This window comes from Beta vulgaris, chromosome 7 (genome assembly GCF_026745355.1).
Source record: "Beta vulgaris subsp. vulgaris cultivar EL10 chromosome 7, EL10.2, whole genome shotgun sequence".
In the NCBI taxonomy this organism is placed as follows: Eukaryota; Viridiplantae; Streptophyta; class Magnoliopsida; order Caryophyllales; family Amaranthaceae; genus Beta; species Beta vulgaris.
In genome coordinates, this window is record NC_079208.1 from 17,406,958 (window position 1) to 17,479,046 (window position 72,089).

The 72,089-nt window shown below is 33.3% G+C and overlaps 3 protein-coding genes across 5 annotated transcripts in view; 2 read left to right on the forward strand and 1 right to left on the reverse strand.

The window, feature by feature from the left end:
- Positions 1 to 9,395: 9,395 nt before the first annotated feature.
- On the forward strand, positions 9,396 to 17,045 carry LOC104898842 (small nuclear ribonucleoprotein SmD1a). The gene is made up of 4 exons (XM_010685952.4): positions 9,396 to 9,555; positions 9,664 to 9,740; positions 16,380 to 16,571; positions 16,695 to 17,045. Exons 1-4 carry the CDS (start codon positions 9,542 to 9,544, stop codon positions 16,757 to 16,759), a joined length of 348 nt encoding a protein of 115 aa, XP_010684254.1. The 5' UTR covers positions 9,396 to 9,541; the 3' UTR covers positions 16,760 to 17,045.
- A 7,198-nt stretch (positions 17,046 to 24,243) lies between these two features.
- On the reverse strand, positions 24,244 to 36,226 carry LOC104898840 (uncharacterized). 3 transcript variants are annotated; one of them, XM_057396287.1, is made up of 7 exons: positions 36,027 to 36,226; positions 35,738 to 35,935; positions 26,594 to 26,902; positions 25,987 to 26,148; positions 25,087 to 25,120; positions 24,926 to 25,009; positions 24,244 to 24,815 (listed from the first exon to the last, which is right to left on the reverse strand). In XM_057396287.1, the coding sequence occupies exons 1-6, from the start codon at positions 36,060 to 36,062 to the stop codon at positions 24,942 to 24,944; spliced, it is 807 nt and encodes a 268-aa protein (XP_057252270.1). In that variant the 5' UTR covers positions 36,063 to 36,226; the 3' UTR covers positions 24,244 to 24,815; positions 24,926 to 24,941. The 3 variants fall into 3 exon arrangements, 2 of the variants coding, with proteins under 2 accessions (XP_057252270.1, XP_010684252.1); XR_007276319.2 differs by lacking the exon at positions 25,087 to 25,120 and adding an exon at positions 25,765 to 25,848 and having other exon boundaries at positions 24,756 to 24,815; positions 36,027 to 36,225; XM_010685950.4 differs by lacking the exon at positions 25,087 to 25,120 and having other exon boundaries at positions 36,027 to 36,223.
- Positions 36,227 to 71,292: 35,066 nt separating this feature from the next.
- Positions 71,293 to 72,089, forward strand: part of LOC130589481 (uncharacterized) — a 1,654-nt gene continuing 857 nt past the window's right edge. Inside the window, exon 1 of the mRNA XM_057390750.1 lies at positions 71,293 to 72,089. This exon is cut by the window's right edge and continues 745 nt beyond it. Coding sequence (XP_057246733.1) covers positions 71,293 to 72,089 — 797 coding nt within the window.

Consider the following 72,089-nt stretch of genomic DNA (forward strand, 5'->3'; position numbering starts at 1 on the left):
AATTGTGTATCGCCCACATGTCGCCCTTCATATGATCCTTTTTTTTTGCTCTGACAAACAAATGGTGGCTTCTTTGCAAAATCCTCCGTCCTTCTTGTCCTTATCGTCTATCGCATTCTTAAAAAGAGCTCTCTACATCTTATAATAGTATCCATATTTAGTTGTTTAAGTGTTTTTTTAAGCAAATTATGATCAATCTCTATATTATTCGCCGATGTTGAAGATAGCCAAAATAGTCCTAGCAAGTAACTTGACATAGTGTTTCCAGCTCTTCTGGCATCGAGCAAACTACCAACTCCAGTGTTGTAGTTATTATGGGTAAAAATTTGGACCTGCATAAAAACATGTAAGAAAGCTTTTAGATTAACATTATTTAAAAAATATAATAAACCTTTAAGTTTAACAATATTAGAAAAATTGTCTTCAAATCATACGAATTACCTTTAACTTATGCATCAATTTTTATTGAGTTTTTAAATTTTTATTTGATTTTGTTGTAATTCGAAACTTTTTAAAAAAAGCTTTAATTAACAATTTGTCTACTAATATTATAAACGATAAATAATCATATAAAATTACTACGAAAATAAATAAATAGAGATATAAAATAGAGTGACTTACTAATCCGTAACGAAGCAGTGCATAAGGATTTTTGCATTCAAGACATTTCTCGAAAAAAATCTTTGCATTAATATTCCCCAACGAATCACGATTAATTAAACCTTCAATGTAAATTTTCTTCATCACATGTTCATCGTGTGATAGTGTATTCATAATCTTACAACTAAGAAACAATAAATAGCCATTAAGTAAGATTTTATCATTAACTACCTCTTTAAAAAAGATGTTATTATTTAAAAATACCTTAATTTGCAACAAAACAGACTGAATGGTACTTGATTTGCAACGCGTCCAAGAATGTTAATTGTTATCTCAATAGGCATGCTTTCAAAAATATTGAGCCTATTTGTTGACCTTTTTTTCATGGCATAACTCTTTTTCTTTCTCTCGGATTTTCTCTCCATTGCTAAAAAATTTAAGAGATTTCTCAAAGTATTTTTTCCGAAATTTTCCAGCTACATATATATATAAATCCCAATGAAACTTCCCTTTTTTAAATTTATCAATTAATAGGAAAACATTCCTTATTATAAAAACCGAAATATATGTTTTATTGTAGGACACAAATAACATGGTAACTTTGTAAAGAATATTGATGATTCATTAAATAAAAGCATTATGATGAAACTTTACTAAAAGACATATTTATTGAAGAATCAATGTTTTACAGGTTTAAATGGAAACATAATTCGGCTACCTATAATACATTTCCATTAAGATTTTCTTAATTAATTGGCACGTATATTTAATAGTAGGTCCTATATGGGGGTCCTTATCAAAACACAAATGATATATCTGTTTGATATTTCATTTAGAAACATTAAAGATTTATATGAAAATGAAATTGAAAAATAATAATAATAATGAAAGACTATTATTAATATTAACTTTAAACAATAAAAAGATAATCAAATGAAATAACGGTATGTGGACATCCAATAGAAATATTACGTAAACAAATAGGCACATTCCTCCGACCACGGAACATAGGTTATCTCTTCCACACAGTGCACTTTTGAACCAATCTAAGTGTGAGTAATATTCTTTCCAAGAATAAAGATGTATTTTATTGTTGTACGGGATAATAGATAAGAACGAACTAATCCCATCTCTTTAACCTGTAAAAATCATAATAATATCACATTATAAACAGCTTGAAATATTTTTTAAATATTTCTTAACCATCAATATCAACAAATATACACATACCTGCTCATAATGATTCATTATTTTAGACAGAGTTGTCCGAAACAAAAACTCGATTTGTTTATCACGTACCAAAATGCTTATAGTACTAGTTGTATCCTCAACCGTAACAACGACTAATAAGCTGAATGAATTAACCAACTTGAAACTTCCTAGATCAATATCCACTACCTTCCCAATAAGCCTAATAAGTTGATTCTACATGAATTACATTAATAATATAAATATATAAGATAATGTCATCCATTGTAATGATTTATAATTTAATGAAATATTGATATGTAACAATACAAAAGATAATATAAACAAAATTAATAAACTCACATGTTAATTTTCATAAAATTAACTATAGTCGAACGTTTCGCATTAGCTATCCTTAGAGTGCGTGTAATTGGTAGTTGGCAATGGGTTATGAACTTAGCTTTCTCTCGAACATAACGGACCTTCTTAAACTTGACAACATAATTATTAAAGTTAACACATATTAAAGCAAAATAAGCACAATTTTAATAATGATGAATTATTAACTTCAAATTAATTAGGTTTGACATTACCAGTTTATCAAAATAGACGATTTTTTAGTCCGAGGTCGAATATAAATATTGGATTTCTTTGTACTTTGCAAGTAAGCATCTAAAATAACATAGGGGAAATTAAATAAAATTTCGAGTAACAATCGTTATTGTTAAATTAACAATGAATAAAATAACAATATCAAAATACAATACCTCCATCAATTCGTACACATAATCCACATGCTAGAATACAAATTGGTTCACTCATAGATTCCTTTAATGCAATTAACTGGCTAATGAGCTTGATCTTCATAGCTATATAACTTTTTTTGTAAAAATAACACGACATACAATTAATACAAAAAATATATCCGTAATGTCTAAAATTGATTATTTCAATATGTATTATGTAGATAATACCTTTCATCTATAATTATTAACTCTTTACTCCAAATTGAAACAATTATTTCAAATACATCTGAATAATATAGAAAAATGATTAAATTACATTTATTTAAACAATAATTGAGAATATTGATTACTCTTATGAATTGAACCAACACAAATGCATATACGTTACCTACTATTGTATTGTTCTCGTGTTGTGAACTATCATATATCGAGCCTAACTGCGATATATTGGTCTTCGATGAAGAACCATTTTTACTTGTAATGAAAAGCCTTATAAATAAGTATACAAAATACGAAAAAATAAAAATTATTCCAAATTGAATGACTTGTGTTTTACTCGATTTTTTTTTGCATTGATAACAATTAAGTAGTATGTGAATTTAAATCCCTTTTCAAAGATATTACTTGATAGCTTTAGCATGATCCAAGGAATAAAATAATAAATCACATTATTAAACAATTGGATCTCAAAATATTTTTTACAACTTTTCCTTTTTAGCATATAATGAATACATTATAAATCACCTATCGTTTTTAGAAGATAAGTAATATGAAACATGATTATATTCTTGAAGATTTTGTTACTATCCTTTTCAAACGAAAGTATGAATAAATGTAAACAATGGTAAAATAATAATTATTTATTCATAAAAACGTGAAATACATATTAAAAAAATAAATCAGTTTATAGTTTAAATTTTCATATCATAAATGACTTAAATTATCATTCAATAAATAACAATATTTGTTAATAAATAGTAAACCATATATTGTAGTAAATCGTAATTGTAAAGTAGTATAAGAACAATAAATTAAAACTTGGAAACATATTTTACATTGATGTTAAGAAAGATACAATAAGGTAGTCTAAGAACAAATCTAGTACAACTCATAACAAAATACATAATCAAATAAAACATAAGACACAACTAAAATAAAGACCAACTACAAATGATTAAAATTACTACATTAGAGATTTCAAACTCTTAATTAATCATAGATTGTAAAACACCATCTTCAATCATCACCTCTCTCCAATTCATCACGATAATATTCAACAATATTCCTTGCTTCTTGAGAAGCAAGTTCAATTTGGTTGCGAAAATAGATAATTTGACTCATATAACCCATTGTTACCATTCCTTCATACTCTTCTAATTTACGTAATTTCTAACATGCATTAGAAAGTTTATGATCAATTGTCGACCAAAACTCTAAGAATTCGAAAGTAGCCTCCATAACTTCTACTATATGCTTAGCTATTTTAGGATCCATTAAGATGATGTGCTTAAAGTAGAAAAGTTTGAGAATAATAGGTGAAATGGTAATTTGTAGGAGATATTTAGGTAACAAAAATAGCAAACTTACCTTATTTATAGTAGAGATGGCCGAATTTCATGGCTTAAGGGACTTTAATACATGTTGGTGGAAGTAGATATGAATTGATAAGGATTGACCAAGTGTGGTCAAAATTGAAAATGACATTGTTGCATGAAGTACACATTAGGTAGATTTTTCTAAAACCTTTTTTTTTTTTTGCATTGAATAAGTTGGAAGGAACATTAATTATTAAGGAAATATTAATTGAAAATAAGAAACTAACATTGTAAACAACTACGAATAATACAGACAAAGGTTAATATTTTTTTTGTTAGATAATTTAGTATTACCTATCAAATCGTTCTTCATACTTCACTTCTTAATAAGAGAATCCAAATACTCAACAGTACACTTTGCTTCTTTGGTAGCAAGTTGAATAGCATTACAAAATGAGATTATCATACCAATGTACTTCATAGCTTCCTCAGATTCTTCTTCTTCTTCTTCTTCTATTGTAATTAAATTTCGAAGACATGTAGTTAGCTTATCATCAACCATGTACCACTGGTCCAAGAATTCTTCCATTACATTGTTAACGTCTTTCACATCATTGATACATCTCGGGGATCCATTAGAAGATGATACTTTGTATATCTTAAACTTCTAAAAATTGAAATGTTAAATGAAATAAGGAGTTTTTTTAAGAATGAAGAAAATCGTTTTTTGGGAATTGATGGAATGAACATACAAAGACCAAATAGATCTTTATATAGACCAAATATAACCGGTTTTACTAGGTTACATTTATTGCAATTAGTTAAGCAATGCAATTAAGTATGGTATGTACATTGTTAAGTATTGAATTTGAACGAAGCAATAATATAGTCAAAGGTGGAAAAAGTATCAATACATGGACCTATAATTACTTTGAAAGTGATGAATACAATTATTGGTGGACATGTTATTTCTCATAATAAAATGGTAAATGGTAGAGATATTTACTTCACTATCATTCCATAATTGGACATTATTGGGAGCTTGAATAGAATAAAAAGGAAAACAATAACAAAGTACACTAAAAATTAGTATTGTTCAACTCTACATGATTCGTTTCATTACAAATATAATCGAGCAAAACTTTATTACTAATACGACTACAATCCATATTGTTTAAATCAATGTCTTCAAAATAGTCATCATCAACTTTATAAGCCCTAGGAGGATGGCATTGTAGATCATATATCATCATATTCCAAAAATCAAAATATGGACGATAACAATCTATTGTTGTATTGACATCTTCAACATAAGCCCAAACTTCATTGCTCTATTGATATGAAACATGAACATACTCGACACATCGTGGAAATATAGATGCCCTCCACGAAATAGTGTTAAAACCATAGATTCCACATCAAGAAAATTCGAATAGTCAATTTTAGTGGGCCATTTTTTCTTTCGAATATGGGATTGTATAATATTTTGTGGAGGACATGGTATTGGTTTTGAGGCGGAGGAGGAAGTTGGCATGACAATGCAAATTGAAAGCACGGAAATGAGTAGTGTTGATGAATGAAAATTCAGTACTATTTATACTTAAAGGGAGCTCTCTAAAATGTAACTAATTTCAGCATTTTTTAAAAATTTCAATAGTTGATTGGCCGAAATTAATGTTGATTGACAATTAACATAAATCATCCTTGATTGATATTTTGATTTCATTACCATATATGAAGTATATAGGCAAAATCGGATGTACATAACATTGGAAAGAAAAAATTTCGGACAATTAGTAACATAATTGGAGATTTTAGAATCAGAACTTGCCTTTTTTATTCCACAATTTAAGCCAATCATCAATAATTACCTCAAATCACCCCTAATTAAGATTTTAAAATTACCGAAAACTTTAAAAATTTCGGATGCCACATAGGCAATCCTACATGGATAGCCTAGATAAGCGTTTTACTCCCCAAATGCTATAGAATTGCTCGGTGATTGTGAGCTTGACACGTAGGATTTAGGATTTTGCTTTAGATAATGATATTGATAGGAATCAACTATCATTACCTCATTAAACACCTTTATATAATTAATTAACTAGTAAAACCAACTAATATATTTAGATACTAGCTTTTTATGCACGTGCGATGATATTTTTAGGCCTAATTATTACTAAGTAGTAAACAAAAAGAAAATGCAAGTTAGTATTTTACGGTCACCTCCATTTTGTGAATAAGATTCTTTGAAATACAATCAAATAGTACTCCTTCTACATTTTGTTCTATCTTTTGCAGTCATTAACTCTTTGCATTTAAGTAGCATTACAGTATTACCCCCTTAGTTAAACTTATCTCTATTGAACAAAAAAAAAAATTTGAGTCCATATTATCTGTTACGTTGAATTTCCAATGCAACAATATTATAATTTGGCTAATTTATACTTTGATCTACACTTGTATTTGAAACCCATATTATAATTTGGCTAATTTATACTTTGATCCACACTTGCATTTGAAACCCAAAATTTTGAGTGACGTGTTGTAGCCTGTAGGCACATCCTTCTAGAATTTTAACAAAAAAATTTCACTATTTTCCACTACTTGGCAACATCAGTATAATTCCACTCTTTGCTATTCATTTTCTCTCTCCTCTCACTACAAATCTACGAACCATATTTTAAGGAACCTAGTTCATCAGACTATACACTATACAATAAGAAAATCAGGCTTTTCAAGTATTAAACAAAGCAGTAGATCTAATTCATCAAAAATCCATCAGCCGAATCAACCACTTTTGAAGGAAGTAAACCAACTTCAGTTTTTTCTTAGGTCGATTTTCTAACAAAGGAAGGTAATTTCTTAAATCAACTTCAGTTTTTTCTTGGGTTGATTTTCTATCATCCCAAAATTTAATCCGAAAAGTATGAATCAATTTTAGTTTTTTTCCCCCTTGCCTAACATCTAAATTATGATTTCACAAACTTATATTTAAATTTTCATCAGTCTCATATTTAAAATTATATTTGAGATAAAATTGTAAATTTTCATACACAATTTGATATTGGAATTTTTTTTTTTAAAAAACAAAAATCGTTTCTTTTATCTTGTTTTCTGATTTAACATGAAAATGAATTAAATTAAAATTGTATAAAAGCCCTTTTTTTCCATTTCAAAATTTTACAGCTGTTTTGGTGTTAATTTCACTATTTGTTTTCGCAAAATAATGTAATTTTTTTTTTCTGAAAATGGTTTTAGCAAATTAATTTAATTTTTTTTTTTGAAAATTGATTTTTGCAAAAATCGTTCGCGAAAACTTTGATTTTGTTTTTTTTTTCAAAATTTATTTGTGAAAATGGTTTTTTTTGCAAAAGTTATGAGCAGAATTTTTAATATTGGAATTTAAAAAGAAAAAAACTAAATTTGTTATTTTTATCTTGTTCTCTCATTTCATGTGAAAATAAAGGGTTAAATTTAAGTCCTTTTTAACTAATTGCTATCATCTCCCTTTTTCTGTTAGTCGCTACATAACAATTGCTATTGTTTTTTCAACTAATTTGAAATAACTTGAAAGATTAAAAGAATTATGTACCTTTTTGGAAGTTTGCAAATCGCCGATGGACAAATGTGTGATATCCCTGTTGAAATTTTATGTTTTTTTACAGATTTTTATGCATAGCGTGTATAGGTAAAGAATAATTTGTAAGTGAAATTTGTGAGTTCTTGAGAACAATGATTTGTAAGTGAATTTTGTGAATGTTTTTTTTTAATGTATTTATGCCCTACTATGTTAGTTTTGGTTTGTAAGTTAATTTTTAGTTTTTTGTAAAGTTTAGTGATTTGCGGGATTTCTTGAACGTGATTTAGAAATGGATTTGTAAAGTTTCCTAACATAAGTGATTTGGGAGTGCTGTTGAAATTTAATTTCCGGTAGCTTTGTTTGAATCCCCATTTTGGTATTGATATTATTTTTGTAATTTAGTAAGGGAAAGGGGGGCAAAAAAATCAGTTCAAAAGAGGACACCATAGGTCCTCCCTTCCCTTATATCATAAAGATAACAATCAAGTAATACAATCAACTAACAATCTATACTAATATATTGGCGTTCCTAAGAACGAATATGTGCCACGTGTCACCATCCCTCATTCAATAACACTAGAATTTTTTACACGCGATGCGTGCTTGAATTTTTTTCGAACAAAAACTCAATTTTCTTGGGCATAAGATTCAAAATTTGAACATTAGACATACGAAGTATAATTGGTTTTAGTTGCAAAATTTGATTGGTTTAGTTTTTGTCACTTAAGTCTCTCACCATTCTTTTTGCTTTTTTTTTTTTAATTTTCAAAGTTAAATTCTATGAATAAATAGAATTTTTTTTGAATTTATTTATGATTTCTAATATTATAATTTTTTAGTTGATTTTTGAATTAAATACAGTACTTCATAAATTGTAAAGAAAGTAGACACTTTGATTTCAAGTCAATTTTTTCATAGGTTGTAGTTTGTAGGTGAATTTTTAAGTCTTTGTAAAGTTTCCTCATTTTAGCAATTTGCATAACGTAAATTATGCAATTTTATGATTTTAGTTGACTTGTAAGTGATTATTATAATTATATTTTTGATATTTTTGTTTGAACCCCCTTTGATTTGTAAGTGAATTTGTAATTTAGAATGAGAAGGGGTAAGATAGTCTCTTCATTCGGGGACCATAGCTCCCCCTTCCCTTATATAATAGAGATATGTTGTACTTTATTCTTGAATGATATTTTAATAAACCTTTTTACCTTGATAATTTATCGCTATTATTAATAAAAAAAATACGTCCAAATATATTAAAAGTTTCATTATATATAGGAAAACACTATAAAAAGTAAATAATTTTTTTCCTTGTCTAATTTCTAAATTCTTATTTCACTACAAATACACCTCTATTTTTTATCATGACCCACCATTAATTGTGAATGGTTCTTGAGAATAGTGATTTTTAAGTAAATTTTTGTAAATGTTTTTGTATGTATTGACGTTCTAGGTTATTAGTTTTAGTTTGTATATTAATTTTAGGGTAAGATCCAACCATTACTCCACCATATCATTATTGTTTTTTCAATCAAAATTAATAATGATATATGAATGGAAAACTTTAAAAATCTATATAATGAATGAGATAACTTTTTCAAATGAAAATGAGATGACTTATTTAACTACTACTAAATTGTAGCATAGAGAAAACCCGAAGCATCGCCCGGGCCCATATACGAGTTATCAATTTTGCGCTGATTCAAAAAAAAAAAAGCCATTAAGGAACTCCAAAAATAAAATAAAACGCGTCTCGCCAGTCCACTGACAAGTCTTAGGATAGCTAAACTCAAAAACTCACATTTCCTCTCCCGCTCTTAGACTGCACTTTCACTCTCATTCTTACCCAAAGGCCAAAACCCTAGCCCCTTTCTCTCTCTCTCAAAAAGATGAAGCTCGTAAGGTAAAATTTCTTTTTTCTTTTTTTGAATTATGTTTTTCCATCTTCGAACAATGTTTCAGTTCTTAATCAATGGTATTTCCGATTGTAAAAAAAATTCAAATGAAACAGATTTTTGATGAAATTGAACAACGAAACTGTCTCCATTGAGCTCAAGAATGGCACTGTTGTTCATGGAACTATCACAGGTTTTCTTGTTCTCTCTCTCCTGTTTCCATGTCTTCTGTTCACTTACATTTTAGTTTCCGTTTTTCGTGCTGTAAAGCGCCGTTTTAGGGTTTTGTTAAACCTCTCGACTCTCGAGTGATTTCTTGCTTATATTGCTTATAATGTGCTCTTCACGATTAATGTTCACTATGTAAAACACAATTAATGGTATTATTCGAGGTGATTTCTGTTAAACTTCTCCAATGATTTACATTTCGTGCATTCTTGTTTTATGTTGACGGGCTTGTTAAACTTCTCCAATGATTCGAGGTGGTTGATGGATGATTATTGTTTTTTTTTATATAATGGAGTTATATTTAGGTAAAGTATCATCATTCGACTCCACTAGTGGTTTATAGTTTTGATGATTTTAAGTGAGAGTGATTTGCAATAGAATGTACTTGAGTTGGTTGGCATTAGAATACTATGTCTAGCCAGAGAAATTCTAATGGAAGGGATTGTAAAATTTGGTCTTTTGTTTATATCAACATACATAGGTTGTTTGTATTAGTATATTTGGTGAATTAATTTGATATCAAAAGTACAATATGTGTGTATAAAGAACAGTTTTTATTATATAATGTGATTTTCTGTCATTTTACACGTCGGAGCTCAATAATTTTCCATCTAAGGTAAACAATCTCAATGTTACATGATTGCGAGGGTGTTTTTTCCATGAGAAAAGAATGGTGGAATTGGAGCTCATATTTGTTTTATAAGGTTAATATAGGGGCTTGTGAGTGGGAGTCCGATGCGGAGGGTTAAATTCATTATTGATGGCCTTTTCTCTAAGATGGTTCGGATCACATGGGAAGAAATGTTTTTAATGAAATTCTCGTTAATTAAGAGGGAGGAAACTAGGGAAGAAAGGTACTCTGGACAATGTGATCTATATTAATGGAAAATTTAGTAATTAGTTAAGTTATTCCTAACCGATTCTCATGACACTGAAATGAAGAAAACGAGGGTGAGTTTCAATCACCAATTTCCTTTCCCATTTTCACTACTCCCAAAGCTTTCAAGTAGTGTTAGCCATACTAAGTAAATCATCAAATCACAGTCCAGGTATTAATATCGGTAGTTCATCAGGTTTGATGTTGTTGAAGGTTTAAGGGTTGTCATCTAATAAAGAGGAGAAAAATACTAAGCTTGAGCATGATTTGCTTTACGTCTCTTACATGTTCAATGAAAAATATATCACTATAGCCAACTTGAACGCTATAGTAATTATTTTAAAGAGGCCACAAATTGCCATTTTAGAGTGTCTGGGTAGTGTTGATTCATGCATTGAAGTCTTCGTTTATGTACCTTTTTGATAAGTAAAAAGAAAATAATATGTATACATTTTTGTGGCATGTTCGACAAACTTTATGTGTGTGTATTTTCAATTCAAGGTTATGAGCCCGATACAAAATCCCAGATCACTTTTCTTTAATTCCAATGAAGGTGGGTGATTTTCTTCGGGAGCTCCAGGAGGGCCATATATTTCCTCCCCCGCCCCCCTTTTCCATGAAGGTCCACCTCTTATATAATCATCACAACATCTCTATGGCCTCAAAACCATGTGTTGCCTTGTGTATGTTAGAGCTCCTTGTTATGCTATAATCTACCTGTGATGCCTTCTTTCCTAGTTAGGTTGCATATCCCTGAAGCACCCTTATCTCCTGAAACTTGCTGCAAAGTTTACTCGATAGTGCTCTGCAGTTTCAGACTTTCAGATAAATGATTTACCATTATCTATATGTTAAAATATTCTTCATTGATCTTGATCTCAAAATCAAGGTATCCCAATCTTCAATAGAGTTGAGGTCCATCATTTGTCTTAGGCTCTTTGTTGTACCAAACTTGAATTTTTTTTGATGCTAAGGAACCCTACAAAGCTATTTGTGTTTGGCATCTTATTATATAAGTTAAATCTTGCAGAAGTGCAGCTAGCATATTTGTACTAAAGAGTAGGTACCAATGGATTCTGTGCTCAATGCCTTGTTCACCAAACTCAACTTCATACCCCATGAATTGTGTTCTAGGTTGCTCTTGCTCGTTCTGGTTCATCATCATTAGTGAAATAAGTTACAAACATACATGAATTCTTAAAGTGGACTGATCTAAGAGAGACGTACAATGAGAGATTGAAGAGAGGGAAGATAACTTATCTAACACTTGACAGTGCATCTAAAATTCTGAATGTCTCTTTGATTAATAACATCAACTTCCTGATGTATCATGATTGTGTCTTTGAGAAGCACAACAACATTTCCCAATCTTTTTTATTGAGAAACTATGGTGGAAGTAAGCATGATGGCTGCAACAAAAGCCAAAAATCTATCTACTTAGTTCCCTTCCCATGTCTTGCCTTTTATCTTGACTTTTAGAGAGATGGAATACCATTAGAGGGTGTGTTTTCCCTTCTTTCCTTTCTTCTTTGACGCCCCCCCCCCCTTTTTTTTTATACTTATAGTTGACTAATTAGGACTGATTGTCAAAACAGTTTATATGTTTAGGGATTGGGCTTTATGTGGAGGCCAAAAGAATTATTCTTGTGTGTTCAATGCTTTGATGTGGATGTGTATAGTGAGCATTCAACAAATAGGCTTTGTTTCTACGTAAAGTACTTTGTGATGGATATGTAAGATGGGCCATGTTTATAAAGACTTTCACCTTATTATAAAAAACAAATTTGAAAATATGAATAGTAGAATGAGCTTCTTGTTTTAGTTGAATAAAGTAGAAAACTAGCATATTATACTACATTTGCAAACTGGAAGTTACAAAGTTACACATGAGTCACCAATATGAGTGTACCTTGCAATTAGATTGTAACATCCACCATGCTTTGCAGCTCATGCCCTCTCCTTAGTTTTAAAAAGCGCGCTCACGACGCGCCTAGGCACAATGCGAGAGGAGGCGCAAGTCAAAACACATTTGGCAAGTGAGGCGAAGCGCAGTACGAGAGGTGGCTAGGCCAGGCTAGGTAGCACAGATACATGGACGGAAAACGGCAAAATCATAATTTAAAAAAATGGGTAGGGCGAGGTTTCGTTAAGTTAAAAAAAACAGATTTTAAAGAAATTTTAAATTTATGTTACAAGTAAATGAAGGACACTTTTTCCCCTAAAAAAAAAATTGAACACCCTTAATATTTACGTTAGACAATAACAAAAGAGTAAGAAAAGTGAAGAAAGAGGAAATCTAATCTCACAATAAAAAGGAGAAGGAAAAAAAGAGAAAATGCATAGAGAGGACGAGACAAAAACTGAAAAGCCAAAAAAATAGGATACTTTTTGTTCTTTATATACAATAACTCCACATACTTAAGAAATTAAGGATGACCCATTCAACCACACATTAATTTTCTATTCTACCCATTTAGTTATTTATAGCCCACTAAAAAAAGACATTTAGTGTGATTTGACCAAAACCCCAATAGAAAAGAAGATGAATGTTGAACCCTAAAATAAATGGAAGATGTCTAGCCATCGCGCATCCACCACACAATAACCACGCAGCCACCGCACAACAACCACACAACCACTGCACAACTATCAGATTCTTCTCGCGACTCTATATAATAGTTTGCGACTCTATAGAATAGTTCGTGACTTCAATCCCTAACCATTCATCCTCCTTCATCTATTTTTAGTGTAATTTACCCAAAACCCCGGTAGAAATGTAGATGAATGTTGAACCCCAAAATAAACGAAAGCTGTCTAGCCATTGTGCAGCCACCACGCGGCCACCGCACAACAACCATACAACCATCACACATCAATTTGAAACTTCTCGCTACTCTATGGAATAGGTCACGACTTTAATCCCTAACTATTCATCCTCCATTATCAATGTTTAGTGCTTGAATTTTTTTAGATTTAGGGTTACAACTTCTAGATTTGAGAAAAAGAGAGGAAGAAGCAGAGGGAAGGATACGTCTAAAAGCTTTAGGATCCGTCCCTTAAACATCCCATCAACCTCCCTAGTCGTCCTCTACTAAACCCGGCGTCCCTACCTTTCAAGAGTCATCAAGGGGGTATTTTTTCTGACGTATCCATCTCGTACTTTTATAGGGAACAACACTAGTCGCGTGCTTTTTGCCGCCTATGGAGAGGTGCATGCGTACCAAGGCAGACTCTTTTGGGGAAAAAGCTCAAAAATGTCTATTTCGCTCGTATTCAAGGAATAAGACGTAGAAAATCTTAAATTAAATGTTACCTTAGCCTTCATAAACATATTTCGAGCAAACACCCTCATTTAATTACATTAAATATCTCGAACTTCAATTGAATATCGGAATCTCTAATTTGGGGATAGAACCCTAATTTGCGAGAGATTTGTGTCTGAGTTAAGTGGTCGAATATTTCCCAACTATGAGAAGGCTCGCAGGCATCCTCAGTTATGTTGATCGCGCCAGTGAAGAGATATGAGGTAAGTTCTTGTATCTTGATCTACTCTCCCCTTTCTCTTTGATCACCTTTTCTCCTTCTACATTCCCCTCTGTCATCTTCTCTTCTCTCTTCCTCTTCGATGTGGATTGATGTCTCATTTTCTTTGTTACTGACATGTTTCCATTAAGTTTTTTTAGACCTCTTTCTTCTTTTCTTTGATGCTCTTCTTTACCCTTTATCTTTTTTCTCCTTTCTATGCCCCCACTATTATTATATCTCACTATTGTTATATCATATATGAAGAAAAAGTAGGGATATTTCTTCTAAAAAGACTGTCAGGATTTTATATTAATTACTTTTTTGAGGATCTTAATTACTTTAATATGTTCTTATCGACTAAAAGTCTAACACCATGAAAAGTTGAAAAAATAAAGGTGCGCCTCATATACGAGATGCCGCCTTCACCTTGCTCCTTGCCCGCCTCTCTTCTCCTTGCGCTTTGTTCCTTAATGCATTTTGCACCTTTTAAAACTATGGCCCTCTCGCACACTTGCTTTGTGTGGATCTATCTAGACGCACAATAGATGTAGAGGTTTGCCGGTGATGATATTGATCAATCAGAACTCCTAGATTCAACTTCCCAAGCAATTCAATTGGCTAGGCACTTTGAAGAGGTGAACGAAATTATGATGTTCAGGACAATTACCTCCCCAATTTCCCTTTTATTCATTGTACTTTAGTTTTAGGAACTGCATATTGTGGAGATAGACGTATAGGAACACCTTAAGAGATTAAATTTGTGATGAGGATATGCGAAGGAAGGCTGATCGCAGATCTTGAAGATAATACAAGAAATGCGACTATGTTGGCTTGGGCATGTGCAATTTAGATCAGAAAATGCACTGATAAGCAAAGTAGAGAGTTGGTGTCAAGGAGGTGTAGAAAAAAGTAGAGGGAGGCTATGACTTGGATGGAAGGAGTTAAGAAAGATATGAACAAAATGGGAGTGCAGGATATTCTATCACTAGAAATAAGCGGGAGAATAAATATAGTTGTGGTTGATTACCGGGCAAGTACTCCTAGTTCCTTAACCGGTTCTATCCTTTGGGATAAAGGCTTTGTTGTTGCTGTTATTATTTTATTTTTGTTATCCTTTTCTCGATCTTTAACCAACTTTTTAAAAGCAAAGTTCTTTTTTCCTTCTGCCTTTCCTTTGAAGGAATCATCCAACTGATTGAAGTCACAGTCCCATTCATGTCCATCCGTTCGTACCTGACATAAGTAGAATGGAAATTGGGCTTTGGCTAGCACATAACATCTGCTCAAATTACGGGAACACCAAACATCTAGTTACTAATAGCAGATCGTATAACAACATTGGATAGTCTATATTGGATCGACAGCTGCATACATCAGGTTGTGTACCGAGATCTACAGCAATAAACTTTCTGTAAACCCTGTAAATTGGTACTTTCTCTATTTTTAGCTGCAGTAAGCATGCTCTTTAATGTGCTAAACAATTTTTTTACCAACAATGTACTTTTGATTAATTACAAATCTAATACATTTTCCTCGAGTCTTGAGAATTCCCTCAAGACCAGTATACTATGAGAGGCCTTGACCTTCCGATCTTGGCTCCCAACATTGAACTTTTCACCTTTTTTATTAAATTGGGGTGAGCTAGCAATAGAGTACTTATTCCTTAACAGCACTGGAATATTCAATGATTTTAAGGCCAGCAGTTGAAAAATCTGTTTTTTTTTTATAACTGTGCTCAATAATAGCTAGTCATGAAAGTGTATGGTTATTGTTGGGAAAGTTCTATTATCAGTGTCTTGATCAATATCGTTGTATATTCGTGGTGTCCTCTTGCTCAGTGCACCATCTGAACCTCCAAGTCTTGTACCTTGAATCAGTGAGGCTGCTATTTTATATACACCTCTTTTTCAATGTGTTTTACAAGGTTTCGACATTATAATTGAGAATTCTGGGTAATGAGCTTATTTTCATTTCGTATACTCACTTGAGCCCTGGAGAGAATCTAGGGTAGCCAGATTTCTATTGTCTGTTGAAATTGTAGATAAATTTCAAAATTGTGCAACCTTGCCTTGCAGAATCGAGTTTTTGCTCGTGATATACCCCACTTTGCTGTGTGGTTTAGCAATCCATTTTAATTTGAGTGTCTTCTCATCTTTTTCCTTACACTAAGTGCTGACTTTTGCTCTCACTGCTGGCTTGTAGGTGTTGATATAAGCATGAACACACATTTGAAGACTGTTAAACTCACACCAAAAGGGAAAAATCCACTTACTATGGACCACTTGAGTGTTCGTGGGAATAACATCCGATATTACATTCTTCCTGACAGCTTGAATCTTGAAACTTTACTTGTGGAGGAGGCGCCAAGAGTTAAGCCTAAAAAGGCGGCTGCTGGTATGGCCTTCTACTTTTTTCCTGTGCAAAGTGTTCTACATATTATTGTCATAAATTTGCACTTTTGGCAAATCAAATCATAGTTTGCTGTTTTAATCTTCCTTCCCTTTTGCCAAATTTCAGGGAGACCTGTGGGGCGTGGAAGGGGCCGTGGTCGTGGACGTGGCCGTGGCCGTGGTGGTCGATAAGTGTTTTAGCAGTTTGGTCCTTGTAAACAGATCTTATGTGGGCAGAAAAGTTCAATCAGTGATGAGGTGTGAATGCAGATTATGTTTTGACTTTATCTTATTGGCTGATCTATAAATGTACCTTTTCTTAGAACCTTGATATTGGTAGATGTTGCAAAAAGTGTACTTGTTAAGAAGTAAGCAGTCGCTAATTGTTTGTAGAAATTAGTCAATTACTAGACCAATTATTTTGTTTTTCACGTGTTTCTTTGACAAATAGAACTACGATAAATCCCGCGATTTGCTACTTGATTAGCACACAATATGAAATCTCCAGCACTTGATTAGCACACAATATGAAATCTCCAGGTGCCATCGGAACTCAAGTCTCCAAAGGACACTTCGTTGCCAAAAAGACCCCAGTAATTAGATCTCTATATAAATTGGACACCCAGATTCCAAGTCTGTAATTTTGTTGGTGAATTACTGGTAATGCAGCCGTTAGCTATGTTTTTGAGAACAATGAAGCTCTCTCTATGTGACAACCAGGTCTCTATAACCAGGTCGCTCCTGCATCATATGAAGCATGGCTCATATAATCCAGCTAGTAGCTCTTTTGCAAACTCAGCTCCAGTTCTGGGATCTCAATCATTTAAGAGCTCCAGTTGCTACCATAATACATAAAATCTTCCACTTCACACATTTCAGAAAAAGAAACGGAGAAACTTGTGCTAGATCTTGAGTCTCCATTCTCATGGCACTGTTGTCCAAAAGCATTTATCTGTGTTTTATGCCACGCAGAGCAATGCACTGCTGCACGGCGAACAAGATAAATTTGCAACTTGCTCCTTCAAACTTTTCAATTTTACCTCACCTTCAAACTTGCTCCTGTTGAGCAATTTGGGGTTGACAAGGGTTGCATAATTTGCATTGCCTATCCCGCATATCAATTTGCAACTAATCACAGGAGGTGTGTGAGTTCCCATTGATTTCGATGGTGCTAATGACCAATAGTGTGCATCACATAGCATTTGTTTATGGTAGGAAAAAGGACACATGTGATTGTATCATGCAACATAATATCTTAGTTCCCTGTTTCCGTTTATTCAGGGGTTTAGTTCTTTATTTATTTTCATTCAAAGTAAATGTATTGGAGTTTAGCATCTCAGAAAAGATTGCTATCCAAAACTCGTCCTTACGATATAAATCTTTAGTGTTACTCCAAGTTCAAGCATGAATGACCACAATACCTTGTGATAAACCTCTTGTCCAACCACCAAGTTCACAACGGATACCTCGATCAAGTACGAAACCTTAATTTCTTATAAAAGACAATAATGTTATGGAAACATAAACTGCCATACATATTCTTACACTATTGGTACACAATCTAAGGAGATGCATATAATGGCGTATGTTTGTATTATTTATTGTAAAAGCTAAATTTAATTAAAAAAAGTAGAGTACTCAGTTTTATGCCTAATTTTAAATTATTTCTTTATTTATTAGTTGGAAACTTGCAATATATGCTTGCTATTTGGTAATCAAACTGTAAAATTAGAAGACACCAAAAAGAACGACTTGTGTTAACAATTATTCCATCGCCTCTAACTTTAACTTATGCTGCAACAATCCATACACCAATTATGTTTATCAAGAGAGAAAGTGTAGACACATAATAATTTATCCCAATTTTAGTATCCAATGATGAAACATACCGTCCTAATTGGTGTGATACAAAGGAAGTGCAATATGAAGTGCTAAGGCCAAAATTAATTTAAGATTGACAAGTTTATTTATTCATTCCAATCTCAATTTTAAAAACTCAATTAATTACTCACGATAAGTAATTGTATTTTCAAACCCATTTTTGAAAAGTCAAATTAATTATTCTTGATAATTAATTGTACTCTAAATATTTATTTTCTAAATTAAAAAATATTATGAAAAATCAGATTTTATCCTTTAGATAATCAATTTTCGAATTCAAATGATATTATATGATGCAAGATAGAAATAAACTTTTAATTTTGGATAACAAATAAAACCAAGGTCAGATAAGCGGTTGCACTACGAGAATCCTGATGCGTCCGCCGCACTAGGATGCACTTGCACAACATCGAGACAGTCGGCAAAACACAGAAACGTAAAGGCCGGTGCATTACGCGCAACGCTGATTGTTCCATCTGGTTTCAAGATATATCTACATACACTTTCACATTACAAAAATCACTTAAATCTCTCTCAAATACTAAACATTTATTCAAAAACCTTCCATTTTCATCCAAGCTTTAAGATTGTTCCTCCTGCAGATCGTTGTACAAGACCTAGGCGACAAAGTTATAATTCCCAAGGGTCCATAATATTTCAATTCTTAATTAATTTCTTGAAGTTATTAACAAGCTTTTCATGATGTAGATACTCAAACAATTATGTTTTTTTTTTTTTTTTTGTATATTCTAGTTCCTCATCTATATTTTTTTGTGTTACATTCATGCATGCCTATGTGTTTAATGCTTTCATCACCTTATATTTATTTTTGCTAATCAATACCTAAACAAATGTTCCAATATTAAAGTTAGATAAATTGGACAATTAGATTAGGTTCCTAGTAATTTGATTGCATAAATTACATATCAAAAAAATTAGTCTTTTGCATGTTCAATACACAGATATTGATTAATTTTTAGAATGCTTAAACATATTGTTTGGTTGTTTGTTTGCATAAAACTAGACATAATCGTATTAAGTAGAGGCTAGCAATGGGAGAACTTAATTCATGATTATATTCATACTATCACAACCGTACTCAATCTTTGGTTCATTGGACAACTATGAAGTCATGACGGAAAAGTCTGCATTCGATAAGTCTCTAAGTTGTCCTTATGGTTTCCCAAAGATCCAATTAGGTTTACGAGTCTTTCTTTAAATACTGGTTGACAACCTTTTTTCAAAACGTATTTCAAAACTAAAAGACCTTTACAATGAGGTAGTCTAATCCGCGCTCATCTCGAATAAGCCATAAAAGTATGCCTACAGAAGGAAATCAACGAATATTTGTGATGGGTCTTATCCTTGAACAATTCACAACTGATCGGGGGGGGGGGATATGATGAAACTAAACCAGATTCTTGTCGTGTTATGATTTTTGTATTTGGGCCTAAGGTTAACTGGGCTCCTAAACTAAGGTGACTTATGCAAATTGGCTTTCATTTAGGCATGCCTCTCATAAACCATCCTAGGGTCGAAAATCCTAACCTGAATGAAGTTACTCATCAAGATCTTATGGCAGGATATTCAATGATATTTTGGAACGCAACATCCGAGCTCTTATGCTCAACCTTCCGAATGGAGGAAAAGGTACTTCTAACCACCCTAATATACACATCGTCGTAATGCTACAAATTAGAATACCCTAGTCATGCAGGATAAATGCAAGCTCCCAAAATCAGTAACAACAAGCCCATACACAACCTAGACCAAAAGATGCTCGAAACATAATTAGCAAGTGAGCCAGGAGTCAAATGACAAGAGACACTTGAGACATCCTGAAGGAAAGGAGAGCCTTTTGAGACAAAGAGATAAGCAATGGCCGCCCAACCTTAATTGGGAAAGGGTAAACCTACCTTGAGATCACCCATATAGGAAACACGCACGATTTCATAAAGAAACCTCTCATCAAGGGGAGGAAGCTTATGAATCATACACCTCTCGAAGAAGTGAAAGCGCGAATGGGAATTTTTGGGGCCTAGGCTTCCTTACCTGATCCAGTGAAGAGATGATGTTGACTCTACACCAGGAAAGATCAAAGTTCCCCCAATAGAGAACTACGACAGGATGACCGACCTCATAGATCATTTGGCCACATAAAATTGACATGGGTTCGACTTCGGCTTGAGCGTCAATATAAGAGAATATTTTGATCTGAAGGAAAAACCAGTCCTTCCAAAGCCGACACCGATCAAGACATCAATGAAAAGGAGAGATAAGAAGTTGTGGTACAAACACCGCTGAGAGTGTGGTTATACTACTCAAGACTGTCTAGAGCTCAAACGGGGATTCAATAAGCTGACCGACAAAGGAAAACTCAACAAGTACTTGAAAAACCCATCAGACAAAAAAAAAAAGCCTTGAAGGAAAAGGGAAACTCACAACGATTGACACTAAAGGTTATGTTAGTGTCACAATGGGGGCCTCGCCTTGGGAAGGCTAACCAACCGATCCACAAACCACATTTGTACACATTAAAGGATAAACCCATCAAGCAAAAAACTTTGGCGATCGGCTCGACCATGATATTTGAAAACAATCATGAACTTATCTAACCCTCCCCATAATGATCCACTAGTCATGTAGCTGAAACCGGTGAATCTACGAGTAGGTCGAGTATTGATAAATAGCGGAAGCTCAGCTGCGCTAACATCATAACCAATATTGGATGCCAAAAATCAGGAGCATATCAACAATCCCAAACTTCCAATACCTAAAATAAATTGAATTAGTGAAAAATCGAACAGAAAGAAAGGACTATTTTTGGATCATAATGAATAATTTAAACCAAAAGAAATTTTTTAAATGTGAGAGTAACCAAAAATGTCGAAACTTGGTTGGATATACTAAGACAAAAATGCAAGTTAAACACCATATATAAAGTTATGCGTTCTATGAAGGAGAAAATATATTAAAGGATTAACAATTTGACATAAAAGTAAAAATTGAGTTTACAAAGTTTTCTTACCGGAATAACATAGAAATAGATGACATATACTGAAGTTATCATAAATTGCCCATATCCCATGGGCTTAATCCTTCGATTGATATATAATTAGGTGATTGATTGCATCTCACGAATACATGAAGATTGGCACATCTATAAGATCATCATGATGTCAATATTGATAGTAAATATTGTATAATATCATGCCTTAATCAAGTAAATTGGAACACTAATATATAATACCTTTAATTTATATCCTGTAAATTATTGCTAATTGAGTGTTATAAATCAAAATATTATTTTGATTTTATTAGCCAGTTTGCTCTTTTTCAATTAAAAACTGCTGGATGATGACTAGACATCCAAGTGGATTTTAGTGGAACATGTCACCAACATTTGGCATGTTTTTTTACACAATTAACATGTGACACCTTAGCTAAGAATATCATCTAATACCACAAAATTCTTCATCACAAAACTCATAACTTAACACCAGAAATACTCTTCCTTTTCCACCTTCTTATAATACACCCTCTCTTTCTCCTCTCTCTTTGCCAAACACATCTATTCCTACTTCTTCTACTTCTCTTCCACCACCTAGACAATCTACTAGAATCTCTAAAACACCCACTTGGATTACAGATTATGTTGCTTCTCTCATCATCTCTTCTCATCGGTGTAATATAGTCTATTTTTATGCTCTCTTTTCTTCTGTTAAGGCTCTCATGTCTCACACCTCATCTCTTATTGAACCTACCAGTTACGTAGAAGCTTCTCAACATGAATTAAGGATAGGTGGGTGCCATGAAAAAAAGGAATTCAAGCTATTAAAACTAATGGCACATGTGAGCTCATTTCTCTTCCTCCAGGGAAGAAAACAATATGATGCAAGTGGGTATTCAAGGTAAAAGTAAAAGCTGATGACACTTTAGAGAAACTAAAGGCCAAACTGGTTGCAAAAGGGTCCACACAATAATATGGAGTTGATTTCGAGGAAACCTTTTCCATCCCTAGTCATTAAGATGGCTATTGTGAGATGTCCCTTATCCTTAGCCAATGCTATATGCTAGAAACTTCCAGAAGAAATTTATATGCAGATGCCTCAAGGGATTCCTAATCCTAAAAAACTTGTATGCAAGCTCGAGAAATATTTATATGGGCTTAAGCAAGCCTCAAGGCAATGGTTTGTCAAATATTGAATTCAGAATTGCTTGCACAAGGATTCTCACAATAAAAAAAAATGATTACTCTTTGTTCATCAACAAGAGTGAACCACATATTGTGATAGCAACCATCTACGTAGATGATATAGTACTTATAGGCACTAATTTTGATGCAATTAAAGCTTTAAAAGCTCATTTACATGAGGTGTTCAGCATCAAAGATCTTGGTCAACTTCACTATTTCCTAGGCATGGAAGTCAGTTATGTTCATCACGGATCATTATGACCCAAAAGAAGTTTTCCAAAGAACTTCTACAATCTACCTTTTTGGATCTTTCCAAGGTTGCTAAGACACCTATGATCTACATGTTTATGTTAAGTTGGTAGATGACAAAAGAGATTTCTATTATGATCATGTACTTAATTTACAGAAGTTAGGTAGGGAAGCTTAACTTCTTGACTCACACCAGACCAGATCTATCCTATACAGTTCTGACTTTGAGCCAGTTTATGCACCAACCCAGAGTTCAACATTTTGAAGCCTTACATCATGTATTGAGGTACCTAGCTGGAACCATGGGTCAAGGTATCCTACTGACAACAACACTTCAAGTAACACACAAGGATTACTTAGATTCTGACTGGGCATCATGTCCTAATACTAGAAGATCGGGTTATGTGATGCTTCTTGGTTCATCTCCTATCTTATGGAAATCAAAGAAGCAAGCTACAATTTCTAAGTCCTCATCTGAGATAGAGTATAGAGCAATGGCAGCAGCAATTGAAATTACTTGGCTAGTGAGACTCTTACAAGAACTGGGGGTTAATGGTCTACGACTAGTTATATTATTATGTGAGAAATCAATCTACAATTCGTATTGGCAAGAATCCAGTTTTTCAGGAACGAACTAAACATATTGAAATGGATTGCCATTTTACAAGAGAGAAAGTCATGGAAGCACTCATTGAGCTTCCTTATCTTCCATCACAAGAGCAGCTTGCAGACTTGTTCACCAAAGCCTTGCCTTCCCCTCAACATATGAACTTGAGTTCCAAGCTAGGAATGTTTGACTCTCAAACTCTCCCTAGTTTGAGGGGGGCCGTTGTAGATATTGACTCCTCACCTTCTAACTAGCTACAACCAACTGCCAACCAGCTCAGAAGTTAGTTATAACTGTTAACCTGTAGATTACCTGTTAACTTCAGGTTACTTGTAACATAATTCCTTTATGTTTTCATCAGCATTATGTAACCTGATTTTTATCTCATTTAATGATGTAATTTTTTATTTTACTGAATCAAATATATTTCTCTCTAGTTCTTACTAAGCTGAACATGAATTTTAACCGGGTATGACGCTGAAATCAATGTCAAGAAAATGGCAATGTCAATTATGTTCTCTTATAATATAATGAAAGAACCATGGGAAGAATAATCTTTCAATAATCTACATTAGATCATGGCAAATTTGCACATGTTGTAAGACATATCTAATCAAATTATATAACATATCTAATCAAATAATATACCAAAGGACAGTTAGCTCATCTATCAAGTGCCAAGTCTCCTTATATATTTAAGAAAACTAGATATAGTATAAATAATATACTTGATAATACTGACCATATTTAATTTTCATATAGTCATATATGTATCATAGCAAATAAATTCTTATAATATTACAAAAGTATTTGAAATCACTAATCATAATAGATAATAATGTTTCTAAATATTAATATTTGATCAATTATTAATATTATTTAATAACCTCTTACAATTACTTTTATTTATTAAAAAAAATTATAGTAGATTTTTCAACAAGAAATATACGTACTATTGCTACAATATATTCTAGCCCGTATATGACATGGATCACAAGCCTAGTCACAATAAAACATGTACTCCAACTCGCTAGACGGAAAATATTCAAATTACCATCACAATGCACTGTCTTATGCGTTCATGTCTTTTATTAAGTTTTTATTAGTGTTAGCAAGGAAATCCAACTTATTTTTCACACACTACGTTTCCATCCGCAAGAGCAAATTCAAGCAATTTCCAGCCCTACTGAACATACATAACTTCATGGTCACACCATAATAGAACCTTCCATCACAGTAACAGCTTTTCCCTGGAGTTTAACTCTATTGTTCTGCTCATCCAAGTGCAGCTTCACAGTCCCACTTCGAGGTGATGCCTGTTGGAGATTGAAAACAGAGACACAAACACCGTCATTGCAGTTGACCGAGAGCAAATAGAAGGGGGTGGGGACTAGGGAGAGGATGCGGTGAAGGATAAGGTGAATACCGCATATGCAATAAAATCAGTTTTCCCCAGCTTCTTGGACCAATAGAATGCTAAAGCACAATGCGCACTCCCACAAACAGGATCCTGGAGAACAAGACTAATTCCATTAGCTGCACTTAGTTATTCTTAATTTGAACAACCTTGATGAATGGTGAACTAACCTAACATATTCCTCATAACAAGAGATGCAGAGTGCTGATATTGGAAGAATCAAACACATGAAAACGTACAACAAAACTTGAAAACAGATCAGAGTTCAAGTCATAGTTGGTAGTTGGTACTACCAAGTAGATCCAATTTGATCATGTATGATTAGCAATTAATATGAAAGTATTACATTCCTACCAAACTCCATTTCACTACTTTATAACATCCATTGCATTTGCATAGAAAACTTCATTTTTACAAATATGGTTGACTTGAGACATCCAAAATCTTTTACTCGATCAATAAACAAAATATTTAATTTATCTGTAACCAGTTCTCCACTTCTCTTATGATTTCATAACTCAATCCAACAAATGGTACCAGCGACCCTTTATATAGTGGTAATGGACTAATGGTAATGGTAATGGTAATGAATTGAAAGGTAACTTTATATAGAAAATCTTGTCAATATCCATGGTAGTTTTGTCCATTTCCAAATTTCTCTATTATTTCTCACATTTCCATTTTCCATTAACATCAATTATCACTGTAAATATAGTTTCGACTTTCGAGTATTTAGAAAAAATATATGTACAAAAACAAATGTTTGGAGATGTTTTATTACCATGACATTGACATATGACTTCACAAAAACTACTTATAAACTCAACACTACTACCACCAGTTATTACCTGTTTCAGATCGAGCTGTTAAAGATTCATGCATTTCTCTAAATGTTATTCTAAAGCTTCACATAATCTTCTCCATAGTCTGTCCTGTGAGTTAGCAATATTGATGCAGGAACAGAATTTTGTATCTATCAGGATGATATTCTCTCAAATAGTCAAATACATAATAACCAAATGCAGGGTATGAGCTTATCCTAAAAATATATAAACTGAAAATCATGATACCTCATTGATGCCATTCTTCGGGCAGAAAAATCGACTGTAAAAATCGAACCCAGATCCAGGTGGTGCAGCTGCACTTATGATCAGCCCCCTACCAGGGCATTTACTAATTCTCTCAAGATCCAGTTGCGCATCTTTAACAGCTTTTGCTGATGGCAAGACAACCTAAGGAATGCTAGAAAATTACTCAAATCTCCTAGAATCCAACATTGCGAATGAAAAGAGTACACACTATATATCATGATGAGAAGAAGATGCATCATTTTAATTTATTGACCCAACTAACACTTTGTTTGGATAATAGTTGTCATGGGAAAGGGAAGGGAGTGAAAAAGAGAGAGAGAAAGGGACGTGACGGGAGGAAAGAGCGAGCTACAATTTTCTTTCCGAGTCTTTGAGTCGTGGACTTGTGGAAGAATGTGATTTATTTAAGGGGGAGGACATGGATCCTCTAATTTCTTTCCATTCCGTTTATCTCTGTCTTATTCAAATAAGGAAGAAATAAATCTTTCACGGTCCTTTCCCTCTCTTCCCTCCTTCCAATTCAAACATTAGTGTAAGAGAGTTAGAAATGAACAGAATGAACATAATTGAACATAATTGAACATACAAAGAGATCATCTGAAGCGGTCCTCTTCATGTCGATCACCAAATCATGACTTAATACTGTATATATTGAAGAGGTCTCATCTGAATTGCAATCATTTGTTGCAATTGCGGGAAAATCTAATTCAACGAAGAACGGTTGTTCCAATTCACCATTTTCACTCTCAGCTGAGGCAGATAAATGTTGTTCTAACACTTTATGGGCCGTCAAGATGCCAGAGCGTGTTGAAAATTCTATTGTATTTGCCTTCACCAAACCAGATGTGAAACAAAAGTGCGCAGCTGCTAATGTTGCGTGGCCACAGAGATCTACCTGCAAAGTAAATCACCATTGTAATTGAGATCCATTCGCACGTTACACTTTTGACTAGCAGACCACAAATTCATTAATTAGTGTGTCCAGCTTTCTGTGTTCGTCTCTCTTTTAATTTTTAATTTGAAAGGGAGAATGATTACAAGGACCACCATAAACTATACCATAATATAATTTCTGCAATTTTGTTACTATTCGAGTCGGCTATGAACATCTTTATATACCAACAATTCTTGTCATGCCACTTCTCTCTATCATACTCTTAAAAGATGCACTTTAAAGACCAACTAGCTTAGTTGGTCAGAATTCTGGGGGGTTGTTATCAAATTCAGTCTATTCCGCTGTCCTTGCACTTTATAGTTTACACCAAAAGAAAAGATGGCATTAGGCTGTACTCATGTTGGGCCGGCAGCTTGGCCAGAGCATAACCGAGCACAGCACTTTGGCTTGTGCTTGTGCCATACCGATTGGGCCATACTCATCTGTATCAGGTCATGCTATGCCTCAGTGCCTAGACTTGGATATCATAATTTTGCCGTAGGCCCGTACTCATGGGCTTGTAAACTTGTTGCACTAGGTCGTTTTGTGCCTATGTGCCTAGTCTTGGCCGAGGTTTGTGGCTTTCAGTGATTTTGCATTGCAAATGGTGACTCAGGCACAACCCAAGGCCTGCCATGCAGAGTTTTGTGTCATGTGAGGTCGTGCTGTGCTTTAGGCCAGCCCAACCTAGTGCTATCTTATTTTCATAACCAAATAACTTCAAAGCTTTTAAATGCTAACACGACATCACAAGCTCCAAATTTATCTGTCATATGTATCTTTTCCCTAATAGTTCTCCGCAAATTCCCTAGAATATCCCTAATAAGTCGCCAAAACGTCTTAGTTTGTTAGAGCACTCTGCATAATTGCATATTGACCTAGCTGTTAAGGTACATGGTCCATACACTCTTGTGGGCCCATGTACAGCAGCACTACTATGGGTGCTGGTATGCTCAGCTATAGCTGAATACTAGGAAGATCAGTCTAGTAATATGTGCTAGTGGTCTCATAATTGTTTATGTCTTTTTATTTATTCTGTCCTTTTGTTTGTAAGCTGGCAGGATTGCCACCCCTACTAGGGTCTAGGTTTCTCCTAGTATAAATTCTCTTGTAATGAAACAAATGAAGACAGAATGAATGTGAATGAAAAACGGCTGAGCAGAAAACTTTGAGAGTATCTTCATGGCTTCATTGTTTTCATGGTATCAGAGCTACGGCTGTAATTCCTACATTCTAACTCAAACACTCTCAAATTAATTTTTGTTTAGATCAGTAAAAGAATATTGCTGGTTTTTAAAGTTTCTAAAACCAAAGATATAATCTTTCATCTATCAAAATAGCTAAGAAAAAGAAAATGACCACTATAGAGGCAACTAGTCCATTGTATCTACATCCCTCTGATGAGAACAATTTCATGGTCATAGATAAGCTTCAAGGATCAAGAAACTATAGGTCCTGGAAGAGATCTATGGAAATTGCTCTAGCATCAAAGAGAAAACTGGGATTTGTTACAGGACTAGTGAAGAAAGATGCCAATGATGCAGTAAAAAAGGAAGCTTGGGAAACCTGCAATAGTATGATAATCTCCTGGGTTTTAGGATCAGTCTCTGAGCCTATAAAGAAGTCTATTATGTTTGTTAATAGTGCTCACCTGATCTGGAAACAGCTTGAGTCACAAATGGGTCTAGGAAATACAAACTCAACAAGGAGTTGTATGAGACTAAACAACAAGAGAAGAGCATCAGTGAGTATTACACAATGATGAGATGTACATGGGAAGAATTGGAAGCTTTGAATAGCCTACCACCTCTTACATCTCTTACTACAGAGATAAATGAGTTTATTAGAGCTCTTAATATGCAGCAAGAAGAACAGAAACTATTCCAGTTTCTAAATGGGCTAGATGAAGTCTATGGAACCCAAAGGAGTCAAATCTTGATGATGACTCCCCTTCCAAGTGTTGAAGTAGCTTGCAGCTACTTGGAGCAAGAAGAAGCTGAGAGGGAAATTCTGAAGCAGGTGAAGGAGGAACCCATGACCCTTGCTATGTACAGTAAGGGTGCAGGGGGAGAATTGGGAGCTACTCAAGGACTCATTCAGTGCACAATATGTGGGAAGAATGGTCATACTCATGATAAGTGTTGGTTTGTAATAGGATTCCCTAACAAAAATCCTAGAAACAAACCACAAGGTTTCACTCAGAACAAAGGAAAGGGAAAAAGTTTCACAAATCAAAAGTGGAACAAAGGAAAACAAGGAAGCTCCAAGATAGCAGCAAATGTTCAGGGAGGACAAATGGGTCATGACACTGGTTCTGTATCAAGCAGTTCTACAACAATTACAGCTCAACAACTGGAGCAGCTGTTGAGATTACTCCCTACACCTTCAAAGGGGTGTGATACAGACGATGAAATGGAAGAGAATTACTCAGGTATGGTGTGTTGTTATTATGCAGACTCTACAAGTAGTGTAGAATGGATAATAGACTCTCGAGCTTCAGACCATATGACAGGTAAAATTGAACTGCTAAAGAATGTTTCTGAGAGTAAGGGAAATTGTTTAATTAACCTCCCAACTGGTGAAATATCTAGGATCTCACATGTAGGAGATGTTCTTCTTCAAAATCATCTTGAGTTGAAAAAGGTATTATGCATTCCTAGTTTCAAACATAACTTGTTATCTGTGAACAAAGTTATGTGATGATATGCAGTGTAAAGTTATGTTTCATGGAAAGTTTTGTATCATACAAAACAAGAAAACTGATGGAGTAATAGGAATAATGAAAGGTGAACATGGCCTTTACTATTTGCTGAATGAAAGTATTGAAACTAGCTTGAGAAGAATCAAAGAAGAAGCTGTTAAGATATCTGAGTCCCTGAATGGCAACTATAGAGAGAAGAAGGCTATGAATGCTGTTAACCAGGTGCCAAGCCTTGTGGAAAAAGTGCCTAAGTTGAGTAAAGAAAGTATATGGCACCACAGATTGGGACATGCACCCATGAACAGGGTTGCAATGATAAAGGAGATTGAAGTAAAGAAAGATTGCAATGACATATGCTTAACTTGCCCTTTAGCAAAATTCACTAAAATTCCTTTCACTCAAAGTGATGCAAGGGCTAGTGATCTATTTGAGATGGTGCACATTGACACTTGGGGACCATATAAGGTGAGTTACAAGGGAAAATTTAGATACTTTCTTACATTAGTAGATGATCACTCAAGAGTAACCTGGGTGCACTTATTAAAATTAAAATCTGATGCCTTTGATGCTATACAGAACTTTGTGAGAATGGCAAGCACTCAATTTGGAAAGCAAGTCAAGATTATTAGGTCTGACAATGCTTTGGAGTTTGATGATAGCAAGTGCAGACCATTTTTTGAACAACTTGGAATCATACACCAAACTTCCTGTGCTGACACCCCTCAGTAGAATGGAAGAGCTGAGAGGAAGCACAGGATTATACTTGAAATGGCCAGGGCTTTGAGATTCTATGCTGGCTTACCATTGCAGTTCTGGGGAGATTGTGTCATGACAGCCACTCACATTACAAACAGACTTCCAAGTTTTATTCTCAAGAACAATTCTCCATATGAGATTTTGTACAAACAAGCTCCAGATTATAGACATATGAGGTGCTTTGGTTGTCTAGCTTTTGCTAGTAATCCAGAAAGGAAGAAGGATAAATTCCAAGAGAGAGGGGTTCCTTGCATATTCCTTGGTCATCCTACTAACCAAAAGGGGTATAAGTTGCACAACCTTCTCACTGGAGTGTCCTTTGTGTCAAGACATGTGAAATTCTATGAAAGTGTTTACCCACAACACTTGTTTCACACTGTTACTACTGAAGGTGACATTGAACAGCAACAAAGAAGGCAGCAGCATCATCAGTGGGTGGATGATGAAAGTAATACAAGAGAAGTAGAACCTGAATCTACAAGAGACTTATCACCTCTCCCTGAACCTAGGAGGTCAAGCAGAGAAGTGAGAACCCCTTCATGGCATAGAGACTATCAAGTTGATGCAAGCTATGCAAGGAAAGTCCATGAGACTAGGGTCTCACCAAAGTTTACCTGTCTGATGGCAACTGTAAACAATGGTCCTGATCCCAGAACTTTCAGAGAAGCTGTGACTCAAGCTCACTGGATGACAACAATGAATGAAGAGCTTGAAGCTCTTACTCAATTACCTGAAGGAAAGCGTGCCATAGGGTGCAAGTGGTTGTACACTACTAAATTTGATCCTCAAAGGAATACCACCAGGTATAAATCAAGGCTAGTGATCCTAGGCAACAGACAAAGAGAAGGGGTGGATTATGGAGAAACATTTGCTCCTGTAGCAAAGCTTACTACTGTAAGAGCTTTACTTGCTGTGGCTGCAATACAAGGTTGGCATACACATCAAATGGATGTGAAGAATGCCTTCCTACATGGAGACTTAGAAGAAACAGTGTACATGAAGCTACCTCCAGGGTATGAAGGACAAGGCTTCAGATTCAATACACAAGCACAGGGGGAGTATGTTCATTCACCTCAGCAGACAAACAAAGTGTGTAAGCTATTAAAGTCCTTGTATGGACTGAAACAAGCTCCTTGGCAATGGTTTGCCAAACTGAGCTCAGTCCTTAAGCTACACAACTTCAATCAGTCTAAAACTGATTACTCACTCTTCACCAAGCATGAAGGTAGTAATTTTGTAGCAGTGTTAGCTTATGTTGATGACCTAATCCTCATAGGTAACAACATAGGTGCTATACAAGAAGTTAAGGGATTCCTTAGTACTCAATTCAAAATGAAAGACCTAGGAGAGTTAATATACTTTCTAGGCATTGAAGTAGATAGAGGAGAAAAAGGCATATTTCTCTCTCAAAGGAAATATGTCACTGATCTACTTGCTCAGTATGGTCTGAAGAACTGTAGGGCCTTGAAACTCCCTATGGATACTCATGTAAAGCTCTTATCCACATCTGGTGATCTTCTCCCACATCCTGAGGAATATCAGAGATTGATTGGGAAACTGATCTATCTAACTATTACCAGGCCAGATATTTCTTATACTGTCCATGTGTTAAGTCAGTTTATGCACTCACCAAGATCAACCTCAGGTTTTTGCCTACTGCTTTTTGCCTACTGCTGGGTGAATCTCCTATTGCCTGGAAATCGAAAAAGCAATCTGTAGTGGCAAGATCTACAGCAGAAGCAGAGTACAGGTCTCTAGCTATGGCTACTTGTGAAGTTATGTGGGTTAAACAACTCCTGAAGGAACTAGGGATGAAGAAACTGGGCTCTACTCCTATATTTTGTGACAATCAAGCTGCTCTAGCTATTGTTGCTAACCCTGTGCATCATGAAAAGACAAAGCATGTGGGAATAGATTGTCATTTCATTCGAGATCAGGCTCTTGCAGGCACTATTCAACCTACTTATGTTCCCTCATCAAAGCAAATTGCAGATGTTCTCACTAAGGTGCTAAGTGTTGATCAGCATCAGCTTCTGTTATCCAAGATGGGAGTTCAGTCTCCACCTTCACTCTCACCTTGAGGGGGAGCGTTAAGGTACATGGTCCATACACTCTTGTGGGCCCATGTACAGCAGCACTACTATGGGTGCTGGTATGCTCAGCTATAGCAGAATACTAGGAAGATCAGTCTAGTAATATGTGCTAGTGGTCTCATAATTGTTTTTGTCTTTTTATGTATTATGTCCTTTTGTTTGTAAGCTGGCAGGATTGCCACCCCTACTAGGGTCTAGGTTTCTCCTAGTATAAATTCTCTTGTAATGAAACAAATGAAGACAGAATGAATGTGAATGAAAAACGGCTGAGCAGAAAACTTTGAGAGTATCTTCATGGCTTCATTGTTTTCACTAGCAATCAGGGCGTTGAGAACTTCAGATTGGGTCATTGTGGGTCGATTTAGTTTCGCGTCAGTTTCATGTCGGTTAATGCCTGTTCGGGTTTCGGTGTTGATTTTGGCTCTGGTGATTCGATTCGGTTTGGGTATCAGGTCAAAAAATCAGGTCATTTCGGATAGGGTGAAAATTGGTTCGAGTTCAATTAGTTCGGGTCCATTCGGGTTTCGATTTTGATTCGATTCTTTGATGGTCCAATGCACGATTATGTCTTATATTTTTTATAAAAACAAGTACATTGTTATAGAAAACATACATATTTGCTATGTATCTAAGACATATATTAACAATCCACATTAATTTTCTTTTAAAACAAAATCTCAATGCGTGCGAAAACAAACAAAAGGTCAATTGCGTAATAATATATACGAAAAATTGTTCATAAAATTCACTGTATATTTTTTTTTTTTGAAAACCAATAAATCAAGGATGATGTAAATATTTTGTTAATTGAGGATATAATGATAAAAGATGGCAAATTTGTATTTTATTACTTAAGGGTATAAAAAGGTTTACCATTTTTGGTGTCCCCCTCCTCTTCCCTTACATAATAGAGATAAAATAGTTAAATTCTAAATTATTTGTTGGACTTATCTACCCCAAGGCCCAAACCAATTGATCAATATTTGTTCAATACTTTTGCGTCAAATTGGGTTGGTTTAATTTGATTGAAATTCACATACATTTAATTCGGGTACGGTTGATTTGGTTCGGGACACTTGAGGTATTCGGTCCATATCAAGTCAAGTTAATTTTAAGTCGATTTCGATTCAGTTTGATTTGTTTCAGGTTTCGGGCTGAGTATTGGTTATTATTTTGGGTCTTGCGTTGAGCTCAACTTTGCCAAGTCTATATGAATATAATAAGAAGCCCTTTTAAATGAGCCAAACTCGATCAACTTCTTGTTTCAACTTGTTAATGCTCCGGAATGACTCCTTTAAGTTCGTTATAATCTACCTCATGTTCGTTTATACGTGGTTCAAGTCTGAAAAAAGCTCCAAGGTTTGGAATTGTTTGAGTATCAACGTATTACTCCCACGTTTTTAAAATTGCTACATTTTTTTAAGATGGTTGTTTCTTTTTAATTGTTACAATTTCCTTATTGGGGGTACTTGGCCCATCCTAAAGTAATACTTATATATTTGTTTTTCTCTTTTTCCACCCAAAAATATAACTTTCACTTTTTTCCATTATTTTACATTAAATAGGTCAAAAAGTACACTCCAAAAAGCTTGAAAGTGACATTGCATAAATTATTGTGCATACAACAATGTAGCAATGAAAAAACGGAGGGGGTATCTTTTGAAATAATTACAAGTTTTCAAAAAAAGATTTATAAGTCATTGCTTGCAATTTGATGCTCCCTATATTCCTTATTAATATTACTAGTTGAAATCTTGACACTATTTGGAATAATATAGAACTTTCTGAATTTTTCTCAATATATAAGAAAAAACATGATCATATAGGGTCTTGTTTGATTCGTCTCAATTAGTACATTTATAATAGGAATAATTGTCCATAATAAGTTAACCTTTGTCCAGTCCGCTAAAAATAAGTCATCTTTTGATTATTTTCTTAATAAGTCGACCTTTAGTACTTATCAATTTCAAACAAGTTAAATTACAAATAATCTGACTTTTTTCTTTCTTTTTTGTATTATTTGTTTCCTTTCGTTTTCTCTATCATTCCTTTGAAGAGCTATACGTATCATATTAAGCGATTAAATAAGTTAATAACAGGCAAGAACTTGTTAAAAACAAATTGGTATTAAAGGCTGACTTATTCAAGGATAATCAGAAGATTGACTTGTTTTTAGCAGATGGCTTAAAGATTGAATTATTCTTGACAATTTTTCCTTTATAATATCATATTTTTATAAATTTTACAAAAACGTAATTATAGATATTTAAAGTCAAATATGTACATTGACAAATGTGCAAGTCAAACTAAGAACATCAATTATTAATGTAGGGAGTAGACTAAATCCAAAATGGAAATCGTAGAATATGAAAATCACATATTAGTACCGTTTAGATTTGATTTTCCAGATTATGATTAAAGTAGAATTGAAACTTAGGTTTTCCCCTCTATCTGAACTTATTTTATTTGGGTCAATGAACTTGATCGCGTATTCAAATTTATTTGAACTAGGTGTAAACACCAAGGCCTTAGGACATGTTCTGCACAAGCTTTCTAAGTCCTTTAAGTATCTTGATTAGGTCAAAACACTAATTAAAAAAATAGTAGTGTTTGGTAAGTTAGTGGTGTAAGTAGCTTTTAGTGGTATAAGTAGTGTTTGTGAAAAGCTATCATTTGTAGCTTTTGGGGGTAGCGTTTAGTAGTGCATAAGTTATATATTAAAGTTTTGTTTGAGTTTTTAATTAATTATTTGTAAATAGCTTATTTTTTTCATGTAAAAAGAAGCGGACTCACTTAAGGGGACCAGGGAAATCCTCAAATGAGTCCTATGAGGTTTGGTCCCTAGATCTCGAGGATATGAGGTGGAAGCGATGCCACTACTTCACCACCTCAACCTCTTGTAAATAGCTACTTTGACAACTTCTTTTACCGAACATTAAACTTCTTTTACCGAACATTAATAACTTATACTACTACTTAGACAGCTAACATCTACACACGACACACCAACCACTAACCGCAACCAGCACAGCTAACAATAACAACGTTAGCTACACTGACAGCTAAAAGCTACTACCACAACTATTGTTGGCGAACATGCCCTTATCAATTGATCCAATGATGTCTTAAATTATCAAATTCTCTTATTGCACCAAAAACAAATTTTGCAATAGGGATTGAGAAAGAATACAATAAAACATACTTGTACTACTACTACATTGGAAAAAAAGAAGGATAAAAGCTGACCTCAACAACAGGAGTAAACCAACGGAGCTGAAATCTAGGATGAGGGGAATCGAAAAGAGGAAGGGGTGTGAGGTAAGAAGTCTCTGAGATGTTGAATTCAGCAGCAATTGATTGGAGCCAATCATCTTCTTTCTCCTCTTCGAGTAGGCAAACAGCAGCCGGATTACCTTTAAATTCGGAATCAGTGAAGGCGTCAACCTATTCCAATCAAATTTGAAGAATAATTCCAACAAGTTAATCAAATAACAAATGCAATAATAAAAGGAAAGAGTGAATAATATGTGGTTACCACTGCGTACTTGACTGGTTTTCTAGTGCTGCCCATTTTTGGTTTGACTGTCAGTAGAGCTTTGCAGCAGCACTTGGAGTCTTGGAGTCTTGGAGTCTTGGAGATGGGATTCCAAATTTAGATTTGGGATTGGGAAGGCAAAGACGCTGCCAATAACCAACTACCCCGCTCACCCAAGTGGACTTGTTGCACGACCATTGCGTTATTGGAGCACTTTCTTTTTTTAAATTATATCATATCATATAATAAAAGAGGAGAAAACATACAGATGTCCTGGTTTAGTAGAGTACCACTTCAAATGTGAGCGAATTGCCAAGTAGCTTAGCACTTAACACGTGTTGATCTTCGATCTTTCCCAATTTAAAAAATAAAGGAAGAAAAAAAAATGGTCCTCGATGGCGTGCTATGAAGCTTCCTCAGTTCTGATTCATCCGAGATTTTTACTGTCATTATATGATCATGCCATATGACATAACTATTCTTTTTCTCACCCTCGCTAGGAATATTATATTTTTAACATAGGCTGTTGGGTATTAGTGGAGATGGTGAAGCAAGGCTAAGGTGCGAAGAAGAACTCGTCTCCTCTTCCGTTCTAAAGAACACGCTGTTACTAAATGCGATATTCTCCATTTTAAAGTAATCATGGCTATTAAAAAGAATAAAAATCACATAATTTGCACATATACACATTAACCATTTTTATTTTAGGACCAATATATTATTTGTACATGGTAGGTTTGAGCACCGAAGTTGCACTATGTACCAATCATTGCGGGATTGAAATCCACTCTTAGATCAAAACCATCGTAATTCGATCTATATCTCACCCTAAAAGCCAATTCCATTAGGGAAGAAAAAGAAATAGATTATGAACAACTCACCTTTAGAATGAAACAATCTATTGAAAATGAGGTAATCACTCTAATTAGTGATTAAAATAAGATTCAAATTATCACCCTAATTAGTGATTAAAATGAAGGAGTAAGATAATCACCTTAATTAGTGATTAAAGGAAGGAAAGATAATCACCTCAATTAGTGATCAATATGAAAGTTAAGAAATAATCACCCTAATTAGTGATTATTCAAGGTTTAAGAGAATCACCCTAATTAGTGATTAGACTTCAAGGAAGGTTAAGGTAATCATGTTAATTACTGATTAACCAACTACAACAAATTGACACTTGTGCCACGAATTATGCCACGGGAATTCCAAATCTGTGGCATAATTTCCCTTAGCCACGGGAAAAATAAATTTTGACCAAAAGTTCAAAACCTAGTGAAATTTATGCCACTGGCAGTTGATTTCCCGTGGCAAAAATATTAGTTTTGCCACGAGTAATTGTTTTCTCGTGGCAAATTTCATGGCGTTGCGACAACTAATTGATTTTCCCGTGGCTACACCTGTGCCATAAAAAAAATTCTCATGAAAAACATACCTTTAAGCCACATTAATATGCAACAATGTAAATTTATAAGTGGCTAAATCTACTTAAGCTGCTAGCTAGAAGATTGACATATATATATATATGTATCCAATGTTTTTAATATACTTTTTATCTTTGGGATATCCATAACTGATAGCACTTATTCAAACATATTGCAAGTTAAAATCAATATATGTGGTCTACATGAAAAATCAAACACTTTAAAATTTCTTACTTCAAGCGTACTTATTAATCGCATCGTGTGGGTTAATTTGTAACTCTATTTACCCATGCTGCACACTAAAAAGTGTAAATAAAATAAAACAAAAAAGGGAAAATCATTTGTTTGTCTAATTCGCCAAAATTAAGTTGGTTAATTAGTTTCTAGGATCACATGATTTAATTTGATCAATGTTTGTGTGTATTCGTATCTTGAATATGATTGTGCCCCCTTCGTATAACCAATTATGGGGGTCTTGTTGGCAAGTCAACGAGTCGAGTCTAGGGGCGAAGCGCCTTAGTTAGGGGGCTCGGGCAGTCGGGGGCAATGCCCTTGACTTTTACGATATTTCATATAGTAGAATCATTTTATTTTCTAATTCACTTTTTTTAGGGTAATTTTCTAATTCAGTTACACATATACTTCTAGTTGATAATATTTAAGATATTAGGATTTAGGAATATATATGTTATAAAAAATAAAAACCAATAGAAGTAAAAAAACAAGAACTTAGACTGTATACAGTTACAAACTTACAATCATATTATTACTCATGTCTCCTTAAGCGCTTTCATAATTCCATTATTAAAAAAAACCAAATAAAAAAAACGAAGATAGCCCAAAAAATTGACGATAATCGTGTTTTGCTGAGTCGATTAGGGCAGTTCTCCAACTCTCATCAACAACAGTTCTCCAACTCTCATCAACAACAGTTCTAATTGACTTCAATTAAAACCAATTTCTCGCCGTTCACCAATCTCGTAGTGCAAGCAGATTCATCGATTAATCGGTATTTGTTGTAACTCTTTAATTGCATCTTGTGAAATGTTTATTATGTATTGTTTTTTCTTTGATTAATTCAACAAGAATTATATGATATTGGCAAGCTACTACTCTGAATTTGTAACAACCCGCACTTCCGAGCTGCTAACTAAACACAATTAAGATACACAAAACAGAATCAACACTTAACAAACCTCGAATTTGCATTTATTTACAGCGGAAACTAAACCTATAAAAACGATTCTGGGTCTGTGGGTCAGGGGCCCACAATATAACAACTTGAAATCAAATAACAGATTACGAATACTTTGAAACAAAACATGTAACTTTAACCTCAGCCCACCATTTCATAACATAAAACTCTTCTTCTTGATCAATAATCATATTCCACGACCTCGACATCAACCCTGCAAAATCACTAACAATGAACCTTGCCCCCACCAGGACAGGTTCGAAGAACAAAATCAGAAAAACTGAGTACACACACTGTCCAACCAGAAATTCATTTTAGTGGCTTAAAATATAGTTGTGCGGTTTATTACTCATCAAGTGGAACAATCCCAGACTTCAAAAATACTTAAAATCAAATAGTTAGAAATGTTTCTATCACGACTCCAGCAACCCTTAACTAGAAAGTCCAATAAAGAGTACTCATACATATACTACAGATAATAAGTTCCTTGCCATAAGGACAATGTTCAACAATAGTTGAAATACATAAGCTCATCCCAAAACCTCATTTTGGTGGCTTAAGACCATTCGTATACAATTCATGCTAGAATTCAGTATGCTTCACAAGTAAGTTACTTGTTTAAAAATTTCAGGATTACTATCCTTGCACAATCGTATTAAAGTAAGAATTTTTATCATGAAGATCACCACTTAGATCATTCAAAAACCCTTTGGGTCGATAGCATTTAATTTCATTGGGTAAAGCGAACACGAATAGAGAGGAGCTCCTTACACAAGGAGCTGACTGTCTCTAAGCTAATGGAGGTCGTCACCCTACCGTTTAAATATTTATGCTTGCAAGCCTTAACCAAAACATGTCCCATTTTTATTATCTGCTGGACTTCACCCACCCAGCGAGGGTTCGAAAGGAGATCACCCATCCTCCAAGGGTTGTTGTTCATACCGTACCTTATTTGGTATCGGCCTTTACCCACTTGTATCCATAGTTTATTTACATAAATAGTTTAAATGCACATTTTATCAATACCACACGTGTTTCAAAGAACACATATTTATCCATGAAGAGGAGAAATAATCACCACTACTATGGTGTTGCTAATCATTGCAAGACTTGGATCTTTTTTTAAATCTTTTGTTTTACGTCAACAATTTCACATATTAGTTACGTGTAAAGATATAAGGAAATAATCAATTCTTTACTACTTGTAAAAGTCGTATAGGCACTTAGTGTGCTCATTTAAACTTTACCAAAATGGTTGAGTTAACTAGAACATTTGGAACTTTTGTCAAAATAATTACAGCAAAAATACTGAACTTAAAATGAACATAACTTCCTGCTCGGTACTTCGAATTAGGAATTTCCAAAACTTAACCTCAATAACTTTTGGATCATGACTACTCAAAGGAACAATACCAGCTCCATAACACATATTGAGCATCTCGCTCCATAAATGTTGTTTACTTTCCCCATAAAACAATCGCTAAATCATAATGCTTATTTTCCCAATAACACAAACTTATATCTTTCAAAACTTATTATACTCTTGTTCTTAATTCGTATCGCATACTCAATTCCAAAGTGTATCAACGACTTAAACCTCCGTCCGTAAATTAATATAAAACAAAACAAAGTTGAAATGTAATTAACATATCCAAAATACCTGAATCTCAATAATCTTATAATAACACAACTCGAATATCAAATAATCTCACTTACCTCAAAATTCCTTTCAAGGAAGTAATATACAAAAACGTATTCAAAATCAATGCTCTCCGCAGTCGACTCATAACATAATCAAAATGTAAAATATGTTTCTCAAAAGACTCATAAGATAATTAACTACTATCGAGAGACCCAAATTATAGCTCGTGCGATTAATCTGTAATATTTTACTTGTAGACTATAAGGTATCCTCTATAAGAATATTGGCGATTCCCTTCATCATATAGTTTTTCTTTGTACCGGACTTCCGTCTTTAACTTATAGCATCTAAACTAATATATCCAAATTCTCATGAATGAATTTTCCCCTTACAGGTTTTTTATTCCCAATGCATAACTTTCATTGCACAGAATATAACCTTATTACATTAATCATAAATCACCCACAATTACTATGGCAAGTCAAAATATCTCACTCCCTTAATACAATACAACTCGTTGTCCTCATCCTTCTATTTATATAATTCAACAACCATACTCCCCATGTATTTGTACTGAAAGCTCATATTAGCCTTAACACCATACGTCTTAGTATTGTCATTATATAACTTTAATCACTGCTCTCTATCATTAGATTTAATTTTTCTTTCCCAAATATCCATTTACATAATCTGATTTATCTTACTAGAAAATTATGCCTTTAAAACTTTCTTACTTAATCCAATTCCAGATATGACCTTTCATAACTTAAATACTGTAAGTTACACTTCTCTATTTCATATTCTTTTAAACACCACCCATATCTTGATCCTTTATTTCTCTAATATGACCTTCACATTTCAGATCTTACTCCTCAATATTTAATATTTCGTCTCAAAATACTTATTTTGGTATATAACATCTCTTGGACTCACAAAGCTATTGTAACCACTCTATTAACCCTTAGATTAATGTTGAACTTCCAAAATTCACTTCCAAATAATTAGATATCTACTTGACTTTTATACATAACATTTTATACTCTCCACCTTCCCATTTCCTATTTTTACTTCTCCAATTAGAAAATAAGACTCTTAAGCTCTTTTGCACTCCTCATTGATACCCATAATAGAAGTTTTCCAAACTCAGTTATCACCTTCCCTCGACTTAGTCAACATAACTCAAATTTAGTGTCTGATACTTCCCAAAACCATCACTCCAGCTAGAGATGGCAATGGGTAATGGACCCTACCCGGATCCGTGGATCCAGATCCATTTTTAACGGATCTGGATCCTCAAATTTTGGACCCTATGGATCCGGGTAGGATCTGGGTCCTCCTTGGAAAAAATGGATCTGGACCGGGTTCTAAATTATTACCCAGATCCAGATCCATTTACCCGTTTTTATAATATTATTATTATTTAATATTATATTATCATAATATTATAATATTAGTTGTTACATGTAAAACGAATTTTCGCTTGAATTTTGGATTATTGTTCTAATAATGTGTGATTTTTGTGCAAAGTTACTGGATGATTAAGTTCGAAAAATTGGGTTGATAACTAATCTACATTTTGATTAATTGAATAGTTGTAAGTAGTTGCAATAGTTATTTTTCAAAGATTAAATGTATTTTTTGGTTGATATTAGATGACTTTATTATCTAAATTTTTTAATTATTTTGAAAATTAGGGTAGTTTGAAGATAATAGGCAAGGATCCGTTTAGGACCCGGATACGTAGGATCCATACGGATCTGGATATGGATCCTCATTTTTATTACCCTGTGGATCCGGGTAGGATCTGGATCCTTGTCCAAAAAACGGATCTGGATATGGATCCTAGAGGACCCTGTCCAGATCCTACCCATTGCCATCTCTAACTCCAGCCCTTTTATATCGATAACACTATTACAAAACTCATTTATTTAACTCTATGTTACAACTTTGAGTGTTTCTCATTCCCTATATATATATACCTTCCAATATATACTTTTATAGTCGTCTGATCTTTAAGAACCATATAATTTTTATATCGACAACTGACCCATTAATTGACGTTGGCACTCCAAAACTTACACAATCACCCAACTCCACTTTTCAAATAATAACTAACATTCTCAAACATAATTCTTCGATCTACTAATTTGTCCCACAACTACTTTGACATAACTTTCCAATATTACAAAACCCAAATTCCTCAAATAGTCCTTGTTGCTATCCTTCTATGACATAATGTAACCTTTTTTAATCTGAACTTATTCTCCTTATAATAATAGTTCATACTATTCTAGTTCATAGTTTACTACATGTATATTTCCGTACTCAAATAATAGTCCTCCAAAACTCATGTTATAGCGTACTCTGAAATTACAACCACAACTCCAAACCCATATCTTCCAACCTCTAATGCATGTATTTCGAAATGGGTAATCAAACATCATAATTGATTTCTTAAAAATTCATACGAAACTTGAACAAGAATTAATGTTACCAAGATGTGATACCGAGGTTCTCAACAACTTACAGGTATTATGTTCTTATAAAGTTTATACATTTATAACCATATTAAACGAACTCTTTTCTGAAATCATAATTGAGCTTCATAACCTTATCCATTCCCCTAATATATAACTCACTGAACTCATAGAATAAACTTATAACTATTGAAAATATAGTGAAACTCTCATTTAGAACCAAATGTACATGCCTTATTCATATCACAAAACATGGTTCATCAAACAAATTTATACTATTGAGTCTCAAAACAACATAACTTATAGCCAATAGAACTTAACATGCGATTTAGTTCTACCTTTGTCTTAAAACTCATAAACATGTATTTCAGAAACCATATAGTACAAATCACATTTTTAATACAACATAAGTTTAACTTATGAAAACATATCAAGATCAACTTATATAGTTTATATGATCAATCGAAATATCAATAATATATTTGAAAAGTGGAAGGACATGTGTGTACCTTTAACAATTCCCAATAATCGACATTCTGGATAACCACTATAGCTCGAACTTCATAATTATCTCCATATACATACTCCAACAACGACCTCAAAACAATAACAACAATCATTAACCATCCTCACAACAATTTAGATAAACAAATTGAATTACTCATACTTTCTAAGCTCTTCCATGAACTAACCACTACAACCCTTATATACAACTCATTCTACTAATCCAACTCACAACATCAATTCTATCTCTAATTAACATCATTCTGATTTCAGAGAGTATTATCAAATAACATAATTTATGAAAATCATTTTTATAAACTTACTTAAGAGGATTAATTCATATTATAAGTTTCAATCCATTAAGAAAATAAAATATTCAATATTTAAGTTTAACAACTCTTATCATAACTATATTTGCTAATCAATAACAAAATTGAGAACCAAGTTTATTTCTAAAATCAAATATAAAATCAAATTGCACCACACTTGAATTGGAATCAAAGGAGATGAGGAATTAAGAAAAATTAGCTTATACCTTCATATGGAAAGGAATACCAACAATGGCAGCAACAAGGCAACAAGTTAGCAATGACAACATGGGCAAACAAGCCAACCACGACAGCAGCGCAACACAAGGTACAACAGTGCTGAACTTGTGTGAGGCGTAACTCCTAGCTCCGAACTCCGAATTGAGCGATTTTTGTGCCCAAATTCATTAGCTCGAAGTGATCTACAACTTTGATTCAGAAACAAAGAGCAAAATTGGATTGCATGTTATAGATAATTGAGGAAACAGATTGTCGGAATAAAAAAGAGGAGAGAGAAATGAAGATAGGAACACCAAACTTACAAAGACCATAACTCATAGCTCGAACTCCAAATCAAGTGATTTTTGTGCCCAAATTCATTAGCTCGAAGTGATCTACAACTTTGATTCAGCAACAAAGAGCAAAATTGGATTGCATTTGTAGATAATTGGGGCAACAGATTGTCGGAATAAAACAGAGGAGAGAGAAATGGAGGTAGCAACACCAAATTTGCAAAGACCATAACTCATAGCTCCGAACTCCAAATCAAGTGATTTTTGGGTCTAAGTTCAATAACTTTTCGAGATCTACAACTTTGATTCAATAAGTTTGGGCAAATTCCGACTCAAAATGCAGAAATTGACATGCACAGTACGGGGTATAAAATCAGAGGAGAGAAAAATTATTGTTTGGGGTTTTATTTTGGTTTTAGGTTTCTCCCAATTCTAACCACTTGGTTATTAAACTAAATCTTGAAGAGAATAATTGATCTATAGGAAAAAATACACTTTGGCACTTGATTGAGAAGTTATGAAAAAAGAGAGAGTGATGCTCTAGCATCTAGAGTAGATGACATGAGTGAGGAGAAATAAATTGTAATTAAAAATGGGTTTCTCTTTATTTCAAAGCTTAAAATCTTAACTCAATATCTCTATTTTATAAAATCCATACTAACTTATTTGTGCTTGGAACTTACTTTAGACGATAAATAATAATTCTCAAAGTAATTTCTTTACTAATATGAACATAGCTAACTTTGACTAAAACGTGTCTGAAAATATAAGCTATTATACTTATCAAATCTCATTTATAAAGTCGTTATTAAACCTGCTTAAAATATAGGCTATTACAGAATTGATGGTTTTATCTTTGAAATTATAATTCGTATGAGGGTTATTTATTTGTTTATGTTATAGGTTTGTAATATCTTGATTGCATATATATAAATTGTGCAAAGTGTTTGTTATCTAAAATCTATTAAGGATTTTGCGTTTGTAATACTTTAGGGGAAAGATTAGACCAGCAGTTTTTTTTTTTTTCCTTCTAAAAATTTTACCTTTGATATTGAGGCTGCTGTCTTTAGTGGTTTTGCTGATGTATTGTTGTTATAAAGAGTAGTTCTCGATGCTGATATCAGTCTTGTGCATTATGACGGAATTTGGAACTTTACCTTTCCAATTGTTGCCACCAACAATACTTGTAACAAAACTCTTGAACAAAACTCTTTCATTCATTTTGATGCATACATCCCTATGATTCATGTCGTGAGTGAAAAGAACCTTAATTCTACTTTTGAGATTTTGATTCTTCATGAACTTTTACTTCATTTTTTTTCTAAAATTTAGATGTACAGCAGTAAAGAAAAAAAATAATTAAGGCAATAACCAGAGGCCTAGCTAGTGTTTGGACAAGGAAAATTTCGAATAGGGAATTCTATAAGGTTTTGACTTTTTGGAATCATTTCTTTAATCTAGGGTAAGCCTTGATGGGGTTTAGTAGCTGAATATGATAGTAGGCAGGTATTGTAGCTTGTGCTAATTTTCTCAGAGAAGAATTATTCTACAGTACTAATTTTGTATAACCTGCTTTCATTGGGGATGCAAGTGCTTTTACTGCCATGGACTTGATTTACTTATCTTTTTAAATGTATCATACCCTAGACCTTCTTTAGGGTCCTCTGTCTTCTCTGTCTTACTGAAATTATTTTTTCCTAATGTGGCTTTTGATTTAGAATGGCATGGTCATCCTATCAATGCAAAGGCTAGAAACTGTCTAACTTATGGACTTTAACTTATGTGTATGATATTTTCTCATTTTTTTTTATGCTGATCCACTTCTCTATTGTGTTTAAACTTTGTGCTTTCATATACTTCTGTTTAAATATAAATATTATTTATAAGTTACTATTCCTCTATTCGCAGCTACCTACATCATTTATAAGGGTTCTGGAAGAGTTATCACTGTAAGTAATGATTTTTTTGTATGTACCAAGTTCTTAAGATTAGATGTTTTCACACATATGACTGCTTTATGTAATTATATATAACCTTTATCTTGTAGGAAAAGTGTGGAAATTGCAAAGCATCTGTTGTGCTTGAAGGAGTTAAGGAACTTAAAGTTACAATACCAACTGGTTAGTAGCGTCAACTACTTGTGTGCCACCTTACCAGTTATTCTTTACAATCAGAATGAAGTCTTATCAGCTATTGCAAAATGAAATAAAAAAAACCTGGTTTTTAATCCTCACTTTTCATATAAGTTAACTTTACACCTTTTTTCAGTTTTGATTCACATCTATTGATAAGTTAAGACCTTTTCTGAACAAATCAGAAGGGACTAAGTGATATGGAAATAGTAATAATTATATGGAATTCTAGTTCTGTTAGGATTCTATGTAAATTAGGAATTTAATTTCAGTTTAATTGTAGTTAAGTGTTTAAGTTGATAAAGGAATCCTATTATATTTAGGAGTCTAATTCCTTATCAGAGTCTAACTAGGAGTCTTATTTTGTTAATTAGCTTAGAATAGGCGTGTGATATAGATAAGTATAGGATATTATTTATCTTGATCCTTAAGATAAAGATAAATAAGTTTATGTGTTTTACTAGTTCTAGTAGGTTTAGGAAACTTGTACTATATATATGGGTTTTCGGCCATCAATAATAATTTAGAGATGTTTTTGAGTTTAACCTATTCCTTGTGTAATTAAAGTTTTAGGAGTGAATCCAAAGTTTAAGCAGTGAATGCAAACCCAGTTATTATCACCCTTGGTTAGGAGTTGATAATTTCATATCCTTGAACTTCTTGTGCATGAGGCATAGGAATTTCGAACATAGGTCTTGAATTAACATTCAAGATTCACTTTCTTGGTTAAAGAATCAATCAAGAAACAAAAAAAATACATTCTTTCATTCAAGATTCATTAAAGAAACCATAAAGAACCTATCTTTAAATCAAGAACTTAAATATAGCTTTCAATTTCACATCACTAAGTGAGTCTAGTTTTGTTTGTTAAAAGTTCAAACTATGATGAGTGTTTATGAAGCCGCCAATATTGAATTTGTTGTGGATTCTTGGAGCTATGTATTTGTCCAGTGCTCTTTAGCACAAATCCATCAAAATGTGATGTTATAGAAGTCTTCTTAATATAGTAGATGACCTTTGCATATGTAGTATCTTCTATGTTTCCCACTTAATATTTTGGTGTTAAGACTTGCAAAAGATTATACTTTTCTTGAAAGTTAGGGATGTGCCATTTTTGTCATTCAAAAACCTCATACCGTGTGAATTCATAGGAAAGTTGTTCTAACTCTTAGCTTGACATTAATGACCCTCACTAACTCTCTAAGTTCTATAAGGGCATTTTATGTTATAAACATGAATAGTGGGCTAATGCGTACTTTTATCACCCATGTGCATCCCTATTCTTAAAAATAGCATCTATGGTTCCCCGTATTGATACATGTCTAGCTGACCCTAAATTATTTTGGGATTAAGTCTTTGTTGTTGTTGTTGTTGTTGAAAGGTAGACTCATTTAAGGGTGTTGGTCATAATTTTAATATAAGGATGGCAGTCAAGGAATATCAATTTATTGCTTGACTTTCTTTAGATGGCAGGCTGAATACAATGGATAGGTGTCTAAATTTACACTTAATTAATAATATGAACAGTTGGTGTAAGTTATGGGGAGAAAAGGAGGAAACTTACAATAATCTATTCTTTGCTTGCACCTATAGTTAGTAGCGTTGGACTTATTTGCAGGCCGGGTTGACTTGGTTTTGGAGGTAAAATTAAATAGTTTGCATGAGATTTGTAGAACAAGCCAGCAGATGCTTTAGAGGCTTTAAGAGTTGTCCATTAATACTTGTATTCTATATTGAAGGTGAGGAATACTGCAATTTGGAAAAGTCATGAGTGTAGAGAATGCGTTAAGGTGCATTAGAATCAATTTAAAATATCTTATTGTTAACAGTATACTCTAAAAAGATAGGTGCACTTGATAGAAATTGGATTTAAAGATTATAGGACTAGGCATTGATGAGGTTTGTACTTCCTGATATTCAAGAGGTTGGATGCTCTTTAGCTTGTAGATTAATTTAGTTCTTTCTTACTGATTATAAAAGTATAGACTTATCAGAATAGTTTTAAATATCTAAGCTTACATCATGTCAACTAAGAGTTCTAATTTCATGATATTGTTGTATAATTTCATTATTCTTGCATTTTTTTTAATATAAATTGCGTTTTAACTTTTTTCTTGGATTAGTTGTAGGTTGGAAAAAGAATGTGCATATCATGAAGCACAATGCAAGAAGTGCTAGTATTAGTTGCATATGAAGTTCTATGTTTTTTTCCCCTTTGTAACAACATTGGTGTATATATATACACACGCACATGTATATCTTAGTTTACGATGTTAGGATTTGTTAGTTTTGTTCACATCAAGTTTTATGTACAAATATTAGCTATGTTATCAATATAAATTATGTTTTTCCAATAGTATGGTGCTCGTTTTATCTTTATTCACAAGTATTAGATTAGCCTAAAGCAACAAAATTTTGTTATCAACGAAAGTTCGAAGCAATAACATTTGTTAGCCACGGGAGTCTTTGTGGCAAAACAACTTGTTAGCCACAATATTATTGGTTGCAAATAATTCTTTATGCCACGCTCTTAGTTTTTCCGTGGCAAAATCTTAGCCACGGCCACTTGTGCCACGTGAGTATTTTTTCAAATTCCGGTGGCTATAACTCATATCCACGGGATTTTTCAACTTGTGCCACGAGTTTTTCCGTGGCAAAAGTAGTTATTTGTTGTAAGATAATCACCTTAACTAGTGATTATATATGAAGAAAGTAATCATCTTAGTTAGTGATTGAACGAGAGTTGAAATAATCACCTTAATTAGTGATTGAATTTAGGATTTTTCAAAAGAGATTTTTATAAAAGAGAGGTTTGCTTCCTAATTAAAGGCTCGTAGATGAATGAGAAATAATCTTAATTGAAGATTATTACGTCATTTTAGCAAGATGATCAATTTGAGATGGAATTTGGAGATTGTGTTTGGCTAATCGGAATTTGGCCATTCAAAACAAGACACGTGAAACGACCTAAAATAATTAGGAGGTCATAATTACCTTTCTAATTATGTCAAATTATATCATTGATCCATTTTGAAGATTATGGGGAACAATTTGGAAAATGTAAGATGGATCATCATACAATTTAACTTAGTTAGATCTGCAAATCTTTCCTCTTAATTGAGATTGGATCATTTAATTCACATACTATGATATATTGGACCCAATTAACATGCAATATTTGTGACATTGGTTGCTCATTTTATTCAAAAAGGATTATGAAATTATTTTTGATATTATGCATAAACATCTCCATATTTTTTCATTAATTGAGTGATGTAATAACTATTACAAAGAAACTATTATTACAAGGAAATGTACAAATTCTATGAATTATATACAAATCTCCAATATTGATTTTCACCATGATGTTCCTCGATCTTCAACTCCTTAAATGGGCTTTGGAATTCATGTTTTTTTGAAAACTTGTGAAAGTTGAAGATTAATTAACTTCTTCAATTTGATTTTTTATGATGATTTTATTAATTTTTACTTAATTGATAAAAATGAGTCATTTTGAGAGAAACTTAAAATTTAACGACTTCTAATTAACATTTTCGTTATAAGCGAAAACATTTTTTTTATGAAACTTGAGTTGTTCAGTATATTTTATTTTCCAGATTGCACTTTTGTTCTTGTACTGATTTATAAAATTCATAACTTTCTGTACAAAGCGTGAAATTGAGCATGTGATACACTTATGGATAGGCCAGTGAGTTCTTTTTATGTTGTGTCAACATTTCACAAGCTTTTATTGACCTGTAGAATTATGGTTAATTTGATACTAAAAGTGGTCAAAACAATTAAAAGTGGTCAAAACAAGACCTTTATCCAATTCGTTCTTTGAAACTTAGTTTATTGAATATATTTTGAAGTGAATTTTGGTATGAACCTTCTAAACACTTTTAAAGACTAGACTGGAAAATTTCAATTGAATTGGACACTGTTAGATCCCTTTTTATTTATTTTCTTAACTGAATAGCAAATCGATTTTTTGGAATTTGGTGATTTGCTGAACGGTTTTGTAAAAATGAGATAGAATTGTATAAAATTCATATGAATATATTTTTTGGGAAATCTACTGATGTTTACATTAAAGTTGATGTTTTTAGTTTATCTAAATGAGTTTAATTTGAACTTTATTGAAAGAAAAAACTTATGTGGTACTACTGGACAAAATAAGTTTTCCACAATAATTTTGTGTGGTTTTTAATTGACTGTACAAAATTCGTTTTTTAGAAATTCAAAAGCCCAGTTGCTGGAAACATCTTGATCTTCATATGAAATATATTACATCCTAAAAATTATCTATATAATACAGACAAAAAATTAAAATGAAGTACGAAATTGAAACTGATTATAATTTTTTTTGGTAAACCTTTTTTTTTTTTTTTTGGTAAACAAACTGATTATTATTACATCATCACATTTTGTTTTTCATTGAGATGTTTATGCACAACTCTATTTGAATTTTTTTATAAAAACATGTTTTTGGTGATAAATAACAACTTGATTAAGAAAAATCACATAAACACATTGTTTCCTAAGAGTCTCTCCATTAGAGTTGACTATTCTAGGTGGGTTGATTTAAGGTTGGGAACCTATTTGGACTTCCACATACCCAAATCACTCCAAAGATTAAAAAAAAAGAGAAAACAAAGAGAAAGTTAGTATATGATCAAGAAGATAATTAAGAAAAATAATAAAAACTTAATTTTACCTTGCTAACTCAATGATGCACTTCCTTTGCAAATTTTTCTACTTTTTTTTTGTGATTTTCTAAGTGAGTTTCTATGTTCACTTAATACTAACTAAACTCCCCTTTTTTGTGTTTTTTTTGATGAACTTCTTACTACTAATTACTTAATTTCCTAACTTTTCTTTCTTTTTCTTGAATGATATTTTTTTCTTAGAAAAAGGAAGTAGAGAAGATGAGAGTGAGAGAAGTTGTGAAATTAAGTGGGTTGAAGTTCAAGTTGTGTAGCAAGTTAAGTTGTTGTGGTTAATGAAAACAAAGGGGGGTATTTGGGAAATTAAGTGATAAATTAGGGTTGGAGATTTTTAATCCAAAAAAAATCTGATTTTTCCATTTTTAATTACCTTAATGACATCACCCTAATGACATCATCAAATCTTTTTGGAAACACAAATATTCTTATTCTCTTTAGAATTTTTTCGACATTGAGGCAAAATCAAATTTTAAGAAAATATTCTCTCCATATAGACATATAATATGTAGATATTTTCAACATTGAGGCAAAATCATTATATGTAAATACATCAAGTCAGTTTCTCTTTTCACGGTTCTCATTAGTTTATTTCTTTTCAAACAACTTTATTTCGACATTATATATATAACAGGGGTTCAAAATTTGGTGTCTACAGAATGCCCACATTGGTCGAATTTGGGATGAAATGATGACTAATGTTTGAAAAGACACAAAATTTTGACAGAAAATTTCTTTTAAGATAATATATTCCCCATAGAAAATAGTTATCATTAGTGTTGTTATAAAAACACGATTTGCGACTTCTGATGAGGCTTTAAGTAGAAACTCCCATTCAATTGTCTAGGATTTTGAAATGCGACTTCGGCGTCGTTTTAGATAGAAAATCTCAGTCAATTTTCTAAAATTGATAATGCAACTTTATCGTCGTCTTAAGTAGAAAATCCCAATTAATTCTATCAAATGCGACTTTTTCGTCGTCTTAAAATAAAAAATTCTAGTTAATTTCCTAAAATTCGAAAATGCGATTTTATCGCCGTCTTAAGTACAAAATCCCAATTAATTTTCTATGATTGAAATGCGACTTTATCGTCGTCTTAGATAGAAAATTCCAATTAAATTTCTAAACTGCGAATATGTGACTTTATCGTCGTCTTAAGTAGAAATTCCCTATTAATTTTTTAGATTTAAAACGAAACTTATTGTCGACTAATGTAGAAAATTCCAATTAATTTTCTATGATTTGAACGCGCGACTTTATTGTCGTCTTAAAAATTTTTGCCTTATGAATTAGTCTTTTGTTCCGCGAGAGATTCCGACAATTAACAGGTTGAATCTGGTTTTTTTTTTCACGGTTTTTCATGGCCTTGATGACAAGCAAATTGTCAAATCACAATCACGTTTTATGACTCCATGTGTTGTCATGTCAACTTAAGTTAGGACATTATTAGGTCATGTCACCTTAAAGTGATGTATTGTTAAATCATGTCACCTTAAAAGGCTAACCAAAGGTTATTACCTTCTAGATGAACTATGATTGACTAACCATCATATTGCAAAATTTTATCTGTTTTTTTTTTTAAAAATCATTCAGATAATTTTTCATGCATAATGCTTATTTATGTTCGATGTTCTTGATTCATCATTGACACCATTATTTTTTTATGTTCAGCTACAACAAAAATTACCATACCATAAATGGTTGGTCATTAACCATGGTTAAGGATGCTTGTCATTATCCCATGGACAATACTCAAACTTATTATCCATGGCATGAATCATGGATGATCATCTTTTCCATGCATCTATTAAAGGGGCATGGGTCTTCATTTTCAAATTCACCATCTTCACTACTCCAATATCCTCTCTATCTTTTCTTCTTTTAAAAAAAAAATGGCTCATAGTTATGAAGAAGCTAATGAAATGGGGAGTCGTGAGAAAAAACAACTCTCGAAGACCACAAAGAATTTGGAGCAACCAAGACAATCTTCTTCTTCATCTTCCCGCTTTACTAAGGCTCTTATGCCTTTGCTTTCACAATATGGTGAGGTACTTCTTCTAAATTTATTATTGACTTTTCAATTTGGCACTTGGCAATTCTATGATAATTCTAACTATAGGTTTGTTAGAGAAAATGCTTGCATTCTGATGACTTTGGAAAGTACCCTCACAAAATGGTCTTTAAACACATGCCAAGTTTAGTGTCTTTTCACTTCTTTCTCAAATTGTTAGTGGGGGTCGTCTTGGACCACTTATTTTCGGGGAAATGTTTCTTGGCTTAGACAAATTTAAAAGAAAACCCAAGGCTTTGTGAAGGGATGTCCATTAGCCCTCCAGTTATCGTAATTGAATAATTTCTCTCATGAAACCTCACAGAAATCTTACTTACAAAACTAAGCATGTCCGAGAAAGAGGTTTTCATCCTTTTTCCTATCAACTTAGCAAAAATGATAGGTGACACTACAAGAAAAGCTACATATAGAGGCAATCATAAATTGCATCTAAATATATGTTTGTAGCCTCTAATGGTGATTAGAAGCAATTTTCTCGCTGCCTCTAATTAGTCCGTCGCTAATAATAGGTTGCCCCTAATGCCACCTTTTTGAGGCAGACAAGTTATGGTGCCGCTAAAGACACTTCTGTTTAGAGGCAACTATATGTCTGTAACTAATTATTGGTCGCCCCTAATGCCACCTTTTTGAGGCACATAACTTATAGTGCTGCTAAAGCCACTTACATTTAGAAGCGACCATAAGCCAATCGGTAATTATAGGTTGCTCCTAATGCCACCTTTTTGGGGCACACATGTTACATTGGTGATAAAACCATTTATATTTAGAGGCAACCATAAGTTTGTCTCTAATTTTAAGTTGCATCTAATGCAACCATGAGTCTGCCGCTAAAGGATGTTTTTAGATGCAACAACTACTAGAATTTCCACATTTTCGACAACTTTTTTGGGATTTTTCGAAGTTTATAAGCGTCGAAATAAAAAAGTATCGACTCCCTAAGGGAGCGGCGAGAATTTAGCCACCAATAATTAAAGACACTCATAGGCGTCGAAAATGTTGACACTTTTTAGCTTCATTGCAATTGAAGATGTTCACTACTATATGGACACTTGTAAGCGTCAACATTATCGACGCTTTTTTCGTCTTAATTAAATAAAGACGCTTATTGCTTCGATAATTGCTAATGGAGCGAATTTTTTGACACTAGTGGAAAAAGGGTCAATTGCTTCCCTTGTTTAGGCCCCCATTGCTTCAATTTTGGGCTGAAGTAATTGGAGGGGAAGCAATTCAGGAAAAATCGAAGCAATTTGTTAGGTGCAAAAAAATAAAAAAAAATCCTGAAAATTGAGAATAAACAAAACTGACATTGTGTTATTAGTACAGTAACAGTTACAAGCACATTCTTACATCAACAAAAAAATAACATTATAAATTAATAAAGGAAACTAGGAGTATAGTCTTATGACTAACAATTTTGACGAATTCAGAAGAGGAAATAAAAAACAAAATGTAGAAATTCCATCTTCAACCGACATTCAACCTTCAGTGAATCTTCAACATAAAACTTAAACTTGAGTACAATTCAATCTGCAAATTCAACCCAAAAAAAAAAGATCAACAATTGCAAAATAAAAAAGAACATAAATCTGGAAATTGTAAATCGACCCACAAAAATCGAACCCAGAAAATCGAATTAGATCAGAACCCCAAACACCCCCCAAATCGAATTATACCAAAAATGAAACCCAAAATCGAAATTTCACAATAACCAGAATTCAAACTCAGAACAAACCCAGAAAAACGAAATTTCAGTAGAACATATTAAACAGAACTCAAACAAACCCAAACTTAGCAAATTTTCGAATAAAAATAGAAAAACCCCAAAAATTCAAACTAATATATGAAAACCCTAATTTCGATTTTACCCTAAAATTAACCCTAATTTCGACTTTACCCCAAAATTCTCCCCCGAATTCGATTTATTCCAAAAATTTTGAACAAAAATATAAAACCCCCAAAAATTCGAACTAGTTTATGAACCCAAATCTCCTAATCCACCTGAATAACCCACCCAAATTCGAAATTCCACCCCAAATTCAGATTGAAACAACAACCCCAAAATTGAAACCAAGATTTTCAACTTATTAAGCAAAAATCCCAATTCAATTGAAAAAAGGAAAACAAAAAAATACTTGTGCAGATGAGAGAGAGTGAAGGACCATCGGTGAGTGAGTGGAGGAGGCGACAGTCGCGGTGGTAAAAAGCGACAACAGCAGCAATAGAAATTGAGGGTTCTTCAGAGAGAGAGAGAGTGAAGAAGAAATGAGAGGGAAGTGAGAGGGAGAGAGAAAACCTAGGAGAGAGAGAGAGTGAGAGATGAAGAAATGAGAGTGAAATGAAAACTAGAATGAAGAAATCAGAATGATATGAGGGCGGGGCTTTAAAACTTTTGACGAAAAATTTTAAAACATTGAAGGGCGGGGGCTTTAAACATTTTTGATGAAAATTTTAAGGAAAGTGATATACATAGCCCTTAGGGCTATATATAAGATGCTTAAAATGGATAAAAAATATTAAATCAAGCATTTATTGTCTCAGTTGATGTGAAAATGTGTCTTGAATTCTTAAACTATTTCCATTTAAAGAAATGTATTTAATGTTTATATGTAGCCTTTTAAAACTTTAAAAAATCAAATCAGATCTCATTAAATCCTTTAAAAATAATACGGGCTTGTTTACTTCAGTTTAATTTAGTTCAGTTCAATTTATTTCAGTTCAGTTTATCAGTTCTCAATTTTCTTCTCTCATAAACAATTATTTTCAACTCAATTCAGTTTATTTATATTCAATTCAATTTGCTTCAGATATTTTAATCTGAAACCAAACTGATTCAACTTGATATAATCCGAATAGTACCTACACCCGACAACTGATATAATCTGAATCCGCCACAATCCGATATTGAAAGATCCGAAATCCGAATCGCCCGAAAACAAAGACTATCCGAAATTCAAATAATATCAACCCATAACAGTCATCTATACAATAAGATCCGTCAATGTAAATGGGTGAATTTTACATATTTTTTAACCTTACATTATTAAATTTTTAATAAAAAAACAATATATTATTATTTGAATTTTAATATCTATAATACACTATTGTTTATTTATGGAACTTGTGAATGTGTCGCTATGAAATATTATATTCTCACAAATGTTGAAATCTTGTTTTATTTTCGTAACGTTGTAATACATATTGAATTACTTCCTCCGTTTTTTTAGTAGCTACACTTTTGTATACACCCTTTCCTAGGCATTTTTTCAATAGTGATAGTAAAAGAAAGAGAGTGGGTCCCAAGAATTTTTGTAGAACAAAAAGTTACAAAAAGAAGTAAAAAAAAAGTGTAGCAAGTAATTAATTTAAAACTTCCTTATAAGGAAAGTGTAGCGAGTAAAAAAAAAATGGAGGAAGTATAATTCAGATAAGATCAGATCAGATAAGATAAGATAAGAAAAGACAAGATAAGAAAAATTCATATCAAATAAGAATAATATAGATAAGATAAGAAACATTAAGATCAGATCAAATCAGATCAGAAAAATAATAACTACAAAAACAAATACAATAAGTACAATTCAAATCAGATAAGAAAAATTCAGATCAGATCAGAAGAATTCAGATAAGATAAGAAGAATTCAGATCAGATTAGATCAGTTAAGAAAAATTCAGATCAGATCAGAAAAATTCAAACGAATCAAACACACCCTTAGAATTCAACTTATAAAAGCACTCTAGTGCTTATCCATAAAATAATCAGATTGAATAAGATAAGAAAAATTCAGCTCAGATCGGATCAGAAAAATTATAACTATAAAAACAACTACAATAAGAATAATTCAGATTCGATAAGAAATATTCAGATCAGATCAGAAAAATTAATATCAGATCAGAATATTTCAAACGAACTGTGTTTGACCCTTGAGTTTTGAAGATGACCTAACCACAAAAGACATAGTATATTTTATTTATGTTGTTGCAAGGTAATTCATTCTCGAGCTAGAGAATACTTCGTTGAAGATTAAAACGGAGAATTAATCAAGATCGAAGTAAAGATGTTCGAGTGATGAAGAATCAAGCATGGAATGAAGATTAGAATACATTAGGGTGTATTTATTACTCATGTTAAGGTTGAGTAAAAGCTTAATTAAGTTCGTGGTGAATTCTCAAAGGAACTTGGTTCTGTTCCCATGATAGGAACAAACCTGGCACTATAGGAACAAGGTTAGGGAACAAGACTTAAAACTGATTTAGGAACACCTAAGAGTCTCTAAAGTTGTGCGCCTAACTCAAATATGCGCCCAATATATTTGTTAGAGTTTTTAGGGTTGTTTTAACTAAGATCCACTATTTTAGGAATTTAGTTTAAGTTTGTTAGGAAAAGATTTTAAAAAGATTTTCTGATTTTAATCTAACCGATTTTCAAATCTTATCTTTTATCTTTTATATTTTATTTAAAAGATTTTGTTTTCAAAATATAATATCTTTCCGGTTTTTAAATGATTTCGGTTTTAAGATATAAAACTGTTTTTTCGATTTTATTAAAGATATTTTAAAAAGATATTTTTCCTAAAAACTAGCTAAAGTAAATAATTTATTTTATTTCCTAAAAACTGGACTACACGCCTAAAAGATACTGTTACACGTTTTTGTAGTTAGTGGATTTAGTGTGTCTTAGTTAATTATCCTCCAAGTATTTAATTTAATTAAATGAGTTTAATTATTCCTCAAGTTTTGTGAAACCACGTAATATGGTACTGCATCTCTTATGAAGTGAAGTAGTGGATTAGTGGGTTATTTACTTGACATAGAATATTTAATTTATTTAATTAATTAAAATCATGGAGATCATGTGATAATGGTTTAATTACTGGAGAACATGTCTTGTCATAATTTTCTATAAATAGGCGCCTAATTCATTAGAACAAAGTGTGGGACTTAGCTAATTTGTCTTAGTTATCTAAAAGAGTCAGTGCCTTTTCCTTAAGAGAATTCATACTTACATTAATCGAGTTTATTACTCTTCCATTGTTTTACAAAGTGTATTAATCGAGTTGTGAACTCTTGTAAGTGTGAAAAGCTTTGAGTGAAGCAAGAGAAAGAGAAAGAGAAAGAGAAAGGAACTTCGAGTGAAGTTTGAGAGGAACGTCAGTTGTGGGAACTGTCGTTTGGAACTTGAGTTGAGTGACTTAAGTTGAGAATCGAGAGAAAAGTAATAGGTTGTAATCAGAGTTGTTTTGGCCTATTATAGTGGAAAGTTGTTTAAAATCCCTTGTGGTCGAGGTTGTTTCTTCCTACTAGGCCTAGGAAGTTTTTCCTCGCTAAATCTCGCGTGTTCCCATTGTTTGTTCCCAAGTTTACTTTTAATTCCGCAAAAAGTATAGCTTATTCTCTCACTATAATTCACCCCCCTCTTATAGTGCTCATATTATACAACAATTGGTATCAGAGCAGGAACTCTAAAAATCAGGAAACCTTGTTGAGTTCAAGATCTTGAAAAATATGAATACTAGAGAGAAACTGAAAGAAGGGTACTCTACGCAGAGGCCGCCAATGTTCAATGGTAAGTTTTACACCTACTGGAAGAACATAATGGAGATCTTTATCAAAGCCGACAATTACCAGGTATGGAGAGTCATAGAGGTAGGTGATTTTGAAGTTACCACTACTAATGACAAGAATGAGGTAATTCCTAAATCTATATATATCTGATTTTGATAAAGCAGATTTCGAAAAGATGGAAATTAATGCTCTTGCTACAAAACTACTTCATTGTGGTCTTGGACCTCATGAACACAATCGTGTCATGGGATGCAAAACCGCAAAACAAATTTGGGATCTTCTTGAAGTCACTCATGAAGGTACGAGTGAAGTTAAGAGATCAAAAATAGATCTTTTGATGAACCAATATGAACTCTTTCAAATGAAATCAAAAGAGTCTATCCAAGACATGTTTACACGCTTTACTAATATTATTAATGAGATAACATCTCTTGGAAAAGTGATTACATCTGAGGAACAGGTACGAAAGGTCCAAGGAGTCTTCCTAGGGATCGATGGATGGCTAAGGTAACTGCCTTACAGGAAACTAAGGACTTTACGAAGTTCAATCTGGAACAACTTGCTGGTTCCCTTATGACTCATGAGTTGCAATTGGACAATGAGAATGGAGACATGTCCAAGCAAAAATCAATAGCCTTAAAAGCTGATGAAAGTAAAGACTCAGAAACTGATGAAGAAGAATCAGCTGTAATGGTCCGAAAATTCAAAAGAATGTTCAGGAACATGAAGAATGGAGACTACAAAGGTAAGAATAAGAAATATTCTAACAAACTTGTTTGTCATAAGTGTGGCAGCTCTGAGCACTTTATCAAGGATTGTCCCCAATGGGAACAAGAAAAAGGCAAAGGAAGGGAACGAAGCAAAGATAGGAACAAGGAATACAAAAGTTCATATACTCGATCTGACATGAAGAAATCTATGGTTGCTGCATGGGGAGACTCTGACTCCGAAAAAGAAAATGATCCTCAACCAAATGAGGAGACTGCAAACTTTTGTTTTATGGCTCTTGACAATTCCGAATCTGATGAAGAAATTGAATCTCTTGAGGCAAGTCTAGACACTATCAAAACTCGTCTTAATTATTTAAGTAAAGAAAAGTTATTTGAGTTTATTGTTGACGCTGTTAGATGAAACTATTAAACTAAAACAATGTTAACATGCTTTAACGGTTGCGAAGGAACACACCTCTTGGCTTAAAAGTGTTCGAATTGATATTGAGAAAAGATTTTTCGAGTTGTTTGACAAAAATCTTAAATTGAAAGAGGATTTCGAAAATCTTAAAAATGAGAACTACTTGTTAAGCCTTGAGTTATCACAGTTAAAAGAGTTTGTTCCTGAAGTGAGTTCCTTTGACATTAAGTCAGTTCCCTTGCAAAGTTTCAAATCTGAAATAAACGAATTGAAAAATCATGTTTCATTTTTGGAAATAGAAAACAATGAACTTGTAGGGGAACTGCACCTAATGAGGAATGAAAAGAAAATGCTACCTATACCAAACTGGATTAAGAACCCTCAAACAAAACGAACCGAAGGTCTTGGTTTTAATCACAAAAAGAAATTTGAAAAACCTAAAAAGAAAGTTGATTTACCAAGTGATAAAGTTTGTATGTTTTGTGGGAACACTGGTCACTTTAGGAACTCTTGTCCTAAAAGACTTGGTCGCATTAATGAGAACTTGGAAACAAGAAAGATTGGGTTCCTAACTCTAACAATTAGTTTTCTTGCAGGTTGGAGTGAGGGGGAACAACACATGGTACCTAGACAGTGGTTGTTCTAAGCATATGACTGGAGATAAATCAAGATTTCTCTCACTCTCAGCCTATAATGGTGGAAGTGTGACTTTTGGGACAACAAGAAAGGTATATAGTTGCCATGGGCAAAGTTGGTAAGTCATCGTCACATTCCATAGATAATGTTTTTCTAGTTGATGGTTTAAAGCATAACTTGTTGAGTATTTCCCAATTCTGTGATAAAGGGAACTGTGTGAAGTTTAATAGTGAAAAATGTTTAATTGTCAACAATACACAAAGGATGTCATTTGGAAGGAACAAGAAAGGGAACACATATGTTGTGGATCTCAACCTTGTTCCCAAAAACAAGTTACATGCCTTAGTGTTATTGATGATGATTCATTTTTATGGCAATGCGTCTAGGTCATGCTAGCTTTTCTTTGCTTGACAAACTTCGTTCTAAAGAACTAGTTTTAGGTTTACCTTCAATTAAGTTTCATTTAGATCATGTTTGTGATGCATGCGCTAAAGGTAAGCATGTTAGGTCCTCTTCAAGTCCAAAATGTGGTAAGTACCACAAGACCTTTAGATTAATTCATATGGATTTATGTGGACCTATGAGGATACAAAAGGAGTGGAAAGAAATATGTGTTGTTATTGTAGATGACTTCTCTAGATTTACATGGGTTATTTTCTTTCTAGCAAGGACGAGACTTATGATGAGTTCCTTGTCTTTGCAAAGAAAGTTCAAAATTTGAGTGGTCAAAAGTTGCTACACCTTAGATCCGACCATGGCAAAGAATTTGAGAACATTAAATTTGATGACTTTAGTAGAGACAATGGCTTAGATCACAATTTCTCCGCCCTAGAACACCTCAACAAAATGGTTGTTGAAAGGAAGAATAGAACATTAGAAGAAATGGCTAGGACTATGTTGATAGCTAGTGGTCTTCCTATGAACTTTTGGGCCGAAACTGTGAATACTACTTGTCATATTATAAGTCGTGCCATGATGAGACCTTTATTAAATAAAACTCCTTATGAGCTGTATTTTGGTAAAAAGCCCAATATTACATATTTCTAACATTTGGATGTAAATGTTTTGTTCATAATAATGGGAAACAAAATCTTGGAAAATTTGATGCTAGAAGTGAGAAGCTGTATTCTTAGGATATCTTCTAGTAGCAAAGCTTATAGAGTTATAATAAAAGGTCTATGTGTGTAGAAGAAAGTGTGCATGTTATTTTTGATGAAACAGATAAATTTGATGCAAGCACACAGGTTGAGATGACTTCGAAATAGGATTGGCAAAAGATCAAAGTCTTATTGATGAGACTTTGGAAGACGAAGTCATGGGAACAAAGCCAAGGGAACAACATCCTGTTCCTGTTCCCAATGAGGAGAAGAAGAACTAGGTGATATACACAAGGATGAATATATGATCACTATTGTTGAACCTGGTTCCAAGAACAGGGAATGAAGAGATCCAAGGAAATCAAGTTTCCATCCAGGATTTCCAACCAAAGCCTTGGAAAACTCATCGTTCCCATCCTGTGGAACTCATAATCAGTGACATAAACAAGGGAACTCAAACGAGATCTCAATTGAAAAAATTTTGTGCTTTTCATGCTTTTCTTTCTATGTTGGAACCTAGGAACATGAAGAAGCTCTCATCACTGATGCTGATTGGATCAAAGCTATGCAAGATGAACTTCATCAATTTGAAAGAAACAAAGTTTGGCACCTTGAACCTAAACCAAACAAACAAGGTTATTGGTTTAAAGTGGGTGTTTAGAAACAAATTGATGAGTTCGGAACCTATAAAGAAACAAGGCCAGGTTAGTTGTGAAAGGATACAATCAACAGGAAGGATAGATTATGAAGAAACTTTTGCCACTGTTGCAAGATTGGAAGCAATTAGAATTTCATAGCATTTGCTGCTTTCATGGGTTTTAAATTGTATCAAATGGATGTAAAATGTGCTTTTCTAAATGGTTATCTTAATGAGGAGGTATTTCAGAACAACCTCCAGGTTTTAAAATAAAGACTTTCCTAATCATGTCTTTAAGCTTGACAAAGCTCTTTATGGGTTAAAGCAAGCTCCAAGAGCATGGTATGAAAGACTTTCTAAGTTCCTTCTTGAAAATGAGTTTAAAAGAGGAAAATTGGATCGAACCTTGTTTTTAAAATCAAAAGGAAAACATTTATTAGTTGTTCAAATATATGTTGATGATATTATATTTGGTGCCACTAATGAATCTTTGTGCAAGGACTTTGCTAATCTCATGAGTAAAGAATTCGAAATGAGTATGATGGGCGAGCTTAACTTTTTCTTGGGGTTGCAAATCAAGCAAACAGAAGAAGGAATCTACATCCATCAACAAAAGTACATAAAGGAACTATTGAAAAAGTATGGTTTGGAGGCATCCAAAGTAATCATACACCTATGGGAATTCAACCAGATTGGATGAAGATTCTATAGGAACAAGTGTGGACCAAACCAAGTATCGAGGTATGATTGGCTCATTACTATATCTAACTGCAAGTCGTCCTGATATTGCTTTCAGTGTAGGGTTATGTGCAAGGTTTCAAGCCAATCCAAAGGAATCTCATCTCACAGCTGTGAAGAGAATCCTAAGATACCTCAAGGGAACAGATGATTTAAGCCTATTCTATTCGAGAAGTGATACCTTTGAAATAAAGATTTGCGGATGCTGACTATGCAGGAGATCTGGTCAATAGGAACAGGTATGGTTCAGTTCCTTAGTCATAGTTTAGTTTCTTGGAGCACCAAGAAGCAAAACACAGTTGCTTTATCTACAGCTGAGGCTGAATATGTTGCAGCAGCAGCATGTTGTTCCCAAATGCTATGGATAAAACAACAACTACGTGACTATGGAATTTACTTTGAATGTGTTCCCATCTATTGTGATAATACTAGTGCTATTAGTATTTCTAAAGATCCCGTGCATCATTCAAGAGTCAAACACATCCATATTAGGCATCACTTTCTGAAAGATAATGTTGAAAAGGGTCTTATTAAAATGGAATTCTGTGAGACTGAACGTCAAATTGCAGACATTTTGACAAACCCTTAAATAGAATAGGTTTGAGAAATTGAGACTTGAACTTGGCTTAATCAAGTTGAAATGATTGCTACAATAATTCCCCTTTGTGTTGATTCTTTGGCATTATGTTTGGATGTGCATATTCGATGTTTTTATTTGCTTAAATACATCACAATCCTTATATGATTATTTCATGTGTATAAGTAAAATGTCTGAAAACTGCTCACCAATGTCCAATAATATTCCCCTTATTGTTCATAAGACAATTCTATGCCTTAAGTGATGACAAAGGATTAAAAGAATTAATGGTGTTCCAAAGTAGCAAAATTTCTTTGTTTCCATTCATTGTTCCCAAACGCTGTTCCCAGCGTATTAAGTGTATATATTTTTTTTCTTTTCAAAATTCAAAAATCCAAAAATATTCTGTTCAGATTTTTTCTCCTAAAAATCTGATTTTTTTTCTTTTATCACTCTTTTTAATATTTAAATTAGTTGAATTTTTTTTCTTTAAAACGTGTAATACACGGTTTTAATTTTTCTTTTATTTCTAGCTTTCCTTAAACCAAAAATCAACTCTTTGTTTTACTTTCATAAAACCGAAAATCCTCCACAAAATCATGAATCCCAAAAACACTTCTCACTCTCTCTCCTCCCAAAGAACCGAAAAACCCTCTCATCCCTCCATTAACATAGAATCACCTACTCCCATGGATATTTCTCCAAATTCATCAACAAGAATCCTAAGAAAAAGGAAGAAAATGGATGATAGTGTGGAAATGGATGTCGAGGAACAACATGCAACAAGTGAGGGGGAATCGGATGTTCCTGAGAGAGGAACAACAAGAATTGCGCGAAAAATACCACGACATCTAGGTATGTTCATGGACTTTTCATTGATGTTTCTTGGTGTAAAAGGGTAAATTTTCGTCAATTGCTCAATATGATCAAATTTCAAGGTTGGGAGCATCTTTTTGTGAATTGCTATGGAAATAGTTTATTCCTAAATAATGGATGAATTTTGTGAAAACTTTTCCATTGATGAAGAAGGGAATTGTTCTACTTGGTAAAGGGAACCAAATTGATTTTAATGCTAAAACTTTGGGTAAATTGCTTGGTGTTCCTGTGAGAGGAACGATGTTTATTTCAAAAGCAACGAGGTTCCTATCCCTTTTCGGATATCTCTTTTGATCAATTGATTGTTAAATATGGTGGTCAAAAGGGAAAAACATTTCTTGATCACAATCTTCTTTCTCCCTACCACAAAATTTTATTCCACATCCTAAAGAAAGCCTTATTACTCGTCTCTCTAAACGTGCTCAAGTTAGCATGTTGGACTTGATTTATATCATTGTTTAGCCTCTCATAAACACATAATTTTCCCTCTTTAATGATTCAACACATGAGTCATTGTATTGAAAATGGTTTTGTTGTTGGTATGGGGCTCTAATAACCGAAATCTTGCTTAAGTTCAATGTGAAAATTTCGGGAACTCAAACCATTGGTGTATCTACGGGAAATATGTTGAATGTGCGTGCCTTGAATAATTTGAATGTTTGTGTTGTGAATGGGAAGTAATCAAGGGAAGGGCTAACCTTGATGATGATGAGGATGATGATAGTATATGAGATGTGGAAGAAGAAGAAAAAGAGAGAAGTTGATGAAAAGAAATGAAGAGAAGAAAAAGAAAAATTGAAAAAGAAAAAGAAAAAAAACGAAAAAGAAAAAGAAGAAGCTAAGAAGAAAGGGAAGAAGGTGGTTGAGAGGTGGTGAAACCGGTTACAAAAGCACTGAACTAGTCAAAGAGTTCAAAACATGAAAGTGCTAAATTTTCCTTTGCTTGACACAAATGAAAGTTTTGAGGAAGATGAAGTTAGGGTGATTGATAAGGAAGATTATGAATCTAACCTACCTCCTTCTAGGGAACAGACTCCTGTTCCAATGGAAACCAATTCTCCTGTTCCTCCATCTCCACAAAAATCTGCTCTCACCTTCACCATAGCACCACAAATGATCCTATCCCTCCCTCTACCTCAAACCTCATGTTTGTTCCAAAGATAAGGAAACAGCTGTTGTTCCCATTCCAGAGGAACAACCTGCTGTTCCCAAACCTAAGGAACGAACAGCAGCACCAAATCCTTCTCAAAATGCTCCCTCTTCTTCTCAAAATCCTACCATTGGTTCTACATACACTCTAGCTCATGCTAGAAGATTGGATATTTGTTTTCTTTGGTTATGGGTCATTCGGAAGCTATGATGGAGTTTGCTACGGAAGCAAAGGATTTGAATGGGTTAGTAAAAGGGGTTATGAACAAAGTTGACAAGGTTTTGGAAGGACAACAAGTGATCATGGAATGACTCAGTGAACTTTCCTCCTCCATCCAAGTGATGAACTCTCGGTTGTTAAAGTTGGAGGATGAAGTGCTCAAGAGTGATCATATCATTGGCGAAAATCATAAGGAGGTGATGGCTAAACTTAATGATGTGGTGGAAGAAATCGAGCAACCTCGCTCTCCTAAACTTTAAATCTTTCTTAGTTTAGTTTTTGTGGGAACATGAACTTTTTAATATTTGTATTTTCTATCTTTTTCTTTTAATCATGCTACAATGGAACTTGTTAATTTGATAATTCTAGTTTAACCTTTTTGCATGTGTGCGTCTAAATGAATGGCTAATATTCTTGGATTGCGGTTTTGAGAGTTGGATGCTTTATTTGCTTATACTAACCAAATTGTTTCTCACAAATTTGGTGGTGTGATGTGTTTAGTAGATAAAATTCATCTTTTTGAAATCGTGAACTAATGTTTTTGAAGAGGCCAAAGGGGGAAAGAGAAAGGCAATCAAAGTAAATTTTTTTCTTGTCAAGGTTTATGTTCTTACTTTACAAAATAAAATAAGAGTCTAAATGATCTATATATTAATTTAACTTGGTTCATACTTGTTAATATATGTTAAAATATTTTATATGACTTATGTGTATTATTTATTATATTATATGCCTTTTGTTGCATCTTCAAAAAGGGGAAATTGTTGACCCTTGAGTTTTGAAGATGACCTAACCACAAAAGACATAGTATATTTTATTTATGTTTTGCAAGGTAATTCATGCTCGAGCTAAGAGAATACTTGATTGAAGATTAAACGGAGAATTAATCAAGATCGAAGTAAAGATGTTCGAGGATGAAGAATCAAGCATGGAATGAAGATTAGAATACATTAGGGTATTTATTATCTTCATGTTAAGGTTGAGTAAAATCTAATTAAGTTCGTGGTGAATTCTCAAAGGAACTTGGTTCTGTTCCCATGAAAGGAACAGACCTGGCACTATAGGAACAAGGTTAGGGAACAAGACTTAAAACTGATTTAGGAACACCTAAGAGTCTCTAAAAGTTGTGCGTCTAACTCAAATATGCGCCCAATATATTTGTTAGAGTTTTTAGGGTTTTATTAACTAAGATCCACATTTTAGGAATTTAGTTTAAGTTTGTTAGGAAAAGATTTTAAAAAGATTTTCTGATTTTAATTAACCGATTTTCAAATCTTATCTTTTATCTTTTATATTTTATTTAAAAGATTTGTTTTCAAAATATAATATCTTTCCGGTTTTTAAAATGTTTCGGATTTTTAAATATAAAACTGTTTTTGATTTTATAAAGATATTTTAAAAAGATATTTTTCCTAAAAACTAGCTAAAGTAATAATTTATTTTTATTTCCTAAAAACTGACTACACGCCTAAAAGATACTGCTACACGTTTTTGTAGTTAGTGGATTTAGTGGCTTAGTTAATTATCCTCCAAGTATTTAATTAATTAAATGATTTAATTATTCTCAAGTTTGTAAAACCACGTAATATGTTACTGCTTCTTTTATGAAGTGAAGTAGTGGATTAGTGGGTTATTTACTTGACATAGAATATTTAATTTATTTAATTAATTAATTAAAATCATGGAGATCATGTGATAATGTGTTTAATTAGTGGAGAACATGTCTTGTCTTAATTGTCTATAAATAGGCGTCTAATTCAGTTGAACAAAGTGTGTCTGACTTAGCTAATTTGTCTTAGTTCTCTAAAAGGTCAGTGCCTTTCCTTAAGAGAATTCATACTTACATTAATCGAGTTTATTACTCTTCCATTGTTTTACAAAGTGTATTTTTGAGAAAAGGGTTTGAGTGAACTCTTGTAAGTGTGAGAAGCTTTGAGTGAAGCAAGAGAAAGAGAAAGAGAAAGAGAAAGGAACTTCCAGTGAAGTTTGAGAAGAACGTCAGTTGTGGGAACTGTCGTTGGGAACTTGAGTTGAGTGACTTAAGTTGAGAATCGAGAGAAAAGTAATAGGTTGTAATCAGAGTTGTTTTGGCCTATTATAGTGGAAAGTTGTTTAAAATCCCTTGTGGTCGAGGTTGTTTCTTCCTACTAGGCCTGGGAAGTTTTTCCTCGCTAAATCTCGCGTGTTCCCATTGTTTATTCCCAAGTTTACTTTTGATTCCGCAAAAAGTATAGCTTATTCTCTCACTATAATTCACCCCCCTCTTATAATGCTCATATTATACAACAAACTGAACGCACCCTTATTGATAAGAGCATATATGTCTATATTTTTGTCCCCTAAAATTAGTCTTATGGTTGTCTTCTATGTGTTATTTTATAATATTTATTGACTTTTATTAATAAGTGACTTATTTATGTCCATATTATATTTTATTGAATAATTAGCTTAAATAGTGTCTTATTTTATTATAGGTATTTTACAAGTTCAATTTGCTAAAGGAAGACAACAAGACTAGAAGAAAGAAGAAAAGAAAAGAAAAAAAATAATAATAAAGTGAGCAAGCACGTGAGGTTGAAAGTAAAAGAAGGAAATAACAAAGGGGGGCAATTACATCTTGAAATTCCTCTTTCTTCTCAACTGCACAGCAAGCAAAAGGAAAGAAACAAGTTGTTTCTATTTTCCTAATTCCACGCAGAAACATCAAAAGGAGATATGATTTTATCTCTAAAAATTCTCACGATACAGATTATTAGAAGATTTTCAGTTGTGAAATTTTATCTTTTTGATTCTATCTTCTACATAACGAGATATAAATTCACCATCTTTCGGAGAGGGAAAACACGCACACATACAAGAGAGTTCGTGAGAGTGAAGAAAATAATCGGGTTCGTCCAAGATCGACAAGTTGATAGGAATTGAAGAATTATTGCGTTCGGAGGCGAATTGAGGGTAGCGGCTACATCAATTCGGGTCTACAATCATGAGTTTTTCTCTCTCTTCTATTTTCAATTAGTTGTTCTTGTGATTGAACTGGATTTTATCTGAATTTATTCATATTTTCAGTTTCTTATATTTCTATTATTTGGGTCTAATTGGTTAACGCTGAGTTGATTGATTTTAATTATTTAATTTAGTATTTATACAATTCATACTATTGTTGGTTGGTTATGAAATTTGATATCTTTACTTGTAATTGGACGCAATTAGTTGTTTAGATACTCAAATTGTGCTATATGACTATTAGGCGCTGCGTTTAATAGTTGGATAGGGAGGACGACTTGAGATTAATAAGAGTGAGCGGCTCATCTTAATATTCTTAAGTGTGTGAATTGTGCTAATAAAACAAGTTTATTAGGGTTGGATTTGTCTTAGCAAGATTCTAGATTTTTAGTGAGTAAGACAAGAATTGATCGCGGCGATAATTCACCAATCTAAGTGCTAAGTTAACTATTAAAGTGGTCTCAATTATAAAGGTTAAGAAGCTAAATTATGACTAAACATTATATGATCGAATCGGGAATTAATAGAGTTTGTGTGTTGTCACTTGTAATTATTAGTTAAGTAGTAGTTTTAATTTTAATTAATCTAAGTAGTTGGTTACAACCGAAACACCCCTAATCGTATATATGTGAATAATGTAATTAGTGTAAATTTGTATATAATATATATTTTTGTCACTTAGTTGAATATTTGAGTTTAGGAATTATAATAATCTTCTCGTGGGATCGACCCTTTCTTACCCTTTTACTAGTTATAAACATTTTTGAAGGTTTAAGTTAGGTTTTAATTTTATACGGTAAACGACACGTATCAAACTTTGGCGCCGTTGCCGGGGAGATTATTATTATTTTTTAGTTCCTACCATGTTAAAGTTTAACTTGGTGTTATTTGCATTTTTTTTGTATAGCTGTTTTTTTAGATTTTATCCATTTTTGTTATCTATGAGTTATGCACTATACAACTTCACTTCTAAATGTATTTACAAGACAATGCTTAGTTATAGTGTTTTCACAGTTCTATGATTAATTCTGTGTTCTTAGTTGTACTATTTTTGTCAATCTGCTATAGTCACATGTTATACTTAAAACTCACAAAGTATAGTTCGACATGTAGTAGGACAGTAAATTTCACTTAGTAATAATCTGATTAGATAGATCTTACATGTGAGTTTTAATGATCTTTATTTGTGTTAATACTTAATCTGTTTAGAGATAGGCTTTTCAATGTGTTAGATGGGTTATAATAAGTATCCCTTGTTTCTTTGCCAAATTTTTGCAAGGTTAATCTTGTTTACTCCTTTCTTGCTTATTTTTAAGCTAAATATCTTTCATCTAGTAAGTGAATAGTTATGAGCTTATATTCAGTTGGGAAGCATTGTCTTATGCATTTTTTTTTTTTAGAATTTCCTATCCTTCGTACCTAGTTTGTCACTTACCAGTTCTTACTTGATTGACTAGATTTGAGTAGGGGCAAGCTATGATCAAGTTCCAATTCTGATATACGAGCAATCGATTACAATTGAATTGCACATATTGCTGGAAAAAATGGCCCCTTCATGATTTTAAGCCTTTAGGGGAATCTTTTCCTTTTGTCAACCTATTATTTCTGTGCTTCAGCTTCTGGGGTAACAACTATACTGTAATAACTTGTGCTCATTTGTGATAAAGAAAAAGTTGTGTGCACTTTACTGAATCAGAAAACATATTTCTTCCTAATATTCCTTCAAGTGGCTGTTTTGTTGTAATATGGAAATTTATTTAGTTATGATCAAGTAATATGTTTTATGGCTCTATACTTAGCAACTGAGTTTAGATCTAGCTGAGATTATGATTGATGATCTGAAACATATCATGTACTGTCTCCATAATCAGAGTTTAAGTTTATCTGCAAGTATATAAAGATCTGATTTTTGGATTATGTTTATATAACTACCATGGACATGAGTGCTTCTGGACCACTTTCAGTATATGACTTTCCTTTTTCTATTTTCAGGTGCATGAGTTTGGATTTGGCAACCAAACTTAAGCGTATAAACCTGTTTATTGAAACTCTAAACGAAGCTAGCCCAGAGAAATTACTCTACATTTTTCAAGACAGACCACGTGAAGACTCAGAGATGGGTGATGAAAGAACCTTGAAGGAATTAGGAGCTCCTAAGCTAGATGATGAACCTCTCTGCATTGTTTTTCCAACCTTGGAAAGACCTTTGAAGCTGAACTCAGCTTTTCTTAATCTCCTTCCCAAATTTTATGCGAACGCAGGTGAGGATCCTCATTGACATTTAAAAGAATTTATAGTTATTTGTTCAACCATGAAACCTGAAGGAATTGAACAAAATCAAGTAAGATTGCATGCTTTCCCATTTTTCCTACATGACTTAGCTAAAGATTGGTTGTATACTATGTCTTCTGGTTCCATTACGACTTGGGACGCCTTACAAAAAGCTTTTCTGGAAAAATTCTTTCCCGCCAGTCGTATTGGATCCATAAGAAAGGAAATATGTGGAATTAGACAACATAATTCAGAAACACTTTATGAATATTGAGAACGTTTTAAAAAATTATGTGCCTCATGTCCACAACATCAAATAACTGATCAACTCTTGATTCAATATTTTTATGAAGGATTGTTGCCTAACAATAGGGGTATGATTGATGCTGCTAGTGGTGGTGCATTAGTAGACAAGACACCAACTCAAGCTAGGAATTTAATTGCTAACATGGCCCAAAACACTCAACAACATAGCACTAGAAATGATGTTAAAAGGGTAAATGAAATTGACTTAAGTGGTGTTAAATCTCAATTGCAAGAAAATGCTCAACAAATTGCTACTTTGACCACTTTAGTGTCTAAAATTGTTGTTGGAAATGAGTCTAGAGCTAGAGTATGTGGAATATGTTCTGAGTTTTCTCATGCCACTGATGCTTGTCCTACTTTAAAAACTGAAGATGTTAATGCCTTAGGAGGTTTTTCCAATCAAAGAAAATATGATCCTTATTCACAGACTTATAATGAAGGTTGGAAAGATCACCCAAATCTTAGGTATGGAACTAGACCACAGTTTTCACAAACTAATCAACCTAGGCAATTTGGTGTACAAAACCCTTCACCCCAATCTTCTGGCCCATCATTAGAAGACTTAGTGAAGCAATTAACTACTCAAATAGGTCAAGTACACAACCATGGAGTCGAGTATCAAAAGAAAACTGATAATCACCTTCACCACATAGATACTCAAATAGGACAAATTTGTACCTCACTAAGTAACCTAGAAACTCAATTTTCAGGTAAACTACCATCTCAGCCACTACCTAACCCAAAAGAGAATGCCAAAGCCGTGACCCTTAAGAGTGGGAAAGAGTTGAGTGAACCTAAGGTAAAGAGTCGCGAGATTGAAAGAGAGATAGAGGTTAAACCTGACGATGAACTTAATATAGGGGGAAA

Excerpts from the sequence above, each read along its gene's own strand:
- LOC104898842 (XM_010685952.4), top strand. Across the intron at positions 9,741-16,379 it reads TGTTCATGGAACTATCACAG|GTGTTGATATAAGCATGAAC; the intron begins GTTTTCTTGTTC and ends GCTGGCTTGTAG. Across the intron at positions 16,572-16,694 it reads GCCTAAAAAGGCGGCTGCTG|GGAGACCTGTGGGGCGTGGA; the intron begins GTATGGCCTTCT and ends GCCAAATTTCAG.
- LOC104898840 (XM_010685950.4), bottom strand. The coding sequence starts at position 36,062 with ATGGGCAGCACTAGAAAACCAGTCAAGTACGCAGTG. Across the intron at positions 26,149-26,593 it reads CCGCTTCAGATGATCTCTTT|GTTGTCTTGCCATCAGCAAA; the intron begins GTATGTTCAATT and ends AGCATTCCTTAG. Across the intron at positions 25,010-25,986 it reads CGAAGAATGGCATCAATGAG|GATCCTGTTTGTGGGAGTGC; the intron begins GTATCATGATTT and ends CTTGTTCTCCAG.